This window comes from Tripterygium wilfordii, chromosome 11, assembly GCF_013401445.1.
Source record: "Tripterygium wilfordii isolate XIE 37 chromosome 11, ASM1340144v1, whole genome shotgun sequence".
NCBI classification, from domain to species: domain Eukaryota; kingdom Viridiplantae; phylum Streptophyta; class Magnoliopsida; order Celastrales; family Celastraceae; genus Tripterygium; species Tripterygium wilfordii.
Genome location: NC_052242.1, coordinates 4,741,699 through 4,801,903, shown reverse-complemented (window position 1 = coordinate 4,801,903; position 60,205 = coordinate 4,741,699). Strand labels below are relative to the sequence as shown.

The following is a 60,205-nucleotide window of genomic DNA, read 5'->3' as shown; positions in this document are numbered from 1 at the left end:
TAAGTTGGTACTTGGTAACATGAATTAATACTTATTAATTGATGTATATTATATTTATTTTGCATTTTTTATATAAGTATTAATAGATTTTTTTAGAAGAATATAAGTATTAAAGTATTAATATGTGGAAAATTAATAACATAATTATATATATTATATATTTATATAATATGCTATATTTTCGGTTCGGTTCGGTTAATTTGGTTAATTTTTTATGTTAACCGAACCATTAACCGAAAACCGAAACACTCACAAACCTTTAACCGAACCGTCCGATTGGTTAACCTTAACTGGTAAATTCGATTAACGGTCGGTCGATCAGGTTCGGTTAATCGGTTAAAACCGAATTGTGCACAGCCCTACATAAAATACATACACATTTCATGCTATCACTAAATACAAGCATAGACGCAGTCCAAGGTACATATCAAAAGGCCAAGACGTTTTGTCAAAGAATTTCAGCAACATACAATGCGACAAAGGACCCTAAGCATAAAGAGCGTACAGAGCGATCGTTAAGTAGCTGATGGTCAGCCATCCAACTTGCTGTCAATAAGTTTTGTGGATTTCTAACACAAGTAGAAGATTCTCGACCATGTGATACCATCAAGATTGACAAGGTAAAGAACTTAGTAGATCTTAATGATGATAATAATCCCTTGTTGCTTGTGTTAGATTGATTATCTTCTTTTGGATGGCTATGCATCTGTCATGCTTTTGTTTAGATTGATTATCTGCTTGTATTTGTCTTTATGCTTTGTCACTTGTTTATGCTCTGGCACAATCAGAACATCTTTTGAATGCTCGGAAATAGGAATCAATCTGGAATATATTTCGGGTTTCCATTGTTAGATATGATCAATCACAGTTTTCTTTATTTAAAGGCACTTTGCATTTAGTGCAATATTATTTGTGATAATATTGGACTGTTCTTGGATTTTTTTGTGATAATCCGTTAACTGCCATAGACTATTATTGGAATTTTTTTGTTCTTGGTAGATACAAATGGCTAAAGAAATGTACCATGAGATGACAAAGACACATTTCCTGTTTGATCATTGCTGGAATTTGTTGAGGCACCAACCAAAGTGGCACTTGTATATGGGACAATCTTCATCAAAAAGAAAACAAAGTGGTTCCAACTCAAGGAATACCCAAGATGCAATAAACTTGGATGATGATAACATCTCAGGATCATTTTCTGTAGACCTTGAGAGACCAATTGATAAAAAAGCAGAAAAAGAGCGATGAAAGAAATGGAAGGCCGATCACAAAAACCTTACGGAGATCGTAGGGCAATTGACAATCGATAAGAAGCATGAGCACGAAGATGGAATGGCATTGGCTGAAGTTGAAAAGATAATAACTGAGAAAAAGTGGCAAGACCATTTATCCATTGAAAATTAGAAACTTTAAGTTGAGAAAGTTAGAGCACAGACTAAGATGCATAGAGCAGCAGTTAAGAGGCAGAGAGTAGAAGCTAAGAGTCAGAGGGCTTTTGCAAACCTGGAGAAGGTATAGCAACAAAAAAGAGATAAGGAATTTCAGATAATGATAACTAATATAAGTCCATTGAATGAGATGCAATGTGAATACGTAAAATCGTTGCAATCCGAGATCCTTGCGAAACGTCAAAGCTGATTGGGTTATTTTTTGTTTATTTCTTAAGTTAATGTAGGGATAGGACTGGACCGGTTTTACCGGCCTTTATCAGCCAACAGACCCATTATCGGCAGGTTGATAATCAACCAACAACCAACCCATGGAGTCAGGCGGATAATTTCACCCGATGGATCGGTTGGTGATTGTCAAAATACTCAAAAGGTGGTTGACCGATAATTATCGGCCAATTGACTATTAAAAAGAATTGGGCCAAAAGGCGATTTAAGTTTCTAATATTAAAACCGATTCTTATACAGATTATATATAAAACTAATGACTAATATTAAAGCCCATTCTTGTAAGACTAAAAGCCCAATGAAAGTATGACAATAAGAGCCCAAGATGGAACTCCCGATCTAAACACAAAGGGCACAACCTTGAAGAAAGCTTTGGAAGACTCCAAATGCGATTGAACATCAACATGATGTTGTTCAGTCATTTGTGTGAATCGAATTATCCTGAATCGGCGATGGAAGCGGAAGAGGCGAAGAGCTCTTGTGCCACGTCCCTCTCTCCTAAGGTATATCGAATTGTACCTATACCCATAAGAACGTGACCAACAAAGGACCCCATCCCCCGAACTGATTCCCAACCCTTAATCCAATACATAAACCGAATAAAATATATAAAATGATAATAACTCCTGAAACATAAGTTGGAAACAGTCTCTCCAAAATACCATATATACACCCACCGAAACCATTGGAGTATCTATACAACAACGAAAATAAGAAGACATATCTACCATATTGAGTAAATAAGTAACATATACAAAATACAATACCCAAAGCCCCCATGCCAGGCTATAGAGACAGCTCGAAGCTACACACTAGCTCATGTGTCCCGTCGCTGACCATCGTCACATATATCCAACTCACCTGAAAGGGAAATAAGAAGAGGGGTGAGCCAAGAAGCTCAGTAGGGCATAGAAAGGGAACACCGATATCTAGAACAAAGAAATAAAGGAATATGATGCAGAATATAAAGTACAATAAATATATAACCATCAGTAATCCAACCAAGTAACATGACAGCCAATAAGGCTATACAACACCGTAACCACAAACACCGGTCTTCAGTAATCTATAATCCATAATCCACCCCTGGACCCACCCTAATCCCCTTAGGGTGACTCCCAGTCTAGGTCCACACCGAAACTAGATGAGGATCGGATATCCTGATAGCATAGCCTACACCAGAGAGCGTCCCCTGTGATGCACCTAACCTCGATGGTCTACAGGTAAGTACCTGATCTATTGTATTATCCATCATAATCCGATATATTAGGCTCTTATATGGGCCCAATAGTCTACATCAACCACCTCCAATCATCCCACTCCTAAAAATATACCAACAATGATAATCAACAGGGAATATAAATAAAACATATAGTTAGACCATATTTTCACTCCCTAAAACCGACAAAACCACAATATAATAAGAGTCCATGAAACCGGAACTCTAGAATCACACGCAAGAGACAAGGAAACCCCTACCTAGAAATAAGAATGCGAATACCAAGCACACGTACCCGACAAACCCTTGACTCCGAAAGTCAACCTGCTCCAAATCTCAACCGGGATCACCGTCTACATTGAAAAACAAGATATACAAAAATACAGTTAAAATACGTCTGGTCAACTATGATTAATGGTCAAAGTCAATGGTCAAACAGTGTCATACGAGTCAACCAGTGTCAAATCGGGTCAAACAGTGCCAAATTGGGTCAGACCGATCAAATCGGGTAAAACAGTGTCAGACCAATCAACACACCAGTCAATCAAGTCAACTCGCCAAGACTCGATCAACTCGGCCTAACCCAACTCAATGGTGTCACCGGCGATCCAGCCACCAAAACTGACCAAGCCACACACCAAATTAAAGAGCTCGAAGAGACGAACTCATAGGTACCTGAATCAAGCCAAACCGTCGTCGGAATCAACCACGAAAAGCTCATGGTAGCTAGAGCCTCAATCGACAATTTCTCCCAAACTAGAGCCCTGTTCAACCCGATTCGAGTTGGGTTATGCTCGCCTCATCCGAATGCTCCTTTTGGTACCAAGCTCGACCATCACCATCGATGGAACCGCCGGTAACCCGTGATGTAGAGAGAGAAATAGGAGAGAAAGAGAGTCGCTTGACATGAGGATATTTTTGCAATTATTTTTTCCTTTTTCCACTTTTATATAATCTTTCACTTTCAAAAACACCCCTCTTTCAAAAACACATATTAATGAAATGTTCAATTAACTTCAAAAATTCATTATAAATCCAATTTAAATTCGATTTGAGTGATTATTGTGCCAAAAATTTTCTTTTTAAATCCCCGATTTATGAAAATATTTTCATATTTTTATCTTGATTTAATTTTTATTCTCCCCAAATCTCAATTTACAATCACCGAGGTTCACTCTACCTCGATCAACGTATTAAAGTACTATGAACAGTGTATAATCGGGTCAGGATATTACATCCTTCCCCCTTAAGGAAATTTCATCCCCGAAATTAAAATCGTACCTAGGTAGTTAATAAGTCCAGAAATCTAGCTCGCATGTCAGACTCCAACTCCCAGGTCGCTTCCTCTGCTCCATAATGTTGCCATATCACCTTGACTAAGGGTATGGTCTTCGATCATAGTCGCATTTCCTGTCTATCCACAATCCTGGTAGGACGGGTCTCAAAAGTAGCGTCTTCACCAATCTCCAAAGTAGACCAATCTAATATATGAGAGGGATCCCTATGGTACTGCCGTAACATAGACACATGAAATACATCATGTACCCCTGACAACTGCGGTGGTAATGCTAATCGATAAGCTACCATCCCCACTCTCTCCAAAATCTCAAATAGTCCTATAAACCTCGGAGCTAATTTCCCCGCTCTCCCAAATCTTCGTACCCCTCGCTTTGGACTAACCCTCAGAAACACGTGATCGCCCACCTGAAACTCTAGAGGTCTACGTCTCTTATCCGCGTAACTCTTCTGACATGATTGAGCTATCAAAAAAGCCGTTGCCGTATCACTATCACCACCTCGGTAGTCTATTGCACCATCTCTGGACCTAATAACGGTATGTCTCCAACCTTTGACCAACACAACGATGATCTACAAGGTCTCTATATAATGCCTCATACGTTGCCATCTGAATACTGCTCTGGTAGATATTATTATACACAAACTCCACTAAAGGAATATGAGTCTCCCAATCTCCTCGGAAGTCTATCACACAAGCCCGAAGCATATCCTCCAGAATCTAAATAGTTCACTCACTCTACCCATCAGTCTGAGAATGAAAAGCTGTACCGAAGTTCAGTTTCGTCCATAGAATATCCTGAAAATTGCCCCAAAATCGTGAAGTAAACCTGGAATCCCGATCACATACAATACTCAATGGAACACCATGCAATCGGACTACCTCCCGTACATACAATCTGGTCAACGACTCTATCGGATCTATCTGACGAATAGGCATAAAATGAGCTGTCTTTGTCAACCGATCAACAACAACCCAAACTGTATTATGTCTCCGCGAAGTCATAGGAAAACCCATCACAAAATCCATAGTAAGATGTTCCCACTTCCACTCAGCTAATGGAAGCGGTTGTAACAATCCTACAAGCCGTCGATGCTCTGCCTTTACCTGTTGATAGGTAAGAGATCGAGTCATGATCTGTGCAACATCTCTCTTCATGCCACTCCACCAATATTGTCTCCGTAAATCTCGATACATCTTGGTAGAACCAGGATGCATTGCAAACTGTGAGTAATGTGTCTCTCGAAGTATCTCCTCCCTTAACTCCGTATCCTCTGGAACCACTAACCTTCCTCAGAATCTAACTCTACCATCAGTGCATCTAACCCATCCCTCCATATCCTCAACGTCATCAAATAGTGCGTCCCCCAACTATGCATCCAACACCCACTGTACAAGCGTCGGACGAGCAATCAAACTCCATAAACTCAATAAAGTCTCCGTGCTCCTCCATGTCTAGTCGGTACTGACTAAGCATATCCACTAACTCAAACTCACGGATAGCCAATTGAGCTGCAACCAATCTCTACTCAAGGCGTCAGCTACCACATTGGCCTTGCTTGGATGATACTATAAAATAAAATCAAAGTCCTCAAGGTACTCCATCCATCTGTACTGTTTTTGGTTCAGATCTCTATGAGTAAACAAATACTGGAGACTCCTATGATATGAGAATACCTTAAATCTCTCTCCATAAAGGTAATATCTCCACCGTTTAAGTGCGAACACTATAGCAGCTAACTCCAAATCATGCATCGGATAATTCCTCTCGTACGGCTTCAATAAACGTGAGGCATACTCAACCACTCTCTACTCAAGGCGTCATGCACCGGATAACCTATACCTCTATATGGTATCACCAATACTGATGGCAATGTGAGTTGAGTCTTTAACTCTTGAAAAGCCTGCTTCCACTCGTCTGTCCAAACAAACGGAACATCCTTCCTAGTCAACTGTGTCATCGGCGCTGTAATCCGAGAGAATCCCTCAATAAAACGTCGATAGTACCCTGCTAACCCCAGGAAACTGTGAATCTCTCTTATATTCTTCGGTCTCCTCCATGCTATCACTGCCTACACTTTAGCTAGATCCACTGCTATACCCTCCTAGCATATCACATGCCCAAAAAATTTTACCTAAGTCACCCAAAACTCACATTTACTTAGCTTGGCATACAGTCTTTGCTCTCTGAGCGTCCGCAACACAATCTCCAAATGTCTGACATGCTTCTCCTCAGTGGCTGAATAAACCAATATGTCATCAATGAACACAATCACAAACTGATCCAGATATGGCCTGAACACCCTGTGCATCAAATCTATAAACGCTGTAGGTGCATTGGTTAGCCCAAATGGCATAACCAAATACTCATAATGACCAAATCCTCAATTGGTGGTACCCCGATCTGAGATCAATCATGGAGTAATAATGGCTACCACTCAACTGAACAAATAGATCATTAATCCTCGGCAACAGATATTTATTCTTCACTATCACCCGATTTAGCTGCCTGTAGTCAACACACATCCGCATCGTACCATCCTTCTTTTTCACAAACAGAACAGGGCTCCCCAAGGTGAAGTGCTCGGTCTGATAAAACCCAACTTCTGCAAAGTTTTCAACTGGGTGTCTAGCTCCTTCAACTCTGTTGGTGTCATCTTGTACAGTGGTATAGAAATAGGATCTATAACCAGATACAACTCACTCACAAAGTCAATCTCCCTCCTAGGTGGCAATCCTAGTAGATCATCAGGAAAGACATCCATATAGTGCTATACAACAGGTACAGGGGTCGAAGAGTCCTACTTAGACGTTGAAGTAATCAAACCCGCTATAACACAATCGGTGTATTGAGGATTATCTAGAAACTATGGACACGGAAGAAGTCTCGTCCAACGAAATCTAACCCTCCCCGTAGGTGTGGTCAGCGTAATCCTCCTCTCAGGACACTCTATACTCGCCTCATACCCAGTCAACTAATCCAATCCAAGAATAGTATCAAAATCAATAAATGACATCATAAACAAATTTGCTCTAAACTCATGGTCTACGAAACCAAATACACAGTCCCTACAGATACCACTAATCACGGTACCTGGTCCTAGAAGTGAATCAACTATAAATCTCCTCGCCACTCCCATAATCTCTAACCCCATTGCCTCAGCAAATGATGCAGAAATAAATGAATGTGTAGCACTAGTGTCAAACAAAACATGTGCCCAAGAACTAAATAAGAGAAACCTACCTCCCAAATGGTCTCGCTCTACTAGTACTGCATCAGGGCCGAGTGCATACACTCCACCTCTCTGGACTTGCTGCTGCTATTGCCATCGCCGCCGCTGAGCTAGTGGCCTACCCCGTCCTATAGGACCTCTCGGTGCTGGTGCTGGTTGGTGCTGAAATTGGAGCTGGAACTCTCTGACCTCTAGGTGCTGGCAGTGTAGGTCCTCCACCCTGTGGGTAATCTCTCCTAGTAAGTCTTGGCAAACCACACCGGAAACGGATTGTTTGCTATAGGACAATCCTAACGCATATGACCCACATGACCACATGCATATCAATGTTGGGGCTGCTGATCCCGTCTCGGAACCTGCCCCTGTTGGTCTGATCTCTGCCCCTACTGACCCTGTCTCTGCCCCTGTTGACCCTGTCTATGTCCCCGATAACTCTTTCTCTGACTCTAAAAACCCTGCCCCTGACTCTACTGCTGTCCGCGAGTATCAATCATGTGTCTGTGCTGACTACTCTCACCAGTAGCAGATGTAGAACTCTCAAGCTTCCTCTTATGAATCTCTCAATAATCCTTAATCTCCACTAAAGTCCTCTCAACTCTGAGTGCCTTATCAATACAGAGCCACCAAATGAGGTGAAATCTTTGGCGACAATCCTCTCTGAAATCTTAGTATCTTCTTTTCCTCTGTGGAAATATAATCCTCAAAGCGTGCCTGATATTGTGTCACTGACATGTCCAGGGACTGAATCAACTTAAGAAACTCCTTAGCTTTAGCTACACACACTGTCTGTGGTACATACTACGCCAAAAAAACTATCTCAAACTCTACCCACGGCATACCCTCCCTGCCCCGACTAACTATCATCACCTCTCACCATGTAAAAGCATCCCCCTCTAAGAACTCTACAACTAATAAAACCCTCATCTCCTTAGGAATCCGCAAGGAAGTCATCTTCTTGCGTAGCTGATGAAGCCACTCCTCTGCTGCCACCGGATCTATCACTCCCCTATAAACTAGAGGGTTTATCTTCCGCAACTCGGCTAACTCCTTGATCGAAGTATCAATCGCCAAAGGAGCTATCTACGTCACCACAATCTGTCCTGCACCCTCCTGTAACCCACCCAAAGCCAAAACTTGTGCTGGAACCTCAACAGGATCCTGTGGTGTAGCTGGGGCTAGAGCGGTAATTTGTGTCACAAGTTCTGTAACAGTCTGCCCAAGTGCTCGCACCAACTCGTAATATCCCGGACCTCCTGCCGCAAAGTAGTCACTACTGCCTCTACCCTTGTGGTGTTGGATGTATCGGTAGTACCTCCCGATCCTCCCCAATATCACCTACTGGATCTATGTAAGCTCCTCGCCTGCCCTTGCCACGTCTCCCACCCCTAACTCTCCGTCCTCGCCCATGCATTAACAGAACTACCTCCAGTATAATAGTCTCTTCTACTCCCTCAGGCTCATCCGCCTCGAGTCGTCCACTACCCCATCCCTGTCCTCGCACCCCAGTACTACGCGTGTCAACCATATCTAGAAAATATAACACACTAATACGTAAATCTAATGGTAAGAAATACAAAAATAAGGAACTCACCAGGTCAGCCGGGAAGCGCATGATGTGTAAGCCAACGAAATAACCTAGATAGCCTAATCACTGTAAGTATCTAAACCTACAGCTCTGATATCAAACTGTCACGCCCATCTCTCCTAAGGTATATCGAATTGTACCTATACCCACAAGAACGTGATCGACAAGGGACCCCATCCCCCGAACTGATTCCCAACCCTTAATCCAATACATAAACCGAATAAAATATATAAAATGGTAATAACTCCTGAAACAAAAGTTGGAAACAATCACTCCAACATACCATATATACACCCACCGAAACCATTGGAGTATCTATACAACAGCGGAAATAAGAAGACATATCTACCCGAGATCATAATGAGTAAATAAGTAACATATACAAAGTACAATACACAAAGCCCGCACGCCCGGCTATAGAGATAGCTCGAAGCTACACACCAGCTCATGCATCCCGCCGCTAACCGTCGTCACCTATATCCAACTCACCTGAAAGGGAAATAAGAAGAGGGGTGAGCCAAGAAGCCCAGTAGGGTATAGAAAGGGAACACCGATATCCAAAACAAAGAAATCAAGGAATATGATGTAGAATATGAAGTACAATAAATATATAACCATCAATAAGCCAACCACATACACCGGTCTCCAATAATCCATAATCCATAATCCACCCTTGGACCTACCCTAATACCCGTAGGGTGTCTCCCAGTCCAGGTCCACATCGAAACTAGATGAGGATTGGATATCTCGATAGCATAGCCTACACCAGAGATCGTCCCCTATGATGCACCTCACCTCAGACAGTCTACAGGTATGTAGCCGGTCTATTGTATTATCCATCATAATCCGATATATTGGGCTCCTATATGGGCCCCACAGTCTACATCAACCACCTCCAATCACCCCACTCCTAAAAACATATCAACAATCATAATCAATAGGGAATATAAATAAAATATGCAGACAGGCCGTATTTCCACCCCCGAAAAGTGACAGAACCACAATATAATAAGAGTCCGTGAAACCGGAACTCTAGAATCACAAGCAAGAGACAAGGAAACCCCTACCTGGAAATAAGAATGTGAATACCAAGCATGAGTCCACGACAAACCCTTGACTCCAAAAGTCAACGTGCTCCGAATCTCAACCAGGATCACCGTCTACATCGAAAAACACGATATACGAAAATACAGTTAAAATACGTCTAGTCAATATGGTCAACGATCAAAGTCAATGTCAACAGTCAACGGTCAAACTATGTCAAATTGGGTCTAACAGTGCCAAACCGATCAAACCGGGTCAAATAGTGCCAAATCGGGTCAGACCGATCAACACACCAACCAACCGAGTCAACTCGCCCAGACTTGATCAACTCGGCCTAACCCAACTTAAAGGTGTCACCAACGATCCAGCCACCAAAACCGACCAAGCCATACACCAAATTGAAGAGACGAACTCATAGGTACCTGAATCAAGCCCAACCGTCATCGGAATCGATAGGATCGACCACGAAACGCTCACAATGGTCAGAGCTTCAATCGACGATTTCTCCCAAACCAGAGCTCTGTTCAACCCAATTCAAGTTGAGTTATACTCGTCTCGTCCGTACGCTCTTTTTGGTACCAAGCTCAATCTCACAGTCACCGGAATCGTTGGAACCATCGATAACCCGTGATGTAGAGGGAGAAATAGGAGAGAGAGAGAGAGAGTCGCGTGAGATGAGGGTATTTTTACAAATTTTTTTCTTTTTCCACTTTTATATAATATTTCACTTTCAAAAACACCCCTCTTTGAAAAACACCCCATAATGAAATGTTCAATTAACTTCAAAAATTCATAATAAATCCAATTTAAATTCGATTTGAGTGATTCTTACACCAAAAATTTCTTTATAAATCCCCCATTTATGAAAAATATTTTCATATTTTTATCTTGATTTAATTTTTATTCTCTCCAAATCCCGATTCACGATCATCGAGGTTCACTCCACCTCAATCAACGCATCAAAGTACTATGAACAGTGTATAATCGGGTCAGGATATTACATCTTCAATCAACAAGCTTGGTGAGGGAATCGAAAGAGGCGAAGAGCTCCAGTGAACAAGAAGAGGCGAATTCTACTAAATCGGTGCTCTCTTCGTAGTCTCTTGGCCTCCACAACCTCAATTCTAATGGGCTACTGTGAGTCCCAATTATTTGGCTACTTGAAATGGTTTGAGGCTTGATTGCTAGACTACTGGACTGATCACTGGTTTGAGGTTTGATTGCATGACTGGTTGTACTATGTTATTCAGTTATTGTTTGAAGTTTTTGACTTCTGTTAGACGTATATCAGTGTATTTAAGTTTAACTTTTATGTATTTGACATAGTGATATGGAAATTTTGGAAACTTTGCAGTACAGGAACTTGTAGATTTTGTGTAAGCAACAATTATATGAAAGGTCAGTTGTTACCAATAACCGACCCATTAAGCAACCGATATTTTTGGTTGCCAACCAACACCCGATCCATAAAGGTTGAGCCGATAATAGTTTTCACATTTGGGCATAGCCAGTTTATCGGGTCGTTGGATTATTTGTCGATAACCAACTTACCCGACCCAGTCCCAGCCCTAAGTTAATGGATTGTATAAACTTATCATTTGTTTAAGTTATGAAATGCTATATTTTAATGCTATATTTGAATGTCTGAAATTCATTAACATAATGTTTTTTTATTTAATGGATAAAAAACAAGTAAGTACACTAATATTTGTAGCCACACAAGCCAACAACCACAAACTAGCCACACATTTCAATTACCACATTATTATACTAATAATGTTAATTATCTAATATTAATATTATTGATGTAATACCCGTGTCAAAATAAAAAAAATAAATACAATATAGAATAATAAAAATAAAATAAATAAATTAGATTTAGTTATAAAAAGAATAAATTGTGGGGTAAAAAGAATTATTGGGAGGGTTTAAAGAATATTAGAGTTAAAGTTAGGGTGAAATGAGTAAAAGAATAAATATAATAATTTAGATATATATATATATATATGTAAATAAATAAGTTGAAGTATTGTAAAAAAAAAAAAAAAAAGATTAAAGTGGGTGAAGGTCGTGAATATTTTAGAAAAGGGGAAAGCCACCCTTTGCAGCCCACCACCTCCGGCCAACCATTTTCCAGCGGCAGTCCGGCCACTTTTCCGGCAGTAAGGGGACCCAAACTTGAGACCTACACCCACACTTCATTTGAGAAGGATTTAAGGTAAATTTTTTGGTTCTAGGGTTAAGAGTTAAATGGGTTTTGGGGTTTTGATTCTTTGAGAGTTTCTTTTGTTCAATAACTCAATATTAGATTTTAATCTTCTTATATTATTAGGTACAAGGGTGGTTCTTGAATCAATTCAAGAGAAAGCTTGAAATTCTTGAGTTAGTGGAACTAACAAAGTTCAAGGTAAGGGTTAGTGACTCAAATTGCTTTAATTAAGATTGGGGTAAGATGGAAATAATATTGTGATATGAATTTAATTGTTTAACCATAGAGAATTAAGGTAGGAAATGAATTTAGTGAAATTAGAGATATTGCGTAGTATGGAATGTGAGACTTGAAAAGATTGGTGAATATGGAAAATTAATGGAGCTTACCTTAATGAATAGGTTAGCGAATTGGCGTGAAGTATACGTTGCTTCTTGGTGAGGATTGCGTGTTTACTTCAAGGTAGGGATTTCTTACTATTTTTATTTCAAAACACTTTAAAGCCACCAAATTGCTTGAATGGTAAGTTTGGTTTCCGTCTCGATCTTTCCCGAGGGGAAACAAGCCCTTGCATGCTTACCATTGTTCCTTTGCATTATTGTCAATTTATTGGTGATTTAATTTGATAGATATATAACCTTGGAATGCTTGGTCATAAATCAGGCATTATGTAAATCTTCATGCATCACGATGAATAAATGTTTTTATCTTTATGTGTTGCACGAATGACATAAATTATAAGAATTTACATTAGATGCATGGTGGGTTTCGAGGGTGGTCCCGGGCTCACGTTAGGTGTTGGATGTTATTTGGGCACGTGCGTGGATGATGGATAGGAGCCTTGTGATGGTCCTAGTCCATAGGATTCCCGTAGCGGTATTTATTACTGCACGCTGGCTAGTTATTTGATGCTAGACCAGGCGTGGCAGGCTGAGATATCACCGTGGGGCCAGCGGTGAGTGGTTGCGACCACATGCATGCCAACCTTCTCTCTAGCGGTTTGAGATTGATGAATATGCGATTGTGTTATTGATTGGATGCTAGAGAGAGAGGTAGTGCGGTGGATTCTCGTCGGCTTATCGCCACAGGGCGGGAATCTGATTTTCCGGCTTTGGTGTCATTGGTGGAGGATATGGAGGTTCGGTTGGGTTGATCGGGTGCATTAGTTTGCATTGTATTTTGTTGCATTAATTAAACGATATTTCTTCTCCAATCTTATTATTCTTTACTTGTCTTCTAGTATTTATCCCTACTGAGCCTTCTGCTCACCCTATCTACTTTCCTCCCCACAGGTGAGTCAGGATCTAGTGCACAGGCTGCGGATCAGCAGGTGGACGCGTGACGGAGGTGGCCTGGATTTTTGTGGTTGTGTGACACGTGTGTGTGGATTTTTACATATGTATGGTGTGATGTTGGTACGTTTTAGTAGTTTAAGTACATGGATATAGTATGGTTATGGTTGGATTGATGTATGGTGTTGTTTTTGTTGGCCGGGAGTGGTGGCCGTGACTAGTGTGTGTTTGATGGTGGACCTACGGGTCGGTTGATGTTGATGATATTAGAAGTGTTTTTTTTTTCTTGTATGTGATCTGATTACAGGTGGGTTTCCTCAATTTATGGGGAGATGCTGCCGAAATTTTTGGTAAAGTTTATATTGGGTTGGGACGTAACACGTGTGATGCACGTGATTGTGTTTGGTGTCAGAGTTTTTGCGTATTTGTCGTTTTCTTCACGCACCGAGGATCGGGGCGTGACAATTTTAATTATTAATACTAATGTCAATTGATTATTGTTTAATATGATTATATTTATAGTATAATAGTTGTAAAATGTATTAACTTTAAATTAAAAAAAATTGTAGAAGTGAATATTTAAATGATTTAGAGTGTGGTTCATAATGTGTGGATGTACTTTTTGAGAAACTAAAAATCTATGGAAAGTGTGCAAAAATTATACATTTAGAGTTTTTGTTAAGAATGTCTGTTGTGGATTGTCTAACACGAGAGAAATCACCTTCCCCAAGATGTTTCATTGACCTTTTATTTATGGACTATGTTTGATTGACTTTTCTATGGTTGAATTTCTTCCATTATAGAACAAAATTTCCTGCTCCTTTAACAGAAAACATGAAATATGAATCTTTAGTCATATTCAGAGATTGAAGCAAAGTCAAAAGGAAAAGAAATCCACGTCTTGCCAATGCGTCACTCCTCAATCCTGAATGAAGGAACGAATGATTGAATGTTTGCTTTTGATTTTTCTCCTAAAAATTATTAGTGTGTTAGACTTCTGAAAAAAACCAATGCTTTGAAATGAATTCTTAAGTTTGCAATTCAAGTTCATTAACATGTTACAATTTATCATTTAGTTGATGGAACCCGTAGTCACAATCATTTGACTTTGCACTAAGCAAACCATCAGGTCTACGTAATAGAATGATTCAATGTTTCAAACATAGAGAATTGCACAATTTTAAATAAAAATAAATGACTATAATTGTATTTAAAAATCTCAACAATTGAGAAATAGAATGATTCAAATATTTAGAGGTAGAGCAACTCCAAAGGGATGTGTTAAAATAGGTGGATAAAACCATAGTTTTAAAAAATCGGACCATATATCAAACCGTGTTGACTGAAGGTTTGAGATTTTCGAGGTTCAACCATTACGACGAAGGTTGAACCGTTGATTTAAATATACTATAAATTAATATATATTTAGTATTTACATAAATACGGGATTTATATTTATATGATATATTTATTCAGAAGGCAAAGTATAATTTTTCACTTCATGTGACTAGGCACATCCCCACACAACTCCACTCTTTCTCTACACCTACTCCAAGAAATCGAGAACTTAGGAAGCAACAAAGCAAAGTAAAACCAAGGCACAAGTCCTTACATCTTTCATATCAACAACATCATCAACAACTCTCCTCTCACTAAAAAACTTCCATGCCTCCACCACAGCTTTTGATTTATGTTTTTCTAATACTTTCTATTGTTGCTTCAATATCTATTTACACCTGTCACTCAACATCTTCTTTTTCTTCATGTCATCCATTCAATTCTATTCCACATATTATTAATCAGAAAAATCATACTACAAAGAGAATGGGTAGCCGTCGAGGTCACAAGAAAGATAGGGTTTGAAGTTGGGAAGATGATTGTGTAAGCTCAAATCAAGAGAATTGGGAATGGGTCTCACAAATCTATAGTTTTTCTATAAAACTGTGGATTCATAGTCAGATCGAATATCGTCGATCTAACCTCCATATGCCCAATCCATTCTCTTAGGTGGTATCTTTTGTGGCAAGAAATCTGCGTGGATGCCGATACGATAGAACCGAAAACACGATAGGGTTTTTAAAACTTTGGGTAAAACTTTATTTTAGCTTCTCAAATAGTGCAATAAGAGAGTGTTAAAAATCATTGATTCCAATAGGATGTGCTAAATCTAAATACAAAACTATTTTTTTTTTTGTTTTCGGGAGACTTTAAAAACAATTAAACTCGAGCCTTCCTTGATCGATCAACCCTTTCAACCACATCGCTTCTTTTACAGCCTTTATAGCAATTATATATTCAACTTACATAGTGGACAACGCAACTACAAGTTGTAGTTGTGCTTTCCAGCTCATTGAGCATCTAAAACAAATTAAAGTTGTACCCAGTTAAGGACCTCTTTTTGTCCAAATCCTCTGTAATAGCTGGAAGTACAATTCAAATATCTTAATATCCACTTCATAACTTCCCAATGCTCTTTTCCCATATTCGACCTAAATCTATTCATAAGACTGCTACATAGGCTAAATCTGATTTGGTGCAAACCATGGAATACATGAAACTCTCCACCACCAAGATAAATGAACCTAGATTAATTAACTCTAGTTGAAGCCCATCGTGAAATCGCAAAATATTGAGAAATTATGATGAGCACGCTCAAACCTTTATCTTCTTCGACCCCAAATGCCGCCAATTGTAGACAAGATAATTTCATCCAAGATCATAGAGTTTAACAACCCCCGCAATCGAAGCATGGTATTGGTTAGTGATCATGCTTAGGTTGGAGACTTAGTTGTATGCGATGAACTGGAATAACGTTGTGAGTAGGGCTCAGCATCGGATTGGACCGGCCCGACTTTTTTAGGCTCAGGTCCGGCCCTGGCTCAAGCCCAGTATTGATCATCGGGCTTCGGGCCTGGCTTATTGGGAAAATACAGCCCAGGCCTAGCCCAAGCCCACAAGCTCTGGCCTTAACTATTTTTTTAAAAATTTTTGTATATACTCTTTCACTTTTTTTTTTAATTGTTTTAATATAGTGTTAATGCAGATGCCATGAACTATATGTATATATCTGTAGATATATATATGTGAGTGTGATATGTATACACACGCAGAACATATATACACACACAGAACATATATATACACACAGAGATAATATATATACACACAGAACATATATATACACACACATATAACATATATACACATGCAGAACATATATATACACACACAAATAATATATATACATGCAGGACATATATATACACACACACATATATAGATACATGCAGAACATATATATATACACGCAAACACACACATATATTATATATATACATATACATGTAGAACATTGATCAAGCCTTGGGTCGAGCTTCGGGCTCGGGTCGACCCGAGGTGTCAGGTTTCGGGCTGGGCTATGCCCAAGAAATGGAGCCCAAACCCACCCAAGGTATCGGGGCCGGCTATCCAGGCCCGATGTAATTTCGGGGCGGGCCGGGCTTTAGCCAGTGGGCCCGGATCGGGCTCAGGGAGTGACTCCTTCTTGTGAGAATATCAGTGGGTTGGTCAACTGACTTGTGGTAGAGAAATTGTATCAATCATTCTTGTACTTTCTCACTGTTGTAGTGTAGATCTAGTTCTACATGTTTCATTCTTTCATGGAAGAATGGATTAGTAGCTATATGCATCGTTTGCTTGATTGTACAAAATAATTGGGACCAACCTTAGGGCTAGCATTTCTGGAATTAATTGAGCTGCATATCTAGTTTATTGTGTGGAGAAATTTAGGCATTAGTTGTGTACAAGATGAACCTGATTGACACATTATGAAAGATGAATACAGTTTATGCATGGAAGTGTAATAGATCGTGTGTATCAGAGTATATTTGCTGGGATTTAATTGAAAAGTCTTCTAGAAGGAGTCTCTAGCATTGGAGGGAAGAAAGGAATCAATTTGAAATGGAAGGAAAAAGAATGGAGCTTAAATACTTGGCGTAGAGAGTGCCAACAAGGTCTTTATCCTACATAGACACACAAGGAAAATAAGGGGCCACCACTTTAGAGGTTTACCATACTTGGTATATGACTTGTTTGGCTTCAAGAAGAGAAACTTTGAGTTAGAATGAAGGAACTTTCTCTATCTCCAAACAAAGCCTTTACTAGAGATATTTTGGAGCTCATGTCTATCCATATTTTTAGAGATCTAATGGCTGCAATTTAATAATACAAGTGACTACGGTCTAGAATTAAAGAGGCTCTTGAAGGTCTAGATTTGATGGAGATTTTTGACCCAATGGTGAAGATCAAAGTTGCTCAATTCCTTAGAGACCAAGCTCCTTCCCAACGGGTAAAATTCTAATGGTGGAGATTATGTGAACTTAAATACATCAAGGGCCAAGATTATAAGCTGGATCAAAGGACAAGATCAGCATCTCATCCAACGATCAAGATTGTGTTGAGATTGTGAAATAAAGAGGGGTCTCCTTTCTCATTCCAACTTGGAGAAGCTATTGTGAAATTGGACTACTTGCTCTCAACCTTCTGCAAGTATTCAAATGTTCTCCCCAAAACACTCTCTAGGTCTCACTTTCATACCTTATCCGAGAAGAGTGTTGTTGTATTCTGAGGTTCCTCTACTCAAATATCTTATAGATACTCTTGAGAGAACCCTACTTGAACCCTTTGTAAAGAGTCTCTTTGTTAGGACATTGTAAACCTTGGAAGTTTGAGGGAATTATTAGAAACTCTTGGTGTATTGAGTTTTATAGAGCTCTTGAAAAAAACCACACCTTAGTGGAGTTGGGAAAGTTCTAGGTTGGTGAACCTAGGCAATGGATATAGGAGAGGTATTACGAGTACATGATACATAGTATAGACTGATTGTATAGGATCATTGTACATGATATTTTAGGCGGGATTCTTTTCTTTAGTGAGTTAGTCTTGGAGCCCTTTTTTCTTTGTATAGTACAGTTTTATATTATTCTATTCTTTAGTTTTTGGTTTATCTAGGTTTGAGCTGTATTGCACTATGTAAGAAATGAGAATAGACTGATAAAGTTATCTCTGTTCTTGAGCGACTTTCTCTGAAAGTCTTTACGCTTCTTGTTTTCTTTACATGGTATCGGAGCCATCTCGCGATCGCTCAATCATTTGATTTTCTTCCGTTTTCTTCTAATGTCTACTCCTTTTGAAGTCGCTGGTGGAGCCACCATGGTAACCACTGTTGGAACCACACATCCAAATCCCTTTGATGATCCTTTCAATCTTACTGCAGCCGACTATGCAGTCAATAAGCTTATTTCTCTTCCCCTCACGGGTGAGGATAATTTTCATACTTGGAGTCGGACCATGATCACCGCTCTTGAAGCTCGTAACAAGCAAGGTTTTGTTGATGGTGCTTTGATAGCGATTTCTGAAACGGACTCCCGGTTTGCTTCATGGAAACGTTGTAATAGCCTTGTAGTGACTTTGTTATTGAACTACATTTCTAAAGAAATTGCAGGAAGTTTGTCCAGCTCATCCACGGCTCGTGAGCTCTGGTTGGATCTGCAAGCTAGATATGCGGCCTCCAATGATACTCGAATCTATGAAATTCTCCAGGCCATGGGTAACACTCGTCAAGGCACTCTTAGTGTCACAGAATATTATACAAAGCAAAAGGTTCTCTAAGATGAACTATCATACTATACCAACATTCTTGTCTGTACTTGTGGCTCAAAATCTGCTCTTGAACAACATCAGCAAAAGGAGTATCTTATGTTGTTTTTAATGGGCTTAAATGATTCTTTCTCTGTCATACGTAGTCAAATCTTATCCATGGAACCACTTCCTGGAATCAACAAAGCTTTCTCTATGATACAGCATCAGGAGAGGCAACAGATGATTACACAAAAGGGATCATCTTCTCCTGTTCCTTTTGGTGTATCACTTGATTCCTCAGCAATGGCCGTCAGAGCTAGCCCCCTTACTGAATCTGGAAAGGCAGGATCTTTTTCTTCATCAAGCCGCCGTGAAACTTTGTCCTGCAATTATTGTCATAAACAAGGACACACTATTGATAAGTGTTACAAGCTTAATGGTTATCCGCCTGGTCAACCAAAAAGGCAACAACGTTCTGGGGGCAATAATAGAAATGATCGCAGTCACTATGCCAATTTGGCTTCTGCAACAGATGCTTCTTCATCTCCTTTGGTAATGAGTCCAGAGCTATGCAATCAGCTCATGGATTTTCTCAAGCTAAATTCTCAAACTGTTTCACCTAGTGACGGTTCTTCAACTTTTTCAAGTCCAGGTAGTCATACACATCCCAATATCTCCTCTGTGTCTGCAGTGGCAGGTAATATTTTTCACTCAAATACATCCGTTTTTGATTCCACTTCCTCAATTTCTTGGTTGATTGATAGTGGGGCCAGTGACCACATTGTTTGTTCACTTATCTTTTTAAATCATCCTCAACCTCTCATTGATTCCTTTGTTACTATACCAAATGGTGAGCGACATGTGGTCACACATGAAGGTTCTGTTTTCCTACCTGGTGACATTGTTCTTCACAAAGTACTTTGTGTTCCTACTTTCAAACTTAATCTAATTTCTGTCAGCAAATTAACTGCCACTCCTAGGCTTGAATTGAAATTTAATTCCACTACTTGTACCTTGCAGGACTCGGGCACATTGAAGAGGATTGGAATGGGGAGCATGCATAAAGGACTCTATTTTTTGCGCACTTCCTCTCCACAAATCAATTCTGCCGTGGCTTCTTCAACTGTCTCCCAACGTTCCATACTTTGGCATCAAAGATTAGGGCATCCTTCCCTTTCTGCCACTACCCTGTTACCTTCCCCTCAATGTCAAGTTTTTGATTTTTGTTCGGTGTGTCCTTTAGCCAAGATGAAACGAAAACCCTTTGGGGTTAGTGTAACTAAATCTGTATCCCCTTTTGATCTTGTTCATGTTGACATATGGGGTCCTCATTCTACTACTTCTATAGATGGTTATAAATATTTTTTGACTATTGTTGATGATTATAGTAGAGCAACATGGGTCCATTTGCTCTCTTCCAAAGGTGAAACCCGATCAGTCCTTGTCCAGTTTTATCACTATGTTGAAACACACTTTCATTGCAAAATCAAAACCATACGTTCAGATAATGGGGCTGAATTCAAGATGACTGATTTTTTCTCTAGTAAAGGTATCCTTCATCAAACCACCTGTGTCTATACGCCACAACAAAATGGGGTTGTTGAGCGTAAACATCAGCATATCTTAAATACAGCCCGTGCCGTTCGTTTTCATGCACATTTGCCTGAAATTTTTTGGAGTTATTGTGTTCTTACGGCTGTGCATCTTATCAACCGTCTTCCTTCACGTCAGTTGGATAAGTATAGTCCTTACCAAATACTTTTCAATAAACCTCCTCAATATGATGATCTTCGAGTCTTTGGTTGTCTTTGTTACGCCTCTATTCATTCCCATGCTCGTACCAAATTTCAAGCACGTGCTCGTGCTTCCTTATTCCTTGGTTATCCTTTTGGTACTAAAGGCTATCGTTTGTTTGATCTTGAATCCCATGAAATTTTTTTCTCTCGTGATGTTACTTTCCATGAAACCATTTTTCCTTTTCAATCCTCTACTCCTTCCCTCACTTCCTCTACTGAATCTTCTGTACCTCTTTTTTCTCCTACTGACCTCCCTTCCCCTTTATTACCTGATCCTCCTCTTTCTTCTTCTCTTCCTACTGATTCTTCACCACCCTCCCACTCTTCAGTTCCTCCCGAGAATCCTGCTCCTTCTTCTTTTTCTCCTTCCCCTCCTGTACGACAGTCTTCGCGCTTACGGCAGCCTCCTTCATATATTCAGGACTATCACTGTAACCAAGCCTCATGCATGCCTCCATTTCAGCCTGTTCATGCTGCTGAGTCATCCTTGCCCTATCCTATTGGTAAGCATCTTCATTATCATAATTTCTCTTCCTCTCATGCTTCTTATTTATGTGCTCTTTCTATTCTTCGTGAACCTTCTAACTTTAGTGAAGCAGTTCGTGTTTTAGCTTGGCGTCAAGCCATGGATTTGGAAATGCAGACTTTGCAGGACAATCACACATGGGATTTAATGCCACTTCCGCATGGCCGCCGCGCCATTGGTTCTAAATGGGTCTACAAGACCAAATTCCATGCGGATGGCACTGTTGAACGCCATAAAGCTCGACTTGTTGCCCAGGGTTTTAATCAAAAACCTGGTTTTGATTACACTGAGACATTCTCCCCTGTTGTAAAAATGGTCACTGTATGAGTTTTTTTGGCATTGGCATCTATGTGCAATTGGCATTTACATCAGCTTGATGTTCACAATGCTTTTCTCAATGGCGATTTAAATGAGGAATTCTACATGAAGCAACCTCCTGGTTACCTATCTTCACAGTCGGATCTTGTATGCAAGTTACGACGTTCTCTTTATGGCCTCAAGCAGGCTTCTCGCCAGTGGAATGAAAAATTTTGTGCAGTTCTTGTTGCTTATGGGTTTCGGCAATCCAAGTCAGATTATTCCTTGTTCACCCTCAAGCGAGGCGCTGATTTTGTTGCTCTTCTTCTTTACGTTGACGACATGGTTCTTGGAGGCACTAGCAACACCCTCATCCAGTCTGTTAAAGATCATCTCCACTCTTGTTTCAAGATCAAAGACTTGGGCTCATTAAAATACTTTCTTGGTCTTGAAATCACTCGCTCTAATTCAGGTCTGATGGTCACTCAGCGTAAATATGCCCTGGATTTACTTCATGATTCAAATTTCCTAGATGCCAAGCCCCTCGCATCACCCACTGAACTCAATACTCATCTCTCCATTCAATCGGGTACTCTCCTGCCTGATGCTGGTCTTTATCGCCGCCTTATTGGTCGTTTGACTTATCTTACTTTAACCCGCCCAGATGTGAGCTACGATGTTCATCATTTAAGTCAATTTTTACATGCTCCCACTGATCAACATTTGAACGCTGCCTATCGTGTTCTACGTTACATCAAGAGCTGTCCAGGTCAAGGCATTTTCTTTCCTTCAACACACTCTTCTGCCTTGCGTGCCTACTGTGACACAGATTGGAGTTCTACTATCCGTGCTTATTGTGACTCTGATTGGGCCTCTTGTCGGGACTCTCGTCGTTCTGTCACTGGTTTTTGCATCATGCTAGGTGACTCTCTGGTTTCCTGGAAATCTAAAAAGCAGTCTACAGTTTCACGTTCCTCCGCTGAAGCCGAGTATCGTGCCATGGCCAATACTTGTAGTGAACTTCTTTGGCTGTCTGCTCTTCTTCGAGACTTCAATGTGGTTCATTCTCATCCTATTTCATTATACCGCGACTCACAAGCTGCTGTTCATATTGCTAATAATCATGTATTTCATGAACGCACCAAGCACATTGAAATCGATTGTCATTTCGTTCGTGAAAAGGTTCAGCTTGGTTTTCTTCGGCTTTTGCACATTGCCTCTACTGACCAGCCAAGTGATTTCTTGACCAAGCCTATTCCCGTCCATCAACTTCATCACCTGTTGCGCAAGTTGAACGTTGTTGATCCCCATCGTTCACCTTGTGGGGGGGTATTACGAGTACAGGATACATAGTATAGACTGATTGTATAGGATCATTGTACATGATATTTTAGGCGGGATTCTTTTCTTTAGTGAGTTAGTCTTGGAGCCCTTTTTTCTTTGTATAGTACAGTTTTATATTATTCTATTCTTTAGTTTTTGGTTTATCTAGGTTTGAGCTGTATTGCACTATGTAAGAAATGAGTATAGACTGATAAAGTTATCTCTGTTCTTGAGCAACTTTCTCTGAAAGTCTTTACGCTTCTTGTTTTCTTTACAGAAGGGTCTCCGAACCACTCTAAATTCATTGTATTGATTTTTGTTTGCCTAAGTTTACTTGCTTTCTAAACCCATTTTTGGTCATTGTGGACCTTGTATTAAAATTATTTTTTTCCCTTGTGTATATTGATCATGTGTGTGAGGTTGCTTGTGTGCTTAGTGATGATCATTAGATGACTAGGTTGTGTGTTTGATTGATTTAATTGCTCATTTTACCAACTATTTCAAATATGCATACTTTCGGTTCACATGGCTGCCTTATGATTTTGGATCTCATTTTGATATACAATATTCATTAGGGTTTTGTTAACTTGCATATCAAATTTAGTTTCATTTGGTGTTGATTTGCTAGGTGAACTATAGTCCACCCAATTCTAGGGTTTTGAGCTCATTTTGTGATTGTGGATCGATTTGTGATTCTAGATTGCTTAAACACTCTATATTGTGTTCCATACTTTTTTTGAGTGACTTGACATCATTTTGATTATCCTAGGATGAAGCCCTAGTGAACCCATGAGCTTACTTGTTAGTTTGGTGAAATTTGCATTCTAGGTCGAATTGTGTGCCAAGTGATGTTTTGGTGTAGTAACTTGATTATCTTGTCATTCATTACATTGAGTATCACATTTGTTCATTGCTTGAAAATTAACTAGACTGATCACTTAGAGACCTACATTGTGTGTTGTGGTATTTGGTAATCACTTAGGTCAAAATAGTATTAGGAGTTCTTATTTGGAATTTGTGGACACAATTCAACTCCCTCTTGTGTGAGTCTCGATCCCTCAATAACCCCTTGAAGTTGCTTTCAGAATGAAGATTTTTGAGTTTGAGGTGGTATTTTGATATTTTAAGCCATATAGCACCCAATTTAGCACTGCCTTTGGCGTTGATAAGGGAAACATATATTTTTGATGAAAAAAATAAATTGCTATAATTGTATCAAGAAAAATCAACTTGATTAGCATATGAACTATTGGTTAAATTGGCAAAATGATGATTTTATATCTCACATATCGTATCATGGGTTCAAATGAATCAAATCTCACTCACTCACCCTATCCAATATGTGCCTTATATATAGTGAAAAAAATTGAACAAGATTGTGCCCCAAAATTATGGGCTAGGGATCATGCCCCTTGTCTAACCTAGCTTCAAGATATGTAAAAAACAAATTAACAATGCTTTCAGATTGAGAGTTTTGACTTATTTATTTGAAGGATTTATTGGTGTAGACATTTTGTGCCTTTAGTTTTCTAGGCCAATAATAATTATTGGATCAAACAACCATTATTTCTATTCGGGTCATCAATCAATATTTTTAATTTTTGCTTTTAGATTAATAATCTAATAAAACAAATTTGGGCCTTTATAATGGGCCGTGGATCCAACTCCTCTCCCCCTCTCATCATCATGGAAGCCTAATGATCAATTTGACAATTTTGCTTCCACAAAAAATCAATTCATAATGACGTATAGTTGTAAGTTAAAACTTTAGATAAATTTTATTTACATCACAAAATCTATTAAGTTCATGCAATTTTTTTTATTTTTTTAATTTACATATATATCTCTGTTTGGAATGACAAATATATCATCTATTGAAAATAAATATTAGATACGTATTTATGTATTGAATTAAAAACTTATAAGTTTATACACCAATTCTTAATAAATATGTTAAAACTTGCAATGCATGTTGACCGTTTAACTTTTTAGAAGATCTACAATCCATATCAATCTAACATTTTAATTAGACTACCACTTTGTATATGTCACACGCAAATGAAATTCACACACACTAATATTAACTAATCAAAGCAGGGATTGATCATATAACATATAATCAGTATTCATATTCTATTTGGCAATAACCCAAGTAACTGGATTCGGATACTAATCAAATTTACTCATGTTAGTATAATAGAATTCGATCCAAATATTAAAGTCTAAACCGAGTCATTGTCAGCCTCCCCAATCGGGTAAGGGGACCTGTTTTAACAATCGTCGATCAAGTGTTCGGTGGCTTGAAACTTTTATCGATGAGTGGAGTTCAAATTGAGAGTATCTGTCAATATGATAAGTGATTTCAATATATATTACAGGGTGTGTAAATTTAACACTTGATTAATCACAATTTTATAAATAAAAGGTAGTTTATGTTACCATTAAATATTTATTGTAAATTTGTAGGATTAAAATAAATGAGGTAAACTTAGTAGTTTATGTGGGGTAAATCATTACTTTATTACACCAATAATCCGATCCTTTGAGTAGGCTCGACCGCACAAGATTACTCATTCAAACGACTGTCAGGAGAGACTTCCACGAGGAGCCACCACACTACTGAGCCTCTTGAGACTTGAGAGTTGAGACTTGAATCTACTAGTCACTACTCAGTACTCACTGATTCCCGAGTTTTAGCTTCTCCGGTCACCTCGGGAAGGCTCGGCTCGGCTCCGGTAGGGAAATGAAGCAAAAGAGCGAACGAATTGCCACTTCCAAGCTATTGATTTACTTATTAATTGCTTTCATTGCGATTCTTGGGTTGATTTGTATGTACTATGGATCTGCCTTTGCTCCGGGCTTATCCGGATCCGGGGACGGTGAGTCTGGGTACGACGGCGTCGATCCGGTTCTCGGTAGGATAGCTCTGACACGCGAGTTTGATAATTTTTTCGAAGACCGAGAGCTTAACCCTGTAATCCCAAAAAGCATACCAGTATGTTTCGCATTGTTCTAGTCAACTTTCTGGTTTTCCTTTGTTTGTTAGCTTATGTAGTATTACTGTGATTGTTAAACTTGTGAAGAGTCCTTTTTTGTTCTCTCGGTTGTTTACTGTTATGTACTTTGATTGAATGAGATAAATAGGGTAAAATTATTTTGTTAATGAGTTTCTAAGAAAAGAGTCTGCCATATATGTATCAAATATTCATGCCACTTACTTTTGAGTCTTAATTGTAAGCATTTTTGTGGTTATTGATTGTTGTTTGTATTCTTTCCTTTTATTGATTTTTCTAGCTTACCATTCAAATGTGTCGATCCCCAACCGCCATCCCGAGCCCTGCATTTCTCTTCTCTCTGTGTTTTATATGTTAATATTTGAGGGGGACAATTGATGGTCAGTGGTTCTTTGCAGGTTTGTGACATCAGATATTCAGAGTTGATACCTTGTTTGGATAGAAACCTCATATATCAATATAAATTAAAGCCCAATTTGAATTTGATGGAGCACTATGAGCGGCATTGTCCTCCTCCAGAGAGGAGATATAACTGTCTGATTCCACCACCAGTTGGTTACAAGGTTAAGGATTCTTTTTGCCCTCATTCAAGTTGTTTCAGTTTGTTTTCAGTTAGTTTTAATTCCAATAATTTCATCTTTAGAATTTCAGATCCCTATAAGATGGCCTGCAAGTAGAATTGAAGTATGGAAGGCAAATATACCACATACACATCTTGCACAAGAGAAGTCTGATCAAAATTGGATGGTAGTGAACGGGGAGAAAATAAATTTTCCCGGTGGAGGCACCCATTTCCATTATGGAGCTGATAAGTATATCATTTCTCTTGCTAGGGTATGTTCAATACCTTCATCAGTTTATTCAGAATGACTTGTGGAGAGGGACAGCTAGTATATGATGTATGGTAGCTTTTGGATATTTAATTTTTGCCTTCTTGATGAAAAATGACTCTATTAGGTTTAGTTAACATCGTAGGCAAAAATGCTGATTTTCCTTACCCTCTGGATGTAGCATTATTTTGTTTTTGTTTCTTTTCTTTCCAAGCTTAATTTTGAATCCTCTGTTGGTATAGATGCTTAAATTTCCTGATGATAAACTCCACAATGGTGGAAACATTCGGAATGCTATCGACATAGGTTGTGGGGTTGCAAGCTTTGGAGCCTATCTTCTTTCCCACAATATTGTAGCCATGTCCGTTGCACCTAATGATGTACATGAGAATCAGATACAATTTGCACTGGAGAGGGGAATTCCTTCAACTCTAGGTGTCTTGGGAACTAAAAGACTTCCTTATCCTAGCCGATCATTTGAACTGGCTCATTGTTCGCGATGTCGCATTGATTGGCTTCAGCGAGATGGGATTCTCTTATTAGAACTAGATAGAGTATTAAGACCAGGTGGCTATTTTGTGTACTCTTCTCCTGAAGCCTATGCACAAGATCCAGAGAATCAAAGGATCTGGAATGCCATGTATGATCTTGTGAAAAGAATGTGTTGGAGAGTTGCTGTAAAGAAAGACCAATCTGTTATTTTTGCAAAGCCGCTGAGTAATAGCTGTTACTTGAAGAGAGAACCCAGGGTCCAGCCCCCTTTGTGTAGATCCGATGATAATCCTGATGAAACATGGAACGTACTTATGAAAGCTTGCATCTCTCCCTACTCTGCAAGTAAGTAGCCATGGTGATGTAGTTCTGTATTAATCATACATATTATTAGTTATATTCTGATATTTCTGGTGCATGGATTGCTAATGATGCTATAGCATTAATGGGCACCTAAATATTGATGCATTGTATTTTCTTGTGGCTATTGTGTTGCTTTTGTTGATGTGATATAAGATATTGTCTTTGAGAACTAGACATTTATCATCCAGAGGTTGTCAGGCGCAATCAGATCCCTTGCCAATAACTTGTGTCCAATATGACTTATAATGTGCCTATGCTTTGTCTGAGAGGAAACCTCATTCATATCTAGTGCTCTAAGGGATTATATGGTATACTTGGCCTGAAAATTCTACTCAATTAATTTAACTGAAATCCTGTAACAGCTTTCCTTCATAATTCTGAAAGTTTCCATGCCAGGATGTTCTAGTTAGGTTTTAGGGTACTCTTCATTTTTATGGTTAAAAAGAAGTAAAACTACATTCATTAGAACTTCCCATTAGCGATTAGAAATGAAAAGAGTGACACCTGTGGCAAAGATGTCCCTCCGTCACTATTTTTTTGTGGAACTAATCTATTGGGGTGTAAACATCCAGAAATGCATTAAGGTGGTATGACAATATCATGACTAGATGACGTTGGGCCGAAGTTCAACTGATAAGGGATTCAGGTAGGCTTTATATAGGCCTTAGGTAACCCTATCCCCTTCTCTTCAACTCCTCCATTTTGCTGTTCCTTAGGGTTCGTGCTGATGGTTGTGGGTGGGTGGAGGTAATATCTGACTTACAACTACATACTTTCTGGTGTTCCAGCTAACAACTTATTATATACAGCACACTGAGTCTTCAGTTTCAAAACTCTGATTTCCCTGATCATTCTTCTCTAAGCCGTTAACTTTTGGTTGGTGATGCAACAAATTTTTGTATAATTTTTTTTCATATTCTTCTTGTTGTATTTGACTTACCCAGAGATGCACAAAGAAAAAGGCAGTGGCCTAGTCCCATGGCCAGAGAGGCTTACTGCGGCACCTCCTCGCCTGGAAGAAATTGGTGTCAGTCCCAATGAATTCCACAAAGATACTGTAAGTTCCTAAATTCATAGCAATGAGATTGAATGACATAAGTTAACCTCTATGTTCATTTTATCTTTCTTCTGTTTTTATCTTTCTTCTGTTTTTTTTTGTTCACTACTTTGCTCAACTTTCTCACCACTATGGTGCAGAGCATATGGCATTCAAGAGTGATTGAGTACTGGAAACAGATGAAATCTGTTGTACAGAGGAACTCCTTCAGAAATGTGATGGATATGAACTCAAACCTTGGAGGTTTTGCAGCTGCACTTAAAGATAAAGATGTCTGGGTGATGAACGTTGCTCCTGTTCAAAAGTTCAGCAGATTAAAAATAATCTACGACAGAGGATTGATTGGAACTGTTCATGATTGGTATGCATTCATTAACAAACTCTGTAACAAGATTGTACTTTACAATTGCATTTATAAACTATCGCTAGCCTTTTCTGAAGCTTATGTGTCATACACAATTAAAGTGGCTTAGAAACCGGCGCTTCAGGATATTGTAAATTATCTTTGCGTGGCTATAGAATCTGTAAACAAGAATTATCTTGGTAGAGAGCCAAGCCAAGAAGAATGAGAAACCAAAATTATTGGTTGCTTAACTGGTTTTGGGCATGCCCGTTAATACTAAAATCAGTACATGCTACACCTTAGCTGCTTCCATTCTTATTTTATAGCCTTTGTAACATCTTAGGTTCATGTAATGTACACAAGTCTGGAGCATAATAGTAAAAGTGAACCATGGAAACCAGTGTAGTTAATCTGTTTTCTTTGATGCTCTTAAATATCTGTCAGGTTGATACTTGTCTGTTTCCAAGCGCTGCTTTTTAATTTAACTCAAGGTTATACAGGTGTGAAGCATTTTCGACATACCCTCGTACATATGATCTTCTTCATGCATGGACAATAATCTCTGAAATGAAGGAGCAAGGGTGTGCTGTAGAGGATCTGTTAATTGAAATGGATCGGATACTGAGGCCAGATGGCTTTGTCATTATAAGAGACAAACTCTCTATGATAAACTATGTTCGTAAATTTTTGACTGCCTTAAGGTGGGATGGCTGGCTATCAGAAGTTGAACCTAGAGCTGATGCACTGTCCTTAGATGAAGAAAGAGTTCTAATTGCAAGGAAAAGGATGTGGAATGAGAGCATGTCGACAATATAATCCACTTCTACAGTCAGGTAAATCCTTTGCATAATATATTTATTCGGAAGAATGTGATGGCTCTGTTAAGTCATAGTGCCCATAATCAATCGAGCTTCATATCACCAGTGTAAGTGTAATAGTCTATATCCATTCTCCTATGTTTTGTACAACACCTATTTATATTTTTGAATTTGAAAGTTTCTTGTCTACTCTGCATTGTTTGATAGCTTATTGCTGCTGTAAATGAAAAGATGTTTCTGTCTCAAGGTTGCAATTCGGGCTACTTCAATGATCGGTGAATGAGAAAGCATCCATAGCCCGCCATGTTTTATTGCCACAGCGTACGAAGATCCTCTCAGATGGAAACTGAAGTGACTCGTTGACCTAAAAGTTTTACAGACTGCAACTTGGTGGATACGCGACTGTATACAGCGAGCACCCCAGTGTTAAGAAGCAAAGAGAAGCTTCATTACTTTTCTAAAAGGATTTTTGGTGTTGATTGACCTGTATTTGTTAGAATAACTTGTGATAACCCAAAGCTAATCTGGTAATTTATATTGCTTATTCTATGGTCACTTTGTTGCCTCTTCAAATGACCTGTAGTCCTTCAGTCATGTAGAACAACGTGTGCAGGTCTGTGTTTTCTTGTCGCACCATTGCCTTCAAACATCCTCTTATAATTTTTTCACAAAGGTTGGCTACAATGCGACGTGGTCAGAGGACATTGGTGTCGTTTTGATCATATTATGAGTAAATTGGTCATATTTCAGTAGGTTTATTATTATCAGTAAATTGGTCTTATTTTCTGTAGGTTGACGTTATTCTCAGTAAATAAGAGTAGTTACTGAATATAACTTCTTAGTAAATTTAATCGGAAAAGAAAACGATCAAACAAAATTTGACCGACAACGACACTAGAGCAAAATTCAATACTAATAGACCTAATACAGCTTACCTCTGTTATAAAGGGATTTTGGGGTTCCGTAATTTCCTAAAGTCTATAATTCATATCTAATGTTAAACAAAGTCATACGATTTTAAAAATGAAAAAACAAAAACGTGGTGTGATGTGACACATCTTTCAAGCCATTAGATTTCAATTGTAGACTTTACAATTTGAAACTAATTGTGGAGCCCCCATAAAGTGTAGGGTTTTATGAGTTGGATAAATTGATGGTGAAGACGTTCAAAAGCTTATTAGACCCTACAATATAGTTCTTATTACATAGGACTTTACATAACTCTCCACTTCTTGTGTGAAGCACTTCAAGTAACTACAAGTAATACACATGACATGTAATGACGTGCATATCTTGTTTGGTTTACTGATGTATTAGGATGGTTAAACTAGGTTTCTTCGGGTGAGTGTTGTTGACACGAGGGGTGGAAGTTCGGTGGTTCGGTTCGGTTTGAGTTCGGATTCTGTTCTAGTAAAACTGAATATTTTCAGTTTCATATTTAAACAAACCAGACTAGATCGTTATACAAGCAGAAACAGAAATAAATCAAACTGAATAATTCGGTTTCGGTTTAAACCGGAAAAGCTACAAGTTTCAATCCAATCCAAAACTCAGCCATAAACTTAGTCCAAAACTCAAACATGAACTCAGCCATGAAATCAGAACTCAAAACTCATTTAGTACATCCAAAGAGTCAGAGAAGACAATAGTCGATAGAAGTTAGGAATTGAACAAGAATACAAGATCACTAGATTGAGATTCAGAGCAAGAACTTGGGGTTTTGCCATAGCCACTTGACTTGGATTCTGTTGCCGCCAACCTTTGAGGTTCCGCTTTGTATCCCGTAGTTGTTGGTTCCTACAAGGCTACATCATTGAAAGTCTGAGAAGAGCTGAGGACACGGAGTAGGGGGTGTGAGTTTACTATTTGAGAGAGAAGAAACTAGAAAGTGGAAAGTGAAAAAGTAGACATCACATTAAATAATTAGATAAACATGTTACCACTGTCAAACAATAGTAAGACTATAATAGCATATTACATATCCCTAGAAATATTGAAATAAGTAAATAATCTAAATTCTTAAACTTAAACACAAACGTCTATGTATATAAAACTATGAAAATAAATTATATGAAAGTTCGGTTTTTCGGTTTCAAATCGAATTAAACATTTTCAATCCGAACCGAAACCGAAAACCATAATTTACATAAATCTCAAACTGGGACCGGACTGTAAACCACCAAACTAAACTGAAAATATTATTTTGGTTTGGTTTATGGTTTGAAGTTCGATCTGGTTCGGTTTTTTACACCCCTAGTTGACACTAGACGCTATGTCTTTGTGAGATGAGCAAACGTAAACTAAGAAGTTTTCCGAATTGTGTTCCTCAGAAAAGATGATCCTACACTTAAGTCAAAACGTGAGTAATCAGAAGATTGAGAACTAGTAGATCATAGTTCTCAAGTATGTATTGAAAATAGTAACTTATGTTGATTATACTTGTTTGGAGGTGCCTTTTTATAGTAGTTGAATAATTCATACTCTGTTGTGGAGTATGATCCGTATTTTGAGGAAGCTCTAGCTTGGCTAGGAGAGAACCTCTCTTTGGTCTTTGAATTGGACAAGGATTCCTCTTGAGGAGTTCTATTCCGCTTTAAATTCTGAATGATTCTCTTGGTTTATCTGAGATAGCCCTGGAGGATGGTCTAAGGTACGGAATCCAAAGTATCTCGATTCTGTTGGGGTAGGGTTAGCAAAGTGCTCTATATCCTGGGTTTGACCGAGATAGGCTCTCGGAAGCTAGGCCAAGGTACATCTTTAGGGTTCCAACAAGGTTGCCATGTGTCTATTTTTTTATTGGGGGATGTTTTGGTATTATCATATTCCCCCATACAGGGGCGGACCTAGCCTCTCGAGCATATGGTGTCGAGTTTATACAGGAAGCGAAAAAATTTATATTTAAAAATATTTGCAAGAGTTCAAAGGCAGTGCCTCCAGAATTTTTTTTGGGTTATTTATTAATTATGTCATCAAAAGTATGAAAAACAACACTAAAAATCAAAATATTATAAGACAGAGATAAATAATAATAGAATATTGATCAACAAATGTTGTCGATCATTTTTTGAATTTTGAAAGTGAATTATCGGGCCTTCTTATAAGGACTCTATTATGACTCTATAAAAAGATAAGTTATGAGCCTACTCTATCAAAGGAGGGTTAATACCACTTTTGCACACCGAAAGATAGGCAGTATTTCAATTTGCACACCGTTGTTTAAAATGTTTTAATTTGGTCACCCAATGATAAAATTGTTTCAATTTGGTCTCTCGGACAGATTTTCTCACTTTGGGGCAATCAAACTGCACATGTGGTACGTTGACTGTCCAAATATTGATTGCCACATGTACAGTTTGACTGCCCCAAAGTGAAAAAATTTGCCCGAGAAAAATTTTATCATTGGGTGATCAAATTGAAACATTTTAAACAACGGTATGTAAATTGAAATACTGACTATTTTTCAATGTGCAAAAGTGGTATTACCCCTATCAAAAGATAAGTTATGAGCCTTGAAATACAATACTAAAGACTCTATCAAAGGATAAGTTATGGGCTTTAAAATACACTACTAATAATTCACAAGATTAGACTAAGCCTATTTACTGGATCCTTTTATATTTCTTAGTAAAATTTTTAAGATAGATAAATATTAGTGGGGTCAAAATGAAAATATATCTGTGGGGTCAAAATAAAAAATATTGATTGCCACATGTACAGTTTGACTACCCCAAAGTGAAAAAATTTGTCCGAGAAAAATTTTATCATTGGGTGATCAAATTGAAACATTTTAAATAACGGTGTGTAAATTGAAACACTGACTATTTTTCGATGTGTAAAAGTTGTATTACCCCTATCAAAAGATAAGTTATGAGCCTTGAAATACAATACTAAAGACTCTATCAAAGGATAAGTTATGGGCTTTAAAATACACTACTAATAATTCACAAGATTAGACTAAGCCTATTTACTGGATCCTTTTATATTTCTTAGTAAAATTTTAAGATAGATAAATATTAGTGGGGTCAAAATGAAAATATATTTGTGGGGTCAAAATAAAAAATATTATATATGTATATGAAAAAAAATTTCAGTGGGGTCAATTGACCTCACTCTCCATAACGTGGGTCCACCCTTGCTGCCAGATCTACACTTGATTAATTTTGCTTGGGCGGTTGGAGGCCTGCATTTGTAGCTCTTTTAAGTTATCGAGATGATAATTAAAGTTTGAAATGGATGGTTTAGATGTGAGAATGCAAAAAGTCTCTTGATTTCTTTCATTGAGCCGAGCCGAAGTCAAGGATTTGCACCTCGAGATAGCTAATCCCTTTAACCTTCCTCCCAATTCTCAGATTGGGTATAGAAAAGTGGGTGTCTCAAAGCCTATAGGTTTACCGATGATGTGGTAGACAATTTTAAGAAGCTTTATAGGATACCTTTTTCTTGTAGATTTGTTCCCGTTGGGAGTCTCTTTTTAATCTTCACAGGGAGAAATTTGCCATCTCAGTCCTGCCCTACAGTATGGTGTTCAAATTCTTTTTCCAAATACCTTGACTATCTTTTAAAGTTGTTTTGACATCTACCTAGCTCATCTGGCTTCCAACTCTTGGATTTTTATCAACACAATTTTATATATTTGTGACCAAGATAACATTGATTTTTCTTCTTTTGTTCTTCCTCTTCTCATTTCACATTGTCAAATACCCGACTTTCCCAAGTTGTGTTATTTAAATTTTAAAAGATTCATGTATCCTCGAGACTGAACCTTCCGATCACGATTGAAATATGAGCTATATCTTTGTTCAAGTTCCTCTTTTCGAGGGTGATCTTTCCTTTCGTACCAGTTGGAGTCTTCTAAGGTTCAATAGGTTTTCTCGCTCGCCTGAACTAACATTTCATGATATGGATTGTGTATGGACCTTAAGAAAGTTTTTACCCCACCTTTTATTCCTCAGACATGCTCGCCAACTGATTTTTCTCAGACTTCTCAGTCCGAAAAGGCTGGCTGAGGTGTGAAATGATTTTCTGTTTGATCGGTTTTTTCTACTTTGGATTCTTTTTGTCAGTGTTTTAACTTAGTTTTAATTTTCTTTTGAGATATAACCAATGTTAATGAGTATATGAGCATGTAGATCGGCCTTTCTTAGGCACCAAAGTGGAAGGTCAGGGCGGCCACCAAGGAAGTTGGTATGAGCAAGAGGGCTCACGGCGATAAGAAGGGCACTAATTCTGCCCGAGTTGTAAATGCTACTGATGTCTTTGGGTCTTCCCTTCTGGAGGTTTATGAGGTGCAAACTATGGCTCTTCCTCATGCTTCTTTTCCTCAACGGACTTTCTCACTTTGAGTTATTGACGTTCACATTCAGGAGTGGGATTCAAGTCTCGGACAGTGCCTCCAACCCTCGGAATTATATGAAAATATTGAGCAACCTTTCCCCTCTGATTGATGCTCACCGAGCTGCTTAACTTCTCGTTAATGAGAAGATTTCTCATATTGGTGTGCGATTTATGGAGGTATAAAATTTTTTCTCATTTTCTTGTCATTTTGAGATTGAAGGAGAGATTTTCATGATACCTCCTCTAGATATTAAGGAAGAGACGATCTTTAAACGAGGCTTTCTCAAGCCCTAAGTTTAGGGAATGGATGAATACAATGAAAGAAGAAATAGAGTAAATGCAACAAAATCGTGTATGAGATTTGATTAAATATCCACTCAATTGGAAATAAATGGGTTCTCAAAATCAAACGTAAGGGTTATGGGAACATATATCGATATATGGCTAGATTAATGGTCAATGGCTACAATCAAAAGGAGAGAATCGATAACAAAGAAACTTTTTTACTAGTCGTGAGAGGATTGCTTCAATTCGCTTCATCCTAGCTATAGTTAGACATTAGGATTTGGATTTGGATTTATACCAAATGGATGTTAAAATAACATTTCTAAATGAAATATTAGATGAGAAGATCTATATGGATCAACCTACTGATTTTGAGGTCAATGGCCAACAACGCAAAATATGAAGCTCAAACGGTCCATCTATGGCCTAAAAAAAGCATCTAGGAAATAGAACCTCAAATTTCATTGAGATATCTTAAAAGATGGGTTTAAATGATGGATGAGGATCATTATTAAAGCATCCAAAAATATTTTGGTTATCTTATCCTTATATGTGAATGACATCTTGTTGGCTGGGAATGACAAAAAGTTGATACCAACCACATAACATGGTTGGCATATACTTTGAAATTAAAGATATTGGTGATGCCAATTATGTATTAGGAGTAAAAATCCTAAAGGATCTTTCAAAAAGACTTTTAGGTTTATCTCATGAGACTATCATATAAAAGGTATTGGAATGATTCTACATATATAATTGTAAACTCATAGATTCTTCTTGTGAAATTAATATAAGCTTTAATTGTGAACTCATACGAGCAATAGTGGCATGGACCCTTCTTGGAGGTACTCTATGCTTTGCGCCATCATACGTGGTTTGATATTAGAGAGGTTTTTCTTAGTACAATGTTTAAAGCGAAGAAGAATGTGAAGGGCCAGAAAGTGAAGAGTATGAAAATTTATTTTTTTCGACTCATCACTCGTTTGTTGCAACAACGATGTGTGCCTTTAAAGGAGCTTCCAGTCGAGGAATTTTAGATAGACCTATTCACACTTATCTCGTGGAATTTGAGTTGGACACACTTGGATAGAGTCCCTGCCGAGAGGGTGGCCTCTGGCTCTGCATCTCGAGTTAGTTCATCTGCCCCAACTATGTCAAAATGTTTACAAAACATTAAAGATAAATTGCTTGCAATGATTGAGGAGCAAGCCCACTTGCGTGCTACTATGATAGTGGTCTTAAGGATATGCGCGTAGGACATAAGGCGCTTGAGAGTAGATTGGAGTCCCTTATGGCATTCATACGGCATCCGTCACCCGATGTTTGAAAGTTCTTATCAGGTTGTGTTACCTCAACTTTTGACTATTCCTTTATGTATCATCTTTTATCGCATTGGGGACATTGTTGTATTTAAATGTAAGAGTGGTGGATCTATATTTTGTCTTTTATATTAGTATGTTTATCATTAATTTTAAAAAAATAGAAAAAAAATCATAAAAAATATTTGATGTTTATGGGTATCGTCATGGTAAGCAATCACGAGACTATAGTTCGTCCACTAGGGACACCTAGGGGTATAAAGGCTTGTGGTACATGCTAAGTAGCATCGTGATTCCCTAGCAAAGTGGGTTAGTTAGATTAGATGATAATTTTGTTTTTGTTTTCGTATTTTGGTTTTATACTACTTCATAATATTGATGAATTCAATTTGTGCCACTCAAGGATCGCTCTGGAAATAGTTTTCTTGAATCTTTGATTTTGAGACTAAATTTTTCATAAATCATTAGTTTGCATATGAAGTTGGACACGACATAGTGTTCATCATCACATATATAGTAGTGGAGACTTTCACCCTCAAATCATGGACAACTTATATCTCGATCACATAAATCCTTGCATATGACATTTATGTCTAGGTAAATATGGTGTTAAAATTCCAAGAAGTTGTTCTCAATTTGAGCATGGCATCTACTATAAATTGCTTCAAAATAATCGAACATAGATGATAGTTAAGCATCACAGGTTAATAATCAATTAAACATAGCATGAACAAATCAATAATTAATCAAATTAATCTCATTAAGCACAATCAAAGAGGCCACATCATCCCCCAACAAAAAGGGTTTTGTTTCTCATGCTAGATTTGCACAAGAAAGAAAAAACAGTTAAGTTCATAGAAAAAAGAAATCAAACACAAGAATGACGGAAATTCATGCTGCTAAGAAGAAATTATTTCTCATTGTGTCTCATACAGGCCTCACTTCTTTTCTTCTCTCCTATCCATCACTTCCCTTTGCTTCTCTTCTTTGCTTATCTTTCTTTTCTTCTTTGTTGCAGCATGTACCCTCTGCAGCCCCTCTTTTCTTTTTGATTTAAACCCTACAATCGATCTCTCTTTTTGGGACTTCTTTGAATGGGCTTGAAATCTCTTGGGCTTTAAAGAAACCGGCCTTCTTGTCAAGCTTCTCTCAATCTCTTTGACTCATGTCAGTTGGAACAACTCTTGCAAGGGGTACTGTTAGATCTCTAGTATTCAGATAATCAGTGATTTACATCCTCCCTCGCTGGAAATCAGTTCCGCCAAACTTATCGACATCATTGGCAATATCTCCGCCCATTGTCCCCATTCAGCACAGATCTACTACAGCTCAAATTTGTTGAACAAATATCTCTAGCTCTGACACCACTTATTGGGATTATACTCCAGTCCCAATAAATCTAAGTAAGAACAATAAGTTAATAACCAATCAACCAACCAATGTCAGATAATCAGATAATAAACTTAAATCACAAGCAAGCAAAACCAAAACCAAGGAAAGAAAACACAAAGATTTATAGTAATTCACTCAGTCAATTCGACCTAACGGGCTACATCCATTGAGGTTGTTAGGCTTCACTATCTCAAGAATTAAGATTACAAGTTTCTCTCACTCTTCTTTTTGAGTTGGCATCATCTCCATCTTTTGTCTATCTCTCACTCTTCTTTTTGAGTCGGCATCCTCTCACTCTTTTTCTATCAAGTGTATTTTTTCAATCCCTAAAACATATTCTTTTTTTCGCAACTTAAATAGTGTCAGGTGCAAACTCCACCACAAGTGCACGATGAGACCGCTACCGAGCTGGAATTTACTCCACACCTCAACATTTCTTGAATGGGTTGTTTACTTATAAGAACGAAAAGAAAAGAACCCTAGAAAGTAAGAAAGAGGGGGTGGGAAGTGTTTCGTATGTAGTCCCAACAAGTGATGAGGATAAAAAAGTAATTAGCTATTATAGTACTTACAAGGACAAAAGAATTTTATAGACCTAGATGTCCAGAAGTCACACAAATGGTAATCACCTTATTATTTTAGCACAACATATCATATTGGTCGAATATTCCTGAATACCAAAACAAGTAAAACTATCATAATATTCTTGATTATTTCAATAAAAGGGGAACAAAATCCCATCAATTATAGAAGATGATATCACACGTAATTGTATATTACAAAGTCAAGCGTTTTATTTGAACCAAACTTCAAGTGAAGCATTTTTCGTCCCTCAACTATGGGGCGAGTTTCATTTTTGTCCCTAAACTTTTTTTCCTGCCATTTGCATTCCTCAACTATTGAAAAGTATCATTTTCGTCCTTTCAAGTGAGATTGAGGTTGGGAAAAATCTGATCTAACGAACAATATGATGCCACGTAGGATTTTTCAATGGCCGTATTTATTCAAGGGATAAACATGGTACTCTCCCATAGTTGGGGGACAAAAAAGGGAAAAAAAAGAATTAAGGGACGAAAATGAAACCCAACCAATAGTTGAGGGATGAAAAGTACTCTTTTGCCCTGCCTAAATATATGATCCCCATTAAGGTAGTCACCAAATAAAGACACAAACAGCATATATGGAACAATTAATATTTGAGCGAGCAAAAGATCATATATAACTGGAGATGCCTATTTTATGAAGATAATGCAGTGGCTGATTTGGGTCTGCACACACAGGAGACATGGCGTTTATGAGAGAAATTATTGTTTGGATTCTGTTTTCGTTGGTTATGGTGAGTGTGAGAGGCCAAGAAGGACTGGATGGATTATCACCCTGTAACTTCCCTGCAATTTACAATTTTGGGGATTCAAATTCAGATACTGGTGGAATTGCAGCTGCATTTTATCCGATGATATCTCCATCAGGCGATACTTTCTTCCGTAAGCCTTCTGGCAGGGCCTCCGATGGACGCCTCATTATCGACTTCATTGGTAACAACTGAATATTTATCTCTTGCTCTCTAATCTCCATTTCTATGTGTACATCTATAATGTCTATAAACTGTTTGTAATTGTGCAGCTCAACACCTGGGACTGCCTTATTTGAGTGCATATCTTGATTCAATTGGAACCAATTTCAGACATGGTGCTAATTTTGCCACCGGGGGTGCCACCATTAGGCACCAGAATGAATCATGGTTCCTGAATGGAGTGAGCCCATTTCCTCTTGACGTTCAAACTGAACATTTCAACCAATTTAAGTCAAGGACGACCGATCTTTATAACCAAGGTAAATAGTATTAATTCTATATCGGACAATGCTAGAGACCTCTAAAATTTGATCCTCAAAAATTCCCCACATCTATGTGATATTAAAATAACCATTGATTAAAAACACACATGTAGGACCCACTTCACATCCAACACTCCACATTAAATGGGGGTCTTTTGGGGTCACTTTTTGAGGGTCTCAAATATTATCCTTCTATATCGCCAAAATGAAAATTTTATACATATTTGCTAATAGAAGGATCAATAATTTTTCTTGTGATGGCAATAAATATGGTTTAATTTGTCGCAGCTGATATTAATGATTGTGAGAAAAGTAGACTCCCGAGACCTGACGATTTCTCGAAGGCTCTTTATACATTCGATATTGGACAGAATGATATTGCTGCTGCTTATCGTGCTGCGATGAGTTATGAAGAAATTCGTACAACGATCCCTGACATGGTTAACCAACTGGGTTCTGCCATCCAAGTAAGTTCCTTTACTAGTTGTGAATTGATTGATCACATATGATTCTCGTCTATCTAGTCTGTCTTGTTTGTGAGATGGATTAGATTCACAATCGTCTTACTGCATGTCTCATGGAATGCTTCTCAGTACCTACATGGTTTAGGGGCAAGGACATTTTGGATTCACAACACAGGACCTTATGGTTGCGCGGCACTCATTCTACACCACATCACGAACCCACAACCAGGCTATCTTGACCAAATTGGTTGTGTCAAAGAGCAAAACGAGGTATCGATGGAGTTCAATAGACAGCTCAAGGAAAAAGTAGTAGAACTAAGGGGGGAGCTTCCGAATGCCTCTTTAACATACGTTGATATGTTCGCCGCAAAGTATGGATTGATTAGAAATGCAAAACAAGAAGGATTTGCTGATCCGAAAACGATATGCTGTGGATACCATGAAAATGGTGCAGATGTTTGGTGTGGGAATAAGGCGACCGTCAATGGTTCTGAAATCTACGCCGGTTCCTGCAAAGATCCTTGGTCGGTTATTAGTTGGGATGGTGTTCACTACACTGAAGCTGCAAATCATTGGATTGCTAATCATATAATCAATGGTTCATTGTCTGATCCACCAATTCCCCTTACACATGCATGCCAATGCCATATATAGGCATTAAATATCTATTACTTATTTAATAAACGTATGGAAATCAGAAATTTATGCTCTATGGACACCATTTTAGCATTACTGATTGATACTATTCAGCTCGCCAAATGAGAAGCAGCAAAGGTGCATCAATTCGTTGGGTTGCTTCGTGTAATTCCGTGAATAATCAGTAAGGCCTGCACGGCTTAATGGGTTTTACGGTTCACGGGTTTTGTGATTCACCGCAGGTCAAATATTTAAGCGGGTTAACAATAAAATCGATCCTAAAAAAGATAAGAAAGATAGGTTGAACCGGTCCAATGGGCAGGTCGAGCCAATTCTGATTACACTTTTTTCTCGGAATTCAAAGGTGTGAATAAAATATTGAGTGGGACTATTTGCACCCCACGAGATACCAAGGGCATCTCATTTTATCGTGAAAAACACAAATCTTATAACACCCCGTTATCTCTCAACCAACTCCTCTGTTCTCTGTCATTCTCCAAAAACCCAACCCACTATCCCTACCATATCTGTCCAAATCTTCATCCTTTTCCACGCAGCACAAATCTGTAGCCTCAAATCTTTCATCTTCTCCTCCTCTTCATCTTCATCTACCAACAATTGGTAATAAAAATGAGAGCATCAAAAACCTGAACAGGCAAGACAGAATGGAAATCAAAGGGTGATAGATTCCTAGACGACCAGTTGAAGGCGGATATGAGATCTTGGATCCAATTTAAGCTAAGCCTAGCATCGGAAGGCCATGAAATAGGTATTTGAACTAGTGGTGACAAGGGAGACGACGATGGCTTTTCGGGTGAGACAGAGGTGACGGTAGTGGTGGTGGTAGAAGACCGATCGCCACCACTAGTTGAGTAATCCGATGACATGTTCATCAGAAAGCAAAACACCGTTTGCAAAATCGGGAGGCGAATACGGCCAGGGGAGGAGAAGAAGAAGCGTTGGGAGAGTTAGGGTTTGGGGATGGGGTATAGTCTGCATTTTTACTCCAAAACAAAAAAGGGTTGTACTTGGTAATGTTATATTTTCACATGAGGTTTATAAAGATTAGGGTGTATTTAGCAAATTTTAGGGTGCAAATAATGTTAATCTAAAATATTTATATATGGATGGTTGCAAGAGCACGAGTTTCATGTACAAGATTTGAGAATCTGCATCAACTTATTTTGTCCACGTTTTAGCTGTCTCTGTTTAGGCAAACCTATTATATATTATATGATAAGCTATAATTAATTAAGTAGCTCTTCAGGAAGTAAAAGGAAGACTTAGGGGTCCCAACGTAGTCCCAAGAAGATTAAAACTTCCCTAACTGTGTTTGATGTTGAGAATGCTAAAGTTGGTGATGAGTCCATTTGTCATATACAAGGTGGTATCCCTTCTGATGATACTGAGGAGGAGGTTGGTCACCAGCTCTGCCCGGTCCAATGAGTATATTAATGTGGAATTGTCGGGGGTTGGGGGATCCCCAGTGATGTAGGAGCATATTCATTGTTCTTTTGTTGCTATTGGGCTTCTTTGTTTTGGGCCGTACTCTGTTTAGAATGTGAGGTGGTGTCTTGGGCTGTGTTCTATAAAGCCCTGTAGTTTGTGTTTTATGCAAATAGTGTGAGGGTTCTCCTTAGCTTTGATCTGATATTGAATGAAGTAGATTCACGTTGATTCCTCTGCTACGAGGCAGTGCTTACTCAAATCTCAACTTGTTCTGGTTATTGTTTGTATACCTTTGCCTGTTGTTAGTATCTACCATGCATAGAAGTGCATCAAGTGGTATTGGAGATGATCGGACGTGCTCGGGGCCGTGGCAGTCGTGGCCAAACATCACAACAGCCTGAAATGGGTGAACTACGCTAGATGGTTGAAGATCTATCACGCGTCGTGTATGCTTTGCAGTAGCGCGAGTTATCGGACCCCCAAATGGAGATACTTGAGGGTGGCCGTGACCTCGGGGACTTGCTGGAAGGTAGCCTCGTGAGTAGTGATGAATCGGAAGATGAACACCAATCTACTGGGGAAAGAAATCGAGCCCGCCAAGCTCGAGATGGCTTTCGTGATAAATTAGAAGATCGCTTGGTTCGTGCATTGGATCTGAATGGGGGTGGTGTGAGAATTGAAGTTGTTGAATTTGCAGGTAATTTACAAGCAGATGACTATCTTGATTGGGAAACCAGTCTGGAAACTTACCTTGAATGGAAACCCATGGCAGAGATCGTAAAGTTTTGTTTGTCAAGTTGAAACTCAAGGGTGCTGCGCTTCAGTGGTGTAATCATGTCGAAGAACAGCGAGTTCGACAGGGTAAACAAAAGATTAGTTCTTGGCAACACATGAAAACTAAACTCCGTAAACAGTTCCTGCCTCCAGACTATGCCATGGATCTGTATGAACGGTATAACTCACTTAAGCAACGGACCCACTCTGTGGAAGAGTATACTTCTAATTTTATTAACCTCACCGCTCGTGTTGCGTTAAATGAGACAGAGGAGCTATCACCTCTCGATATTTGACGGGGTTATGTCACGCCCCTCTCTCCTAAGGTATATCGAAGTGTACCTATACCACAGGAACGTGACCGGCAGGGGACACCCCGTCCCCCGAAGCTGATCCCAACTCATACAATTAAACTTAATAAAATAAATTGTAATAATAATAATCATACTAACTCCCACAATGTATGATAATCAATACTGAACCCAAAATACCATACATACCACCACCTAAATCACTTGAAATACCGGAGTATGAATACATCAGCGGAATAATAAAATATATCTACCCGATATCAAACCCAGTAATATATATAAAATACAATATCAAAAGTCCCCACACCCACTAAAGAGTCTGCCTGAGGCTACACACCAGCTCATGCATCCCGCTGCTGACCGCCATCACCTACATCCAACTCACCTGAAAGGGGATAAAGAAGAGGGGTGAGCCACAAAGCTCAGTAGGGCATAGAGAGGAAACGCCAATATCCATAAATAATAAATCCAAAAATATAATGCACAGTATGCAATACAGTAAATATACATCCATCAGTAAGCCAACCAAATAGCACAATAGCCGATAAGGCTAAACAACACTGGAACCACCCACACTGGTCTCCAGAAATCCATACACCATCCAATCAAGTGAAATGGTAGCCGATAAGGCTATCCAACACCGTAACCACCACACCAACTCCCATAATCCAGCAACCATAAATCACCCCTGGACCCACCCTAATCCCCGTAGGGTGTCTCCCAGTCCAGGTCCACACCGAAACTGGATGAGGATCGGGTATCCCGATAGCATAGCCTACACCAAAGGGCGTCCCCTGTGATGCACCCCATCTCAGACGGTCCACCGGTATATATATCCGGTCTGTATATGTACATATATCATCCATCAGAAATCCATATCTGATCATTTGGGCTCCTATATGGGCCCACAATCCACATCCACATCCACATCCAACACCACATCCACATCCAACACCTCCAATAACCACTCACAGAAACATACCAACAATGATATATAACAGGGAATATAAATCAACATGTAAACAGGTCGTATTTCCACCCCCGAAAACAGACAAAATCATAACATCATCAGAGTCCGTAAAATCGGAACTCTAAAGTCACATGCAAGAGTAAAGAAACCCCTACCTCGACAGCGGTACACAAAATAATTAACCGTCTACAGCCTGAAGTCCAACTCCTCGATCACCTATACCAATATACCGATTTCATACTGGTTAATAATCAATCACAATTTGTAGAAATCCAAATTATCCTTTTACCCTTGAAAATGAACTTGCCATTTTTCCCTTGGAGGTGAAATTACCATTTTTCCCTTTTATCAATATTACCAAATTACCCTTGATTAAAATTACAAAAATATCACTAACATATTTCATTGAGTTGCATGCATGCAACCCGATCACCAACTCGGTCACTATTCATACTATTCATTCGACAACCACCAATGGCACCACCGTGGGTATGGTTGTGATTGTATCATTGTTGTGATTATTATGGTTGTGATTCTGCGATCCATCATCAACCGTACAAACTGGTATGACCAGTTTCAGTAAACTTATTAAATAAATACATTTTTATAAATCTCTATGTATTACAAATATCTATAAAAATATTCATTCATTCATTCAATTCAATTAATATTATATGATTAAATTAATGAAAAAAAAACTATATTCTGGTTTCGGATTATACCTCCATGTATACCGTACATATATGCGTATTTACGACGAAATTGCCAAGATGCTCCAACGCTATCCGTATGGATCCAAAAACATCACCAACACGGTTAGAACAACGAAACAAGTTAGAATACAACTTCGGGGTCGCCGGAAAATGAAATTCCAGCAGGGTCAAAAACCAGGTTAAACTCGAATCTCCGACAGCCGGAGGTTGTTTTGGCCGGAAGTTGGTTGGGAATTGTAGCCCTCAATCTGGTGAGTCATTTGGTACCAATGGAAGGCCAGACCGTCGCCGGAATTGGCTAGATCGGTGGTGGAAAGGGATGGCTCCTCCGCGACTTTAAGAGGCTTTTCCGACCATTTCACGTCGTCTTGTCTAACAAGGAGGGTTGGGTTTTCTTGCTCGGACCCTGGGGGTTCTTTTGGATGTAGCGGCGTCCGATTTGGTGGCCGGACGGCGAAGTTGCCATGTTCGCCGTGGAAGAGAAGTGTGGCACGGGGAGAGAGAGAGAATGGTTGTATTTTTATATATATATATTTTTTTCTTGTCTTGACCCCATCATGAAACAAAAGTGGAAACACAATAATTCATTGTATTGTGTATATATATATATCAATCCCACTCTTGGTGGCTGATTTGTCCTCACCGAAAGTGGGCATTATTTTATGTTTTTTTTTTTTTTTTTCAACTACATCACACTTTCGGTTGAGTAATTTTGTCAGATTATAGTATATATATTCCAATTACCCAAATTTCTTCTAAATACTAATTTTAACCTCTTAACAATTTGTACATTCAATTTAGCCCTTATTGAAAATTTCACTTTAATTCGTTTTAAATGTCGGGTATTACATTCTTCCCCCCTAAAAAGAATTTCGTCCTCGAAATGTAAAACCGAAACAAGAACGGATACTTATCCCTCATTTCGGACTCTAACTCCTACGTAACCTACTCCAATCCATGGAGTTGCCACAACACCTGCACAAGAGGTATAACAATTGATCGAGTGGCTGTCTCTCGCATATCCAGGATTCTCAACGGCTACCCAATATAAGTCATGTCCACTGTTGCGTTTACTGTGCATCAACACATAACGTACATTATGTACGTTGCATAATCGTGATAAAATAACTAAATGATAAACGATTGGTCCTACTCATTCTAGAATCTCAAAGGTCCACTTAACCATGGTGTTACGTGTGATGTCTATCGAACACCTTATCATTCTCTACATTAAAAATCAGGTAGTATTTTCCACCTTTATGTAATGTAACATCTAACTTTCGCTTATCGCCAATATGAGTACCCTGAAAACTAACCCAAAACCGTGAAGTAAACCTGGGATCTCAATCAAATACAATACTCAACGATGCCCCATGCAATCGGACTATCTCTCGTACATATAATTTCGTCAACGACTCAATCGAATCTGTCTGACAAATGGGCATAAAATGAGCTGTCTTTGTCAACCTATCCACAACAACCCAAACCGCATCATGTCTCCGCGGAGTCATAGGTAAACCCATCACAAAATTCATAGTGATATGCTCCCACTTCCATTCAGGTAAGTCACAATCACAATATATATATAAGCATGCAAATGATATATGCAAAACGTACATCGCCTCCCAATGCGCACAGCGCCACCAATCATCCACATCCAATCATCGGCACACGACAGTCCGGATTTCCCTTCGGAAGTCGTGGCACTCAAATCCCCGTATAATCATGTGGAAACAGATAAAGGGAAATAAATCCCAGACGATGATTACGTCTCATGATAGTATGTCACGAGTGACAACCACCGCACAAACCAGAGCTAGACAACAACAATAAGGCTATCGCATCCACCCATCTCCACCAATCCATAATCCGAACACACAATCAACATATATTATGATACATGCATGACAACCTGTAACTATTCAATACCCTTATGAAAAATTAATTACATCGGAGCGCTTCCGCGGTCGAATACATTTTGAATTTGATAAATGTATTGCTTGTGAACAAGGAATCAATCTTTTTTTATTGAACGTGTTTGCTCATTTTAACGACTGTATCCTATCCTATTCTATAATACAAATTTCTACTCTACCTTCCCGGAGTTCATTATTCAGGGAACTCCATTAAGTTTTTCTATGCACCCAAGGCTCATTTCCCAACTAGTTAATAAAATATTTTACTTTCTTAGAAAAATAGGACACAAAGCTCTACGAAGAGTCCTAATCAAATCAAACATTTTCTCATAACCAAAATTACACATTCCTATCTACATGCTGAAGGGATTATAGTCAAGCACGGAGAAATGCGAACCAACGAAGAGACAACAAAGAAAGTTTCAAGAGGCACGTATTTAACACACAAGGAAAACCCAAAACAAAAATTGTAGAACAAGAAATATCGGGTAATAGAGGTCAATAAACGAAGAACCCCTACCTCGATAGTAGTGCACAATCAAATACGCGTCTACGACAACGTCTCCATCTCCTAAAAGTATATCGGCATATAGAGTAAGTTATTAAATATCTAAACAAATCATTAGACTATCCAAAATAATGTTATTATTATTATTATTATTATTTTACCTGTAGGCCACTCATTTATTTGATTAAACGGGCTGGTCAAACTGGTTACATAAAATGGTTTAAATCCTTTTTAATGAGGCACTAATATCAACTCTTATCTTAAAAACAAAACTTTTCCTTAATTTATAGTTTACCACTAAGATTTTTGTTTGGTTTCAATTAGCCCCTATGGAAAGTTTTGGGTTTTACATTCTACTCCCCTAACAAAATTTCGTCCTCAAAATTTAAACTGTATCCAAATCATCGAATACCACCGGTTTTTTATTTATTTATTTATTATTTTTTTAACCAATCCCCAGAACATTACTATAACGAATTTCTTCTAGTAACATTCTAATATTTGTTTCGAACCTCGAACACTAGTTCGTCCCGAGGATGATGTCAAAAACAACAATCTCTATCGCAACCAAATCAGCCCAAAAGCCACCGCCACCCAAAACAATTTATACAACTATAACAAGTTCAATGAGATTCAGAGTTTACGAATCCAACATACCATAACAATCTTATCACACACAAACATTACCGTCCCTACATGGAATTGAGAATTGAAATTTTTTTTTTTATGGTTAACTCCCAAACTCGAAGCAACACAATATAAATTGTAATAACGGAATGTGAAATCCATGAATCAATCACTACTCAAATTCAAACTACAATGGAAGCATTGTAGTATTTCCCACATCCTGCTGATTAGCAGGAACTGTTCATAACCCCAAATAAATATAGGACAACCACGTAGGTATACCCCAGTGGCAAAACCAAATCAACCGAGAACAGAGTAAAGGATATTGCTCAAGAGCGAAAGCAGATATATAACCCAACGAGTTAGCACACCTGACAACATCCACTATACAAAATTCCAAATAAAATATTAAGTATGAGATTGAGCTTCACTTAAATACTATTCACCTTTCCACTATAACCCCATACAGTTTAATCTCAGCATGAAAAAACTCGTCAGTTGCACAATACCAAATTAACCAACTCCAAACAGAAATGAATTCTCAAATTCACCACATCATAACAGCAATAACGCCACAAATACCATGGCTTTCCATGTTTTTTTTTTTTTTTCTTCAAACTTGACGGTACTTCATGCATGAAACTAAAAGAATATATATATATATTTTTTTTAAACTCATGAATTACTAATTTTCTCCACCAAAACACATTAATGCTCACAACATAAGACAAGAATCTTGAGCACACCAAACATCATTAATACTTCAACCATTATAAGCATGAGCCATTTGACACATACAAGTAACACGATCTATTTATTTATTTATTTTTTTTCTAGAGATCTATTTAGCACATCCACATGGACAAAATAACGCATTAGTTAGTCATTTGTGTTACTCCTTGCCATACCATTTACCTCATTCCACTGGTTAATCGAATACGAGTACTCTAAATATTTTATTTTATTATTATTTTTTTTTTCTGTCAATCCCCAAAATACCAGTCTCAAAGTTCAAATCACCAAACAGCATATGCAATTCGAAAATAATAGCAGTTTAAAGGTCAAGGTATACAAATACAATGCCTAAAACCCAATTGATATAACTCAATCTCTGCATAAAACCCAATTGATATAACTCAAACTCAAATCACATAAACAACAAAATAGCCCCACTGTCCGCTATCATAATAAACTACAATTTAGAAACAGAAACTATCTCTGTATCGTCACAATCCCACAAACACTGGAAACACACCAACCATATCAGGAAAATATAACACACGTATACATAAATCTAAAGCAGGAAACACCAAAAATTAAAAACTCACCAGGTCAGCCGGGAAGCGCATGATGTGTAGCCAACAAGATAACCTAGGTAACCTAACCACTGTAAGTTTCTAAACCTACAGCTCCGATACCAAACTGTCACGCCCCTCTCTCCTAAGGTATATCGAAGTGTACCTATACCACAGGAACGTGACCGGCAGGGGACACCCCGTCCCCCGAAGCTGATCCCAACTCATACAATTAAACTCAATAAAATAAATTGTAATAATAATAATCATACTAACTCCCACAATGTATGATAATCAATACTGAACCCAAAATACCATACATACCACCACCTAAATCACTTGAAATACCGGAGTATGAATACATCAGCGGAATAATAAAATATATCTACCCGATATCAAACCCAGTAATATATATAAAATACAATATCAAAAGTCCCCACACCCACTAAAGAGTCTGCCTGAGGCTACACACCAGCTCATGCATCCCGCTGCTGACCGCCATCACCTACATCCAACTCACCTGAAAGGGGATAAAGAAGTGGGGTGAGCCACAAAGCTCAGTAGGGCGAAGAGAGGAAATGCCAATATCCATAAATAATAAATCCAAAAATATAATGCACAGTATGCAATACAGTAAATATACATCCATCAGTAAGCCAACCAAATAGCACAATAGCCGATAAGGCTAAACAACACTGGAACCACCCACACTGGTCTCCAGAAATCCATACACCATCCAATCAAGTGAAATGGTAGCCGATAAGGCTATCCAACACCGTAACCACCACACCAACTCCCATAATCCAGCAACCATAAATCACCCCTGGACCCACCCTAATCCCCGTAGGGTGTCTCCCAGTCCAGGTCCACACCGAAACTGGATGAGGATCGGGTATCCCGATAGCATAGCCTACACCAAATGGCGTCCCCTGTGATGCACCCCATCTCAGACGGTCCACCGGTATATATATCCGGTCTGTATATGTACATATATCATCCATCAGAAATCCATATCTGATCATTTGGGCTCCTATATGGGCCCACAATCCACATCCACATCCACATCCAACACCACATCCACATCCAACACCTCCAATAACCACTCACAGAAACATACCAACAATGATATATAACAGGGAATATAAATCAACATGTAAACAGGTCGTATTTCCACCCCCGAAAACAGACAAAATCATAACATCATCAGAGTCCGTAAAATCGGAACTCTAAAGTCACATGCAAGAGTAAAGAAACCCCTACCTCGACAGCGGTACACAAAATAATTAACCGTCTACAGCCTGAAGTCCAACTCCTCGATCACCTATACCAATATACCGATTTCATACTGGTTAATAATCAATCACAATTTGTAGAAATCCAAATTATCCTTTTACCCTTGAAAATGAACTTGCCATTTTTCCCTTGGAGGTGAAATTACCATTTTTCCCTTTTATCAATATTACCAAATTACCCTTGATTAAAATTACAAAAATATCACTAACATATTTCATTGAGTTGCATGCATGCAACCCGATCACCAACTCGGTCACTATTCATACTATTCATTCGACAACCACCAATGGCACCACCGTGGGTATGGTTGTGATTGTATCATTGTTGTGATTATTATGGTTGTGATTCTGCGATCCATCATCAACCGTACAAACTGGTATGACCAGTTTCAGTAAACTTATTAAATAAATACATTTTTATAAATCTCTATGTATTACAAATATCTATAAAAATATTCATTCATTCATTCAATTCAATTAATATTATATGATTAAATTAATGAAAAAAAAACTATATTCTGGTTTCGGATTATACCTCCATGTATACCGTACGTATATGCGTATTTACGACGAAATTGCCAAGATGCTCCAACGCTATCCGTATGGATCCAAAAACATCACCAACACGGTTAGAACAACGAAACAAGTTAGAATACAACTTCGGGGTCGCCGGAAAATGAAATTCCAGCCGGGTCAAAAACCAGGTTAAACTCGAATCTCCGACATCCGGAGGTTGTTTTGGCCGGAAGTTGGTTGGGAATTGTAGCCCTCAATCTGGTGAGTCATTTGGTACCAATGGAAGGCCAGACCGTCGTCGGAATTGGCTAGATCGGTGGTGGAAAGGGATGGCTCCTCCGCGACTTTAAGAGGCTTTTCCGACCATTTCACGTCGTCTTGTCTAACAAGGAGGGTTGGGTTTTCTTGCTCGGACCCTGGGGGTTCTTTTGGATGTAGCGGCGTCCGATTTGGTGGCCGGACGGCGAAGTTGCCATGTTCGCCGTGGAAGAGAAGTGTGACACGGGGAGAGAGAGAGAATGGTTGTATTTTTATATATATATATTTTTTTCTTGTCTTTACCCCATCATGAAACAAAAGTGGAAACACAATAATTCATTGTATTGTGTATATATATATATCAATCCCACTCTTGGTGGCTGATTTGTCCTCACCGAAAGTGGGCATTATTTTATGCTTTTTTTTTTTTTTTTTTCAACTACATCACACTTTCGGTCGAGTAATTTTGTCAGATTATATTATATATATATATATATATATATATATATATATATATATTCCAATTACCCAAATTTCTTCTAAATACTAATTTTAACCTCTTAACAATTTGTACATTCAATTTAGCCCTTATTGAAAATTTCACTTTAATTCGTTTTAAATGTCGGGTATTACAGGTTAAGTCCCGCCGTGCGTGATGAGATGGGAGTTGTGCGCTTGTTTACTTTTGCAGATGCTCGTCAATATGCTGTGAAAGCCGAACAACGTCTAGCGCGTTATGGTGTCCAGAGACCTCTCGTTGGATGTGTTGAAAATTTTGCTCCAAGAGGGAGGGGTCAGATGTTACTTGATCGAGGCAATTCTTCGAACAATCAGGGTACTACCCGAAGTCTTGAGACTAGAGAGAAGGGCAAGGCGGTTCAGAATATTGGCATCGGGGATAATATTGCTAGCCGGTCGCAACCTGGTGGTTCATCCCAGGTACGATGTTACGCTTGTGGTGAGAAAGGTCACACTTCTTATGTGTGTCCCCAGAAGAAAGTTTCCCTATTAGAGCATGAGCAGGAAGATGATTTGGATCAACCACCGATATTTGATGACTACGATGATGAAGAAGAATAGGTTCTTCCCGCGGAGGGGCAATCGCTAGTGGTTTGGTGAGTTATGGTTTTGCCCAAAGTTGATGAAAGAGAGGATTGGCGTAGGCATGAACTCTTTCGAACTCGTGTTCTCTGCAATGGTAAGGTCTGTACAGTTATTTTGGATGGGGGCAGTTGCGAGAACATCATTTCTACTGATGCTGCACACAAACTTAATCTCACCATTGAAAGACATCCTAAACCATCTAAAGTGGCATGGCTTCGTAAAGGGGATGAACTGTCTGTGACCAAGTGTTGTACGGTCCAATTTTTGTTCAGTAACGGAGTCGAAAGTACTACTTGTTGTGATGTAGTTCCGATGGATGCCTGCCACATTCTCCTTGGAAGGCATTGGCAATATGATAATGACATGGTCCATCATACCAAAGCCAATATATACACTTTTAAGGTGGGTAATCAAACTTTGATCTTACAACCTTGGCATGACAGCTTGACTCCATCACCTGCTACTACCAAGTTTACGGGTCTGATTAATGCTCACCAATTTGAGGAGGAGTGCCGCGAGTCGGGGTTATGCTATATTTTGGTAAACCGTGAGAGTACAGAATGTTTCCAGTCGACTTCATCCCTGTGCAGTAAATTTTCTAACGAACTTCAACAGCTCTTTCAAGAGTTTCATGGGTTATTTGGTGAGGACTTACCTCAAGGATTGCCCCCGCTACGGAGTGTACAACATGCCACAGATTTAGTGCCCGGAGAGCCATTACCGAATTTACCAGCATCGTATGCCTCCTGTGCATAGGAAGGAGATGCAAAGGCAGGTGGAGGCCTTAATTGCAAAAGGGTTGGTTCGTGTTAGCAAAAGTCCTTGTGCAGTCCTTCGCTCTTGACCCCCAAGAAGGATGGTTCTTGGCGCATGTGTATTGATAGTCGTGCAATTAATAAAATTACGGTGAAATATCGGTTCCCCATTCCTCATTTGGAGGAGATGCGTGATATGCTTGTGGGATCTAGAATATTTAGCAAGATTGATTTATGGAGTGGATATCATCAAATTAGGATGCGTGGTGGAGACGAATGGAAGACGGCTTTCAAAACCCCGGATGGTCTTTACGAGTGGTTGGTCATGCCGTTTGGACTCTTAAATGCTCCTAGCACCTTTATGTGAGTCTTGTCCAAGGTCCTTAAACCATTTATGGGGCTGTTTATTGTGGTATATTTCGATGACATTTTGATTTATAGTCGATCAGAGGAAGAACATTTAATCCACCTGAGACCGGTTTTGGAGGTCTTATACAAGGAGCAGTTGTTTGTTAACATGAAAAGTGCTAGTTTTTAGGTAAAAAGGTTGTTTTTTTGGGATTTATAGTTTCAGCTGCAGGGTTACAACCTGATCTAGAGAAGGTCCGGGCTGTGAAGGAGTGGCCAACTCCAAAATCCATTGGAGATGTAAGGAGCTTTCACGGATTTGCATCATTTTATAGAAGGTTCATTCGGAATTTCAGTGCTGTGATGAGCCCTATTACAGAATGTATGAAGGGTAATCGATTTGAGTGGAGTAAAGCAGCTGGAGTGGCTTTCAATCTCATAAAACAACTCCTTACCGAAGCATTTGTCCTGGCTTTACCTGATTTTGACAAATTATTTGTGATAGAATGTGATGCTTCACACTTGGGCATAGGTGGGGTCCTCAGTCAAGAGGGTCGACCAATTGAATTTTTTAGTGAGAAGTTGAGCGAGGCCAAGCGGCGTTATTCGACGTACGATTTGGAGTTCTATGCTCTTGTTCGAGCCATTCAACATTGGGAGCATTACTTGGCCTATAAAGAGTTTGTGGTTTATTCGGACCACCAATCTCTTCGCTATTTGAATTCACAAAGCAAATTAAATCCGCGGCATGCTAAGTGGAGTTCTTATTTACAGGAATTTACTTTTGCAATCAGGTATAAAACGGCGGAGTCAAACAAAGTTGCGGATGCCTTAAGTCGACGAACTCTCTTGTTGACAGTGTTGCGCACTCAGGTTATGGGTTTTGAGGAGCTACCCACTCGATATACTACTAATGTTTTTTTTGGGCCCATTTTTCATGGTTTGCAGGGAAATACAGCAGCTGAACAGCTTCCATTCAGGCTGCATCAAGGTTTTTTATTTCGTGGCAATAAGCTTTGTGTTCCTGACGGGTCACTTCGTGACCAGATTATTAGAGAGTTACATGGTAGTGGGTTGGGAGGCCATTTTGGGAGAGACAAGACGTTGGCTATGGTTTCTGATCGTTATTATTGGCTTCGCATACATAAAGACGTCGAGAGGTATGTAAAGCAATGTCAAGCTTGTCAATTGGGGAAGGGTGGCACACAGAATGTAGGTTTTTATACACCTTTACCACAATCGGACAAACCATGGACTCATTTGAGTATGAACTTTGTTTTGGGACTCCAGAAGAAGTCAAAGGGATTTGATTTGATATTTGTGGTGGTGGATCGTTTCCCAAAAATGGTTCACTTCATTCCTTGCTATAAAACTTCAGATGCCTCCCACATTGTTGACTTGTTCTTCAAAGAGGTGGTGAGACTCCACGGATTACCTCTTTCAATTGTATCAGACAGGGATGCGAAGTTTATGGGAAATTTTTGGCGAACTTTGTGGAAGAAGTTAGGGACTGAATTAACGTACTCCAGTACATGCCATCCGCAAACAGATGGACAGACTGAGGTGGTCAACCAGAGTTTGGGTAATTTGCTTAGATGTTTGGTGGGAAAATATGTGAAGTAATGGGATGCTATTATTCCACAGGCAGAATTTGCCTAAAACAATTCTGTCAACAGGTCAATTAAAAGGACCCCATTTGGGGGCTGCATATGGGCTGAAACCCATCCATATTCTTGACTTGGCACCTTTACCCCCTGATGCTCGTGTCAGTGATGAGGGCGAGGCATTTGCAGATCATATTCGGCGAATTCATGAAGATGTTAAGCGGGCTATGAAGGACAGCAATGAGATTTATGCCACGGCAATAAATAAGCATAAGAGATTGCGTGAGGTCGAAGAAGGAGACAAGGTGATGGTGCATCTGAGGAAGGAAAGATTTTCAAAAGGAACTTACCATAAATTGAAGGCCAGGAAGTTTGGCCCTTGCAAGGTGAATAAGAAGATTGGTCCAAATGCTTACTTTCTTGATTTACCTGTTGAGCTCCAAATTAGTCCCATATTCAATGTAGCTAATTTGTATCCCTATGACGGAGCTATGGAGGAAGCTGGTGACTTAGAGGAACAACTGCAGCAAGTGGTGAAAGCAACACCAGAAGTGATTGAAGATGTTCTAAATGTTAAAGAAGTTGTGTCCAGAAGAGGTAATTCATATAGGAGGTTTTTGATGAAGTGGCTTGGTAAACCCACTAGTGAGAGTTCATGGATCGCGGAGGAAGAGTTGAAGAGTATTGATCTTGATATTCATACTGAGTTCATGAATGCTTTTCTCCCGGACCCAGGATCACCTCCACCTATCCAGAGGGGTTGATGCAGGAGCATATTCATTGTTCTTTTGTTGCTATTGAGCTTATTTGTTTTGGGCTTACTCTGTTTAGAATGTGTGGTGGTGTCTTGGGCTGTGTTCTATAAAGCCCAGTAGTTTGTGTTTTATGCAAGTAGTGTGAGGGTTCTTCTTAGCTTTGATATGATATTGAATGAAGTAGATTCATGTTGATTCCTCTGCTACAAGGCAGTGTTGGCTCAAATCTCAACTTGTTTTGGTTATTGTTTGTCTACCTTTGCCTGTTGTTAGTGTCTACCGTGCATAGAAGTGCATCACCCAGACAATTCGAGAACTTAACCATTTGGTTAACACAAAATCCCCATCTCTTTGTTTCTTAAGTGAGACAAAATCTCATAGACGTAGGGTAGAAAGTTTACGATACAAGATGAAGTTTGATTATGGTTTTGCGGTGGATCCAAAGTGTCAAAGAGGAGGGCTTATGCTTTTTTGGAAATCTGATATTGACTTGAGTATTACTTCTTACTCGGATAGGCATATTAATGCGAGTATTCGACTCACTCATTTGTCAGATACCTGGACACTAACTTGCTTCTATGGTCATCCCGAGGCTTCGCTGAGAAAGCATTCTTGGTAACTCTTGCAATATTTAGCCTCTTCTAATACCCACCCTTGACTGTGTATAGGTCACTTCAATGCAATTGTTAGTTCGTCCAAAAAATCTTGCGGTATTATACCATCTGGGGTACAAGTCTCTGATTTCAAAGATGCATTGTCCGCTGCTGGATTATTTGATTTGGGTTTTAAGGGAAACAAATATACTTGGAGCAACCGTCGACGAGTGACTCAGGAATTCATTAAGGAAAGATTGGATCGCGCGCTAGGCTCTTTATCTTGGATTGAATGGGCAAAATTCATCGTGTCCAACACATTGCTACAACCACATCTGATCATAATTGTCTCTTTATCTCTTGGGGTCCTCATATTTTTCATTCCAAGCAACCTACACGAAGGTTTCTATATGAAGATAAATGGGCCAATGACGCAGGCTGAATATACCACAAGGATCAAGCCAACGCTCAATCCCAGGAACACAAGAACCACAATTTGAGAAAACCCTCTCAAGACTCGTTTTTTAATATTCCAATAATAATAACCCACAAGACATCCCACTATTCTTTTAGACCTAACAACAATTACCCTTAAGGACTAAATTGCCCATACATAGGAAAGGAAACTACTTAATAAAACGAAGGACTCTTAGTAAATTGCAACTAAGGAAATAAAACAATAAAGACACTAATTTCCAACGCAAGAAATTGCACCAAGTCAAAGATGTCCGCGTCATTCTCCTCCACCAAGAACAAGACTCCTCCCCGAAGAGTGCACAACAGGCGATGGACCATCTGTAGCATGATACTCATAAATATCCGCAACATTAAACGTTTTGGAAATGCCCATATGAGCTGGAAGATCAACAACATACGCATTGTCATTAATTTTCTTGAGAACCTTGAAAGGACCGTACTTTTTCGGCTTCAACTTGTTGTAGGTGCCAATTGGAAACCGTTCTTTGCGCAAGAATACCATCACCAAGTCCCCTTCCTTGAATAACTGCTCCTTGCGATGCTTTTCGGCAGAGGCTTTATAACGAGCATTGGCAGCTTCCAACCTTCCCTTGGCCTCGGCCTGAACTTGCTGCACTTCATTAGCAAAGTCACTAGCACTGCGCTGCATTCGGGAACTCACTGGCAGCTTGACTAAATCCACGGCATGCCTAGGCAACTGAACATAAACAATAGCAAACGGAGACTTTCTAGTTGCACTATGCACGACACTATTGTAGGCAAACTCAGCTTGAGCAAGGGCATTGTCGCACTGCTTGGGTGTATCCCCACATATGCTGCGGATTAAATTGCCCAAAGTTCTGTTCAGCGATTCAGTTTGTCCGTCTGTCTGAGGATGAGCAGTGCTACTAAAATTCAAGGAAGTATCGAATCGCTTCCACAAAGTCAACCAAAAATGACTAAGAAATTTTGAGTCACGATCAGAGGTAATTGTCAAAGGAATACCATGTAATCGAACCATTTCCTTGAAAAATAAGCGAGCAATATGGGAAGCATCTGAGGTTTTTCGACACGGTAAAAAATGAGCCATTTTAGAGAACCTGTCCACCACCACAAAAACAGAATCGACACCCCGCTGTGTCCTTGGCAATCCAAGCACAAAATCCATAGAAAGGTCCTCCCAAATACCTTGTGGAATAGGCAAAGGAGTATATAGACCAGTGTTTTGAGATTGCCCCTTCGCAGTTTGGCAAACAAAACACTTGCGGACAAAACTCCCAACATCTTTCTTCATATGCGGCCAATAATACCTTTCAACCAAACTAGCTAATGTTTTGTCCCTACCAAGATGCCCACCTAAGCCACCACCATGCAAGTCTTTTATCAACTGTTCACGTAACGAGGTCTTTGGGATGCATAACCGATTGGCATAAAATAAGTAACCATCATGGATAACCGATAGAAGCTTTCGTCTGAGTACAGTCACGCCAAATATTGCTAAAGTCATCATCCGTGACATATAATTCTTTGAGGAGCTCAAAACCAATAACTTCATGACTCACCGTAGTAAGCAAAGCCGCTCGTCGGCTGAGCGCGTCTGCTACTCTATTAAGAGTGCCTGATTTATGCTTGAGAACGAATGGAAATTTTTGTAAAAAAGCTGTCCACCGAGCATGCTTGCTATCAACATGCTTTTGATTATTGATGAATTTGAGGGCCTGATGATCGGTGTAAAGAACAAATTCAGCTTGTAATAAATAAGGTTGCCAATGTGTCAACGCTCGGACTACCGCATAGAATTCTTGATCATATGTGCTCCACCTCGTCCGGGTCTCACTCAATTTTTCACTAAAGAAGGCTATTGGTCGACCCTCTTGTGATAAAACTGCTCCAATTCCAGTCCCACACGCATCACACTCTACTTCAAAAGGACTTTCAAAATTGGGCATGGCTAGAACTGGCGCCGAACACAATTTTTCTTTGATCTCATTAAAGGCCCGGTCAGCTGCTGGACTCCAATGAAACTTGCCCTTCTTTAAACAATCAGTAATCGGACTTGTAATGGTGCTGAAGCCTTTAATAAATCGTCTATAGAATGTTGCAAGACCATGAAAGCTCTGGACTTCACCAATACTTGTAGGGACTGGCCACTCTTTGATTGTTTTAATTTTTGCTTCATCAACTTGAACCCCTTCGGCACTAATGACAAACCCCAGGAATAGCAACTTGTTGGTCAGAAAAGTGCACTTCTTGAGATTGGCATACAACTTGTTCTCCTGTAACACTGTTAGTACATCACGGAGGTGTTGCACATGCTCCTCCGAAGTCTTGCTATATATCAAAATGTCATCGAAATACACAACTACAAATTTTGCCACAAAAGGCTTCAAAACCTTATTCATAACCCGCATGAATGTACTAGGCGCGTTTGACAAGCCAAAAGGCATAACTAGCCACTCGTAGAGTCCATCCCGTGTTTTGAAGGCAGTTTTCCATTCATCTCCATGTCTTATCCGGATCTGATGATATCCACTCCTTAGATCAATTTTTGAAAATATTTTAGACCCCCATAGTTGATCTAGCATGTCATCCAAACGAGGTACTGGAAAGCGATACTTAATTGTTATACGGTTTATAG

At 39.0% G+C, this 60,205-nt stretch overlaps 2 protein-coding genes, 4 long non-coding RNA genes and 1 pseudogene across 8 annotated transcripts; 4 read left to right on the top strand and 3 right to left on the bottom strand.

Annotated features, from left to right (window-relative positions):
• Positions 1-5,546: 5,546 nt before the first annotated feature.
• On the bottom strand, positions 5,547-10,501 carry LOC120008704 (annotated as a pseudogene).
• Positions 10,502-12,125: 1,624 nt separating this feature from the next.
• Positions 12,126-13,849, top strand: LOC120008445. Its single transcript, XR_005470507.1, has 4 exons — positions 12,126-12,275; positions 12,390-12,464; positions 12,668-12,728; positions 13,559-13,849. It is a non-coding gene; the product is annotated as an uncharacterized LOC120008445 (long non-coding RNA).
• Positions 13,850-19,826: 5,977 nt separating this feature from the next.
• LOC120008478 lies at positions 19,827-20,577 on the top strand. The gene is made up of 2 exons (XR_005470511.1): positions 19,827-19,895; positions 20,219-20,577. It is a non-coding gene; the product is annotated as an uncharacterized LOC120008478 (long non-coding RNA).
• A 5,172-nt stretch (positions 20,578-25,749) lies between these two features.
• On the top strand, positions 25,750-30,633 carry LOC120009740 (probable methyltransferase PMT9). 3 transcript variants are annotated; one of them, XR_005470735.1, is made up of 8 exons: positions 25,750-26,135; positions 26,553-26,717; positions 26,806-26,988; positions 27,227-27,821; positions 28,784-28,896; positions 29,037-29,257; positions 29,740-30,164; positions 30,265-30,633. XR_005470735.1 is itself a non-coding variant. In XM_038860435.1 (8 exons), exons 1-7 carry the CDS (start codon positions 25,884-25,886, stop codon positions 30,053-30,055), a joined length of 1,845 nt encoding a protein of 614 aa, XP_038716363.1. In that variant the 5' UTR covers positions 25,750-25,883; the 3' UTR covers positions 30,056-30,072; positions 30,265-30,633. The 3 variants fall into 3 exon arrangements, 2 of the variants coding, with proteins under 2 accessions (XP_038716363.1, XP_038716362.1); XM_038860435.1 differs by having other exon boundaries at positions 29,740-30,072; XM_038860434.1 differs by having other exon boundaries at positions 25,752-26,135; positions 29,740-30,072; positions 30,305-30,633.
• An 8,985-nt stretch (positions 30,634-39,618) lies between these two features.
• On the top strand, positions 39,619-41,399 carry LOC120009415 (GDSL esterase/lipase At5g14450-like). Its single transcript, XM_038860011.1, has 4 exons — positions 39,619-39,922; positions 40,011-40,220; positions 40,512-40,690; positions 40,817-41,399. The coding sequence occupies exons 1-4, from the start codon at positions 39,673-39,675 to the stop codon at positions 41,339-41,341; spliced, it is 1,164 nt and encodes a 387-aa protein (XP_038715939.1). The 5' UTR covers positions 39,619-39,672; the 3' UTR covers positions 41,342-41,399.
• A 2,783-nt stretch (positions 41,400-44,182) lies between these two features.
• Positions 44,183-46,109, bottom strand: LOC120009416. Its single transcript, XR_005470693.1, has 3 exons — positions 45,550-46,109; positions 44,983-45,043; positions 44,183-44,242 (listed from the first exon to the last, which is right to left on the bottom strand). It is a non-coding gene; the product is annotated as an uncharacterized LOC120009416 (long non-coding RNA).
• Positions 46,110-50,356: 4,247 nt separating this feature from the next.
• LOC120009417 lies at positions 50,357-52,375 on the bottom strand. Its single transcript, XR_005470694.1, has 3 exons — positions 51,714-52,375; positions 51,147-51,207; positions 50,357-50,406 (listed from the first exon to the last, which is right to left on the bottom strand). It is a non-coding gene; the product is annotated as an uncharacterized LOC120009417 (long non-coding RNA).
• Positions 52,376-60,205: the final 7,830 nt, after the last annotated feature.

Excerpts from the sequence above, each read along its gene's own strand:
- LOC120009740 (XM_038860435.1), top strand. The coding sequence starts at position 25,884 with ATGAAGCAAAAGAGCGAACGAATTGCCACTTCCAAGCTATTGATTTAC. Across the intron at positions 26,136-26,552 it reads TAATCCCAAAAAGCATACCA|GTTTGTGACATCAGATATTC; the intron begins GTATGTTTCGCA and ends GGTTCTTTGCAG. Across the intron at positions 27,822-28,783 it reads CATCTCTCCCTACTCTGCAA|AGATGCACAAAGAAAAAGGC; the intron begins GTAAGTAGCCAT and ends TGACTTACCCAG.
- LOC120009415 (XM_038860011.1), top strand. The coding sequence starts at position 39,673 with ATGGCGTTTATGAGAGAAATTATTGTTTGGATTCTGTTTTCGTTGGTT. Across the intron at positions 40,221-40,511 it reads GACCGATCTTTATAACCAAG|CTGATATTAATGATTGTGAG; the intron begins GTAAATAGTATT and ends AATTTGTCGCAG. Across the intron at positions 40,691-40,816 it reads AACTGGGTTCTGCCATCCAA|TACCTACATGGTTTAGGGGC; the intron begins GTAAGTTCCTTT and ends AATGCTTCTCAG.